Raw genomic sequence first — 51,048 nt, forward strand, 5'->3', positions numbered from 1 at the left:
GTGCTTTCAAAGTACCACAAGATGAGAACATGTAGCCTGTGTCAAAGGAGTTTGACCTCTTTAGAAAAGAAGCCTATTTGAAGGAGAAAGAAATTGCTTGATGACTTTTTAAACTTATTTATAATCCTGACTCATCTGGAAAGAATTTAAGGTTGAATTCTTGAAAATGACCAACTTTTTAAGCTGTTGCATCTAACACAGTCATGTTACTTAGCAATGTGTGAGAGAGAATTCTTGAACTGTGGTTTGAAGCCTTAATCAGACCAGTGCCTCAAATTCTGGAAGTACAGAACGGAACATTGGTGCTTCGTATTTCTTTGCTACGTGATAAATGCCTATTCATTTAAATATATGAACTAATCAGATAGTTTACTTGGTTTTTAAAAATTATTTTAATTCTTTATCGTTTAACTTTAAATTTTAGAAATAGTCACAAATATATATCTGTTAGGACTCTATGCAGGTTTACAGAAAACCCACCATAAAGTAGTGTAAAGACAGGAAAAGGGGGAGGCAGAGAAGAGGATTTACTGGATCTTGTACCTAGGAAGCCCCAGTGCAGAGCAGACACCAAATAAGGCGGGATCCTGGGCTCAAAAAAAAAAAAAAAAAAAAAAGATTCTAACAAATGGCTGTGGAATTAAAAGACAGTCTGCTTTTCTAGTGGCTGTAACAAAGTCACGTGACCATCCCTGAGCCAGCCACTGTTCTGATTGGCTAGGCCAGGTCACAAGGCACCCCCCCCCCCACTGTAGTCAACAATGGAGTCACACCTGCAGCCCTGAGGGTGAGGAAGAATGGATTCCCAAATAACAACAAGGATGCTCCTGAAAGTAGAGTGAATGGATGCTAGGTAGGTCACGGACAAATGTCCGTCACATATGGATTACTTGTATTTGGATGTCAGTGAAGCTCTTAGTTTAGAACACATTATCATTATGACATCTGGTCTGACAGCTCCTTTTTAGAGCTATTGTGACAAAGACTATCAACAGTCCACTACTGGGCTTTCTGCCCTTCGTCCAGAGCCAGGGATTTTTCATCTGGGAACATGGCTACTCAGAATAAACGCTGTATTTCCCACTTCCTTTACTGGTAGGTGTGGCCATGTGGCAACTCCGTTGAAACCAACAGGACAAGTGTAGAAGTGACACAATCAACCTCCAGGTTGTACCCTAAAAAGGAAAGTGAGTTAGTCCACTCCTTCATATATACACAGTAGTCCCCCCTTATCTGAGGGGGGTGCTTGCCAAGACCCCCAGTGGATGCCTGAAACCTCACATAGTACCGAACCTGACATATACTATGTTTTTCTTATATATAAGTACATATGATAAAGTTTAATTTATAAATTAGGCACAGTAAGAGTGTAGCAATCATAGCTAATGATAAAATAGAATAATTATAAATATAAATGTATAGATACATTTAAATAGAACAATTTAAAACATGAATTGTTGGCTGGGCGCGGTGGCTCATGCCTGTAATCCTAGCACTCTGGGAGGCCGAGGCGGGCAGATTGCTCCAGGTCAGGAGTTCAAAACCAGCCTGAGCAAGAGCGAGACCCGGTCTCTACTATAAATAGAAAGAAATTAATTGGCCAACTAATATATATAGAAAACGTCAGCCGAGCGTGGTGGCGCATGCCTGTAGTTCCAGCTACTCGGGAGGCTGAGGCAGGAGGATTGCTTGAGCCCAGGGGTTTGAGGTTGCTGTGAGCTAGGCTGACGCCACGGCACTCACTCTAGCCTGGACAACAAAGCAAGACTCTGTCTCAAAAAATAAAATAAAATAAAATAAAACATGAATTGTTTATTTCTGGAACTTTTCCATATTTTCAGACTGTGGTTAACCGTGGGTAACTGATTCAGTGAATTAACAGTGAACATTCTCTTTAGTTTGAGTGATAGACTAGGTCTGATGTGCTCTTAGGAGTGTTCCTCTCAGGATAAGAAGGTTTAACTATAAGGTACACCTCTTTACTTGTGGGATTTATGCCAACGGAAGTCAATAACAGCGGGATTTGTGATTTCGTTTTGCCTTTAGTAGGGAAGAGTGTCTTGGCAGCTCTTGAATATTTTTAACAGTTTGTTTAAATCAGGAACCAAATAAGGGTCACATATTACATTTAGTTTATATGTCTCCTTTAAACTGTGGGTTCCTCCTCTGTTTCTGGCGCTCTCATTTTCCTTTTTTTTTTAAATGTATTTGTCATTTTTCCTGTAAGATTTCCCAACAGTCTGAATTTGCTAATTGCATCCCACTGATGTTGTTTAAAAGATTCCTTTGTCTGTTATATTTTCTATAAACTGATGCATCTAGAGCAGGCATTCTCAAACTGCGGCCCACGGGCCACATGCGGGCCGCCTAGCACATTTATCTGGCCCTCTGGGTGTTTTTGCCACCACTGCCCGTCCTGCTTAGCAGCCAACTGTCCCAGGCCCACAGTGCGCACTCTCCAACGGTCTAAGGGACAGTGAATTGGCCCGCTGTTTAAAAAGTCTGAGGACCCCTGATCTAGAGGCTCAATCAAATTTAAGTTCAATTTTTTTGGGTGAGAATACTTTGTAAATGGTTTTGTGTGCTTTCTTCAGAGGCACAAAATATACGGTTGTTTCTTTCTGTGATGCTGAGATTGATCAATGGATTTGGGCATTGCTAGGCTGAGTCACATACTGTAATACAAAGTTCTCCATCAGCTTTTCACCCAGTGCCTTTAGCAGGCATTGATGATCTTTGCATCCATTATTTCATTAGAGATTACTGCGCCATGATGCTCTAATTTTGTTATGTCTGCTTCGCTTATTAGCTAGAATATCTCTATAAAGGGAAACTATCTTTCATCAACTAATGGTTACCCTGAGGTACAATTTGTACAGAAAAGTCTGACTATTGTTTGAGCCTGCCTGCCTGCCTGCCTGCCTGCCTGCCTGCCTGCCTTCCTTCCTTCCTTCCTTCCTTCCTTCCTTCCTTCCTTCCTTCCTTCCTTCCTTCCTTTCTTTCTTTCTTCAAAGTCTCACTCTGTTGCCCAGGGTACAGTGAGTGCCGTGGCGTCAACCTAGTTCATAACAACCTCAAACTCCTGGGCTCAAGCGATCCTCCTCCCTCAGCCTCCCGAGTAGCTGGGACTACAGGCATGCGCCACCACGCCCGGCTAATTTTTTCTATATATTTTCAGTTGGCCAATTAATTTCTTTCTATTTATAGTAGAGACGGGGTCTCGCTCTTGCTCAGGCTGGTTTTGAACTCCTGATCTCGAGCGATCCGCCCACCTCGGCCTCCCAGAGTGCTAAGACTACAGGCGTGAGCCACAGCGCCCAGCCGATTCTTTCTTTTTATTTATAAAATTTTAGAATTATAAGTTGATTCCCTAGCATCCTCCAAAGGTAACCCATGGAAATTTCTTTTCTTTTCTTTTCTTTTTTGGTCATTATGAAATCTATCTATACATAAGATGAATCTATCTATACATAACATGAGCAAGACTAGGTAAAATTATTTATTACATTCACTTTCCAATTTCTACATATGAAAGGAAATCAATTCTACATCCTACTGCATGATACATTTAAGCTACTATGATTATTTAAAAAGTATTTATTAATAACTGAACCAGCCTGGCATGGTGGTTCATGTCTGTAATCCTAGCATTCTGGGAGGCCGAGGCAGGAGGATTGCTTGAGCTCAGGAATTCGAGACCAGCCTGAGCAAGAGTGAGAACCCTGTCTCTACTAAAAAAAAAAAAAATAGAAAGAAATTAGCTGGACAGGCTGGTCCGATGGTAGTGGGTTATCAGAACTTATTAACATTAGTGTCACTAAAGTTGGTATTCAACTCCCTACTGCTAAATTTGACTGGCTTAAAAAAAGAAAGAAAGAAATTAGCTGGGCAACTTAAATAAATAGAAAAAATTAGCCAGGCATGGTGGCACATGCCTGTAGTCCCAGCTATTCGGGAGGTTGAGGCAGGAGGATCGCTTGAGCCCAAGAGTTTGAGGTTGCTGTGAGCTAGGCTGATGCCATGGCACTCTAGCCCAGGCAACAGTCTCATTCTGTCTCAAAAAAAAAAAAAAAAAAAACATACAGTCTTGTTGCTTTATATGAAAATAATGTTTTATAAAGCTCCTAACTTTTGGAAGTGCTTTTCCATCAGTATCACGGATTTCGTGGGCTGAGTCCCTGTAATTTCTATGTAGCCATTTTTAATTTCATGGTCTATGTGTGAGAGGAAAATTGGATTATGGATTTTTCTCACTGGTTAAGTAGTATTGCCTTTCAACTAAGTAAATCTCTTTTAAGCAAGTATGATATCTCCTACTTAAGTCCAGTTATCGTCTGATACTGACTGATCCACTTACCTGCAATTATGTAATCAATCAATCAACATATCAAAAAGTATGCCATAATAAAGACAAAATCTCTAATTTTTTATTCTCTCATATAATCTTTCAGACTGTGTATAATCTATTTTAACAAATCATTTTGATTCTCACAGCACATTATTATACTGTCAAATTGAAATTTAAGATTTTTTTTTACAAACTGCATTCATTGTAGCTTATATTTATAACTGTTAAGGGATTATATCCGAATGATAACTGGTCATGGGATAGGAGAAGGAGCAAGAACTGCAATCTGCTAAATTGGATTAAAGTATTAAACTCAATTTTTGAAAGTACACTGAAGGTGCTACCATCCAAATTAAGATTTTATCTTCTTCTTCTTTTTTTTTTTTTTTTTTGAGACAGAGTCTCACTTTGTTGCCCAGGCTAGAGTGTCGTGGCATCAGCCTAGCTCACAGCAACCTCAAACTCCTGGGGTCAAGCCATCCTCCTGCCTCAGCCTCCCTAGAGGCTAGGACTACAGCCATGCACCACCATGCCCAGCTAATTTTTTTTTCCATATATTTTTAGCTGTCCAATTAACTTCTTTCTATCCTTGGTAGAGACAGGGTCTCACTCTTGCTGAGGCTGGTCTTGATCTGAGCTCCAATGATCCGCCCGCCTCAGCCTCCCAGAGTGCTAGGATTACAGGCGTGAGCCACCGCGCATGGCCCAAATTAAGATTTTAAAGTGCAGAAGTTTCTTGTGATGCAGCAAACAATGAAAAGTCAAAAATGGAAAAGCATTCAGGCTGAAATGAATCACCACATAAAATGAATAAAATAGAAACACCCACAGATTTCATTACTTTAAGGGAAAAGAAACTTCCTCTATTTTACAGTAGTGAACAATAAGAAGATGTGGGAAATGGGATGGGAGAACGGAGCCGTTTTCTTCTAGGGACAGGTATTTACGAATGCTCCTAAAAGTGCTCTTAAACCCATGGACCTCTATACTAAATTCTAAGAAGTTACCTTATTGATATAAACCACTTAAACCCATAACTGTTCCTTTTTTTCTTATCACTAAAAATACTTTTTTTTACTGTAGAAGATATCAATGAAAAAGAAAAGAAAAAAAGGAAAATCAGCATAAATCCACCATCCAGAAATAACTACTGTTAACATTTTTAATGCCTTTGTTGAGGTTCATATACCATACAATTCACTCACTTAAAAGGGGGGTCTCGCCCTTGCTCAGGCTGGTTTTGAAATCCTGACCTGGAGCAATCCGCCCGCCTCGGCCTCCCAGAGTGCTAGGATTACAGGCGTGAGCCACCGCACCCAGCCAAGGTATGAATATTTTTAAGCACTAGATAAATAAATACTACCATTGTACTAATTGACTAGCAATAATGCTCTTATGCTTTTACACACTTATGCTCTTATGCATGTATCATCACTTATACACTTACTAAACCTGGATATTATCATTTAAAAATCTAGACCAATTTTGAATTCATATTTTATCAATGACTTATAAGAAGTCAAACCTAGAAGTTTTCCATAGATTAAGCAAAGTCAAATAACCAAGTTTTCTCCATGTCTTTTTTTTTTTGCCACCTTATGGAAAGACAGGATCCCTTGTCTTAAAAAGTCTCAAATTTTAATGTTATTTTTATTTCCCATATGAAGTAATGACTTATTTTGCCTCAGAGCATAGATTTCCATTGAAAGAAAACATTTCAAAAGGAGTAACCTAATGAAGCAACCAATAAAATACAGACTTACAGAGACAGGGTGACTACACAGGACCTCCCTTGATTAGATGGATGTGGTCGCCAAAGTGAAGTTAGCTATGGATGTCCTGAAAATAAATTTGATCAGTGTATCCAGGACTGATTGGCCTCTGATGAAAGGATGCATGACAGCCAACTCACCAAAGACTGACATTTATTTGTTTATTTATTTTCCTAGTCCCCAGAATCTGCACAAAAAAGACTTGACATTTGAAATGGAATGCTCTTTTATTAATTTCCCGTGAGACGTCTCACTGACCAGATTGCTCATAGCGTTTGTCAGGATGTATTTTCCCTTGCATGAGACCTGGTACGTAGAAAATAATAAATGCCAGCCACTATTATTATTGGTGCTGTTGTTATTATTATTTTATCATTAACATTATGGTGCAATTGACTATTGTTTTGCTCTTGCCTCCTGTTTATAGAGAACACACTCTGATCTTTGAGATGGCTCTTGACCTTTTGAGGTCATGCTCACTTTGAGAATCCAATGAAATCTGTGGACACTCTCAGCAGAAAAAAAAAAGCCCAAATATGCATATGGAGAAGCTTCTGGACTGAGAACTGTGCCCTTATTTCAGTGCGGCCCTTCTCTCTTTTTCTCCTACTAGCGGAAGAAAGCTCAGAGTTCAGAGCAAAACGCACTCGAAGTTCACCATCAGGTCACCACGCTAGAGCACTGAGCTAGGGCAAACTCTCCTGGCGTTTTCCTTTCCTTCCACCTTTCTCCTTTCCTTTTTTGGAAATACCCTCCTGCCTTCAGAGAGCCAAGGAGTGCGAGGCCCGGGCCTGCCTCCAGGTAAAGCATGAACAGTCCTCACCCCACCTGGCTCGTCAATCAATGTCAGCATTTTACTGATTTCAGCCTTCACGTGGCTATTCCGTCTGACGTCTTGCACCTCTCAGTTCCTCAGCCTTCTTGGCTGCCAATAATCTAATCTTCCACCCCCGTTAGATGTCCATGGTCATGTTCTTGGCTTTGTCATGACAATCACTACATCCCTCTGAATTCTGGCTTCCGGAGTCCCACTCTCTGGCCACCATCCCCCATCCTCCTGGCTCCTCTTCTCTAGAGCTCAGACTCCAGCAATTCTTCAACCTCATCAAGAACCCCCAACCTCTATCATCCTCCCAACTCTAATCAGCTGTCCTCGTCCTCACATCTTTCTCTTCACCCGGCCTGCAGTCCACAGTTCATGTTTATAATTATTCCCTTGCAAATGCACTGACAACCCTCGCTCCTCTTCCCTGAGGTTCCCCTGTTGTGGCCAATGAGGGAAGTCCCCAGCCCTGGTTATGCCGAAGAATCTTCTCGCTCTGGGCCCGCAGTAGAGCAGCTGGATACTCTCAGCTGGTCTTGCTCACCCTGCCCATCCGTTGGTCTTCTTAACGCACGGCCCACAATCTCAGTCGGTTGCACAGCACACTGGACAATCCCATTATATTTTTGGAAATGTTCTTTTGCCCAGTCTTTGAAAAGATTATTTCACAACTTCTGGTTTTTCAAAGCTTCCGAATTACACCACCTCTCCCCAACCCTAATCTTACCCACATCTTTTGACCATAGAATGAAAAAAAAAAAAAAAAAGCAGACCAGGAACACCGAAACTACAGTCTTCCTTTGCACGTACCCGTTGTGAGTTGCCTACGAGTGCCCCTGCTCATTTCAGAGCTCGGCCCTTCTGCGTGTGTTCCAGAGCCCATGCACACCTGGCACCTTTAAGGATTTGCTCTGCAACTACTTCTTCTCTCACCTCTATCATCAGTTTCTCTCTTTCTCACGATTTATTTCCACCAGCGAACAATGTGCCACAATAGCTCCTACCTGAAAAGAGAAAAAAAGTTATCATGACCAGACATCTCTCTCCAGCCTCAGTCCAGTTTTTCTGCTCCCCTTCAAAATAAAACTTCTTGAGTTGGTCATAATTGTGGACTTAACCTTTTACCTCACATTTTCTCCCCGGTCCATTTCCCCTGAGACGCCTCTTGTCCAAGTCACTAAGGACTTCCATGTCGCCAGGCATAACCGTCACTTTTCTGTTCTTATTTTACTTGAATCCCTAAGCAGCAGTAGACATGTTTTTTTATTCTAGAACTATTTTCTTCTTTTGCTTCTAGGGCAAGACAGTCTCTGGGTTTTCCTTCTTCAACCACGTGTATTCTCAGATCTTTTGCCAGTTCTTCTGCTCGATGGTTAAAGCAGGAGGGCGGAGGTGTCTGTCCTGTTCTCGTCTCTGGGTACACACACTCCCAAAGAGTGACCGTTTCCAGCCCTGTAGCTTTAAATACCACTTATACACTTTCAAGAGTGGCTGGGGAACTAGGTTACTAAGCGAAGAGTAGGAGGGTGATTTGTATTTTTCAATTTTATACAACAAATAAGCGTTGCATAAATTAAATTAAATTTAAATTTAAATAAACACATGAGAAAGAAAAAACATTTCTTTGTTTTTTGGGTGTTTGTTGTTTGTTTTTGATACTGGCTTTTGCTCTGTTGCCGGGGCTACGGTGTGATGTTGTCATCATAGCTCTCTGAAACCTCAAACTGAAACTTCTGGGCTCAAGGGATCCTCCTGCCTCAGCCTCCCAAGTAGCTGGGACTACATGAGTGTCACCGCATCCGGCTTTATTTATTCATTTATTCTTTTTTTTGTAGAGACTGCCTCTTGCTTTGTTGCCCAGGCTGGTCTTGAACTCCTGGCCTCAAGCAATCTTCCTGCCTCGTTCTCCCAAAGTATTAATTAGGATTCACTTGCATGAGCCACCACACCCAGACCACTTCTCTTTCATTTAGGCCACAGTTAATTTGGGTTCTTTCTTATATGCAGCCAAGCTTACTCCTAACTCATACAGAGGGACGGGTTGAATTTATAGGACAAAAAAGGGTAACTACCAGGGTTAAGGCCTGGGAAGTCAGGAGGGATAGGGTTCCAACGCCCAGAGGAGGAAGCAGCTATTGGTGGGAGGAAGGCACATCCTCTATTGGCACAGAGAGGAGGAGGACAGAATCTGTGACCAGACAGGAAGATGTGTGTGTTTGGTAAGACGCTGAGATGCTTCCTGCGTGATGGCTTCATGTCGTCTAGGAAACAGGAGGCAAGGTTCTCTCTTCAGAGTGAGGAAGTGGGTCAGGGGAAGCTGGGAGAAGAGACTTTGGAGGCTTGGAAGCAGTAATGGTTTAAAATAATTGATGTGGGGCCGGGCGTAGTGGCTCACGCCTGTAATCCTAGCACTCTGGGAGGCAGAGCCGGGTGGATCGATCACGGTCAGGAGTTCAAAACCAGCCTGAGCAAGACCCCATCTCTACTAAAAATAGAAAGAAATTAATTGGCCAACTAAAAATATATAGAAAAAATTAGCCGGGCATGGTGGCGCATGCCTGTAGTCCCAGCTACTTGGGAGGCTGAGGCAGGAGGATCGCTTGAGCCCAGGAGTTTGAGGTTGCTGTGAGCTAGGCTGACGCCACGGCACTCACTCTAGCCTGGGCAACAGAGTGAGACTCTGTCTCAAAAATAAATAAATAAATAAATAAATAAATAAATAAATATAAAATAACTGTTGCTGTGGGTGGAAGTACAAGTTGACTAGAGAAAAGCAATAGGATCATTGGAGGATTGGAGGCCTGTTAGTAACCAGGGATCATGAATATAAATTGGGTGGAGTGCAGCATGTATGCGTTGTGACTTTCTTGGTTCAAATCCAGGCTCTACCAGTAAATGATTGTCTGACCTCAGGCAAGTTTATTAAACTTTGTGTCTTGGAGTTTCCTCAGTTGTAAAACGAGGGCTCATTCGTTTATTCAGCAAATATTTGCTAAGTGCCCGCTATGTGCCAGGCGTAGCTCCTGGGGCCAAGAATACAGCCAAGAACAATAAAAAGTCTCTTTCTTCACGGAGCTCATGACAGTTGTATGTATTTCCCTTTTAGGCTGTTATAAGGGTTGCATGAAATTTAAATCTCCTAAACTTTAAGATGTACACTTTTTTTTTTTTTTTACATTTTAAATTTCTGAAATTGGGATCCATCTTAAAATCATTGGCACCTTACAGTTAATTGGCAGGGTGTTCTTCTTTCTTAGTGTTTATAGAGTAATGGTGTATCTTGCCATCAATGGGGTTTCAGATTCAATAAAATATGATCATACTTGTAAAAGCTAGATAAAACATGTCTGGAAGGCTATACACTACCCAGCACTTGTAATAACAAAGCACTGGAACCAACTCAAATATTTATCTATGGGAGACTGGCGCTATAGTGCAAACACCCAGTGAAGGACTGGAAAGGAATGAAGACTATTTTCATATATTGCCATGAAGGGATCTCTAGGATATGTTGCTAACTGGAAAAAAGTGGGAAACATGTCTATAGACACCTATAGTTTGCTTCTGTTTATCTAAAAGGTAGTTGTATATATTTTTGCACAGATATAAAATAATTGCTTATATTTTCACAATGGAAATTGTGAAATTAAAAGAAAATTAAAAGAAACATTTAAAGTAACATGTGAGGGAGGAAAGAAATAGGGTAGCAGGATCAATGTTAAAAGCTAAACTTTTCAGGCTATGCCTTGTTTTATAGACTTGGTTTCAAACCAACTAAGTTTTTTTGAGATGGGGTCTTGCTATGTTGCCCAGGCTGGAGTACAGTGGCTAGTCACAGATGCAATCATACTACCTCAAATTCCCGGGCTCAAGCTATCCTCCTGCCTTAGCCTCCCAAGTACACGAGAGAGACTACAGGTTTATATAATTACAAAACAAAAATCAAACTGGAAAAAGAAAAGCAATTCCTAAAAATAAAAAAAAACTAAAGGAAACGAATGAACCTACTGTTGTATTGACTTAGTGACTTAACCAAACAGAAAAGAATTATTTGACATAGTTTTAAAACATACTAATTTGGCTATACATTTTCACTGGATAAGAGCTTCCTACTATCAAAGACTCAGTAATTTCAGCTTTAGAGAGAATAGTAAGTGCAATGAACAGAAATGCATGAAATATGTTAAGATCCTTGAGTGCATCATGATTCTAAAAAAAAAACAAACAAACAAAAAAACCCCCTAAGGATAAAAAATTAAAAAAAAAAAAACCCTCAAGGTCCCCTTTGGAGATGCTAGGGAACCAACTCCTTAGATCCACGGTTACAAAGCGACATTCTCAGTCGGTATGTTTTACGCCTTTTACCCCTTGACTGGCAATCTGTGCAGTGCTGGTGCATTTCTGATTTCAGCGAAACACCTCGGGCTCATTGTTGGCATACCGAAATCTGCCCTCAAAATGCGGAACGTAAGTTGGATAAGAGGGAAAAGGAAGGCAGGGGACGGCAGGCATATCGGGAGAAAACAGAGAAATGAATAAACTAGGCCCCAGAGTGGTTGAAAATGATCATGGTGGGAGAAGCTGGACAAGTAAGGCTGGAAGAAAAGGAGATTGTAGCCAAATTAAAAGAATATCTGAATTGGTGCTCTCAATTTGTTCTTTAGAGGAAAATTTAGAGTTGGCTTGGAAAAACCTAAGATGCCTTCTCTTCATCTTTTGGGAATCTAATGTCAGAACAACACAGGGAACCTTGCAAGGGAGAGTCCACATATTGCCTTTTCCTCTGGAAAATTAATGCCTATTGGCAGCAGGTTTCTAAGTTGTAATGGCCACAGTTTCTATGTGGTGTCTTCAGAACGTGAAAGACTTGCAGTGTTGAATCTAGTGACACCTGCATGAGCCTCCCATTGCTAAAGTTTACAGAAGTAGTCTTTATAGCTCAGTAAAGTCTATTTTCCTAACCACCCAGTGACATATTTGCAAGTTCAAGTTGATTGTTTGTTTGTTTTTTGAGACAGAGTCTCGCTCTGTTTCCTGGGCTAGAGTGCCGTGGCGTCAGCCTAGCTCACAGCAACCTCACACTCCTGGGCTCAAGCGATCCTCCTGCCTCAGCCTCCCGAGTAGCTGGGACTACAGGCATGCGCCACCATGCCCGGCTAATTTTTTCTATATATTTTTAGTTGGCCAATTACTTTCTTTCTATTTTTAGTAGAGACGGGGTCTCGCTCTTGCTCAGGCTGGTTTTGAACTCCTGACCTTGAGCGATTTTCCCTCCTCAGCCTCCCAGAGTGCTAGGAGTACAGGCGTGAGCCACCGCACACCACCACAAGTTTCAAGTTTCAGGATGAATGTAGAGTTGTAAAATAGATCTAGTTTTAATTAGGCATCTCCTAATTTGGCATTGCAGAAGGTTCACTGTCAAGAATTATGTATTAATACTTTGTGAATATATCTGTACGACGAGTTTGGGAAGAAAGAGTAATATTGATCACTGAGATCAAAAACCCTATGATGTATACAAGATGAGTAGGAAGACATTTCCAAAATGATTACATTAAATCATTGATTATGCTATTTTAAGTATTAAATCCATCTCTGTAAACACTTTTATCATCATGTTATATGTGGTTACTATAAAGCTATGTAGTGCATATTGAACTTGAATGTCAGCCATAATCAGGAAGAGGTATTGACTGTACTTTCTACATAGCTCTTGACTCTGCCCTCTTCCCTGTAGTCCCACTGCCACTACTTTAGTTCAGGCCACCGTCCTCGCCTGCCTGAACTACTGCCTCAGCTTCCTACCTAGTTTTTCCCTACCTCAGTTTTACTCCCTACAGTCTTTTCTCCATACTGTAGCATACAAGACTTTGGGGTCATTTGTCGCTGCAGCATAACCTGACCTCAGCAGACTGATACCTAACCTCTTTCAGTTCCTCGGATGTGCCATAGTCTCACCTTGGGCCGTTCCCTCCTCTTCTCTTTCTTGTTTTAATCGTCCCAATTCCTATTCGGTCTTTGTATCTCGGTTTAGATGCCATTTCTTCTGGAGAGCTCTCCCTGGCTCCCCGTGTCTGGCTTATGTGCCCGTTTCTGCACCTTCCTGTGGCATTTGCACCTCCCCTGTTACAGCATTTACTATGGAGTTGTTTGTCAGTCTCCCTCCACCCCCATACACTTCCTGCTGCAAGCTTGGTGTGGGCAGAGATTACGACTTTTTCATCATTATACTCCCAGGTCTGGCACATGGCAGATGGCATCAATCTGTGGAATGAGTAAATGATTCCATTTTTAGAATCTGAATGTTTGGTCCTACTACTACTTATCAAGGAAAGTAGAAAGGGTCCAAGTTCTGGTCTGAGTCATTGTGATGATATTAGTGCAAGTGAGAAAAAAACTGACGACAGTCAAATGCTATCAATCTGTGCTTTCCTGTCTTCACCTTGATGTGAATCTATATAGGCTTTTCCAAGCCTTGCATATTAAAAGAGTAAGGAGTAGCTATAAATTAATAGGTGTGAGACTGAAGTTTCCCGAGATGAAAGAATGCGAGGCATTATTATTTCTATACGTGTCTCAACAGCACACGAGAATAACGTGCAGGTCAGCTCACATTATTGCAGCATTTCCTGTTCTAAGACACAGCTTAAGGCAAACTCTTAGAATGGTTATGTAGGCTGTGTGCATTCCACAACTCTTGTCTAACTGAGTCACCCCTGTATATTTTCCTGTCCCTCCCTGGCATCAAGCATAACGCATCATAAGAACGTATTAGTAATGGCATCTGTGATTTCCATGTGACCTGTTATAGGTACTGTTTCCTGTGACCCCACAATTAAAAGACCATCATGAAATCATGTTGGTGGTGACTTTTCGTGAAGGCAATAGGAATTTTGATTAATTAGGCTGTGATCTGGTGAGACCTAAGAAGAAATCTGAATCTGAGTTGTTTTGTTTTATTTTTTGAGATGGAGTATCTCTCTGTTGCCCTGGTTAGAGTGCAGTGGTGTCATCATAGCTCACTGTGACCTCAAACACCTGAGCTCAAGGGATCCTCCTGCCTCAGCCTCCCGAGTGAGTAGCAGGGACTACAGGCTCGGGCCACCACACTTGGCTAATTTTTCTATTTTCAGTAGAGATGGGGTCTCACTCTTGCTTAGACTGGTCTCAATCTGCCTGCCTCCGACTCCCAGAGTGCTAGGATTACAGGTGTGTACCACCACACCTGGATAATTTTTCTATTTTTAGTAGAGATGGAGTCTCATTCTTGCTCAGGCTGGTCTTGAACTCCTGAGCCCAAGCAATCCTCCCATCTTGGCCCCCTAGAATGCTAGGATTACAGGTAGGAGCCACCATGCCTGGTCCACACCTGGCTATTCTTAATAATTCTTTGTAGACACTGGGTCTCCCTTTGTTGTGTAGTAGGCTGGTCTCGAACTCCCAGACTCAAGTGATCCTCCTACCTTGGCCTCCCAAAATTCTGGGATTACAGGTGTGAGCCTCCATGCCCAGCCTGAAGCCGAGCTTTTTATTAAAGTACAGTGGGATAGAGCTAGATGTGAGACCTGAGTTGTTCTGAGGTTTGACTTACTAACTTTGAAAGACGAAGAACTTGGAATGTTAAATATTAGGCTTCATCTAGCATCCTAATTCACATGCAGAAATGAGTTGCCACTCATAGGCTATAAATTAAGAATGAATCATCCCACAGGTCAAGATTGGCTAATTTTCCAGTAACGATACGAATATGAACACATATGGCAAAGGTCCAACGCTTCTATGAGAAAACGGAGGGAAGTCTGGCAGGGTTAGGGAACACACATTCGCCTGAGTTATTTCTGAGGTTTTCAAAGGATTGGGAACTTCTAGGAACACTAAAAAATGGTGGTTGGAACCAAGTCCCTTGATTGAAAGTTAAAGGGACATGGTTTTAGACCTCACATGAAGAAGAGCTTGGAGGCAGTGCAGTTGGGTTTAGGAGACAGACCTCGGCTTAAATTCCTGCTGTGCCACTAACTACCTGTGTGGCTTTGGGCGGGTTGCTTAATTACCCTAACCTGTTTCTTCATCAGTACAATGCGGACAAAATGCCTGCTTTAAAGGATTATGTTTGTAAATGCTTTGCATAATGCCTTGCCATAGAGAGTCCAATTAAATGGCAATTATGACTATGGAGATCCCCAGTGAAGAGCTAGACTGTGCTGTAAGGTAGGAAGCTCCCTGTCTGCAAGGATATTCAATAAGTCATTTATGGCCGGGCGCGGTGGCTCACGCTTCTAATCCTAGCACTCTGGGAGGCCGCGGCGGGCGGATTGCTCAAGGTCGGGAGTTCGAAACCAGCCTGAGCAAGACCCCGTCTCTACTAAAAATAGAAAGAAATTAATTGACCAACTAAAAGTATATATACAAAAAAAATTAGCCGGGCATGGTAGCGCACACCTGTAGTCCCAGCTACTCGGGAGGCTGAGGCAGGAGGATCGCTTGAGCCCAGGAGTGTGAGGTTGCTGTGAGCTAGGCTGACGCCACGGCACTCACTCTAGCCTGGGCAACAAAAGTGAGACTGTCTCAAAAAAAAAAAAAAAAAAAAAAGTCATTTATTTGGTCACTTAGCAGGGTGCTTTAAAATATTCCTCCTGTGTGGGTATAGAGCATGGCAAGGGGTGGTGATTGGATCCTGGTGAATGCATTTAAATCCAAAATTCTCTGATATATTAAATTGTTTTATAAATATTGATTCGAAAATAAAATGGCCCCAAAATACACAAAACTAAAATTGCTGGAACTACAGGGGAAAATGGACAAATCCACCTTTATAATGGAAGATTAACTGCTTGATCCATTTTATGCGCTAATGGTTAAGAGGAATGCTGATAAGCAAATCTGAAGAACATTAATAAGGATATAGAAAATATAAAATACCAAGCTTGATTTATTTGCAAACATCACTGTACCTACCTAGTGGTGGATAAACATTCTTCTCTGGGTTCACTGGTTTTAAACATTTATAAAAATTGACCACAGACTGCTCATACAGCAAGTCCATTAAAAACGTAATAGCAAAACTGGCTCAAGAATTCCTTGAGAAAGGCTGACTAGCCCTATGACTATTAAAAACAGAAAATCTAAAGGTAAATATCTTTCTACAAAAAACTCCTCCATGTCCAGATTATTTTATAGGAAGTCCTCCCAAACTTCAGCAACAGATTATTTCAATCTTATACAAATTATTCCAGGGAATGGGGGATGGCAAAGAGAATCATTCCCAACTCATTCTTTGATGCTGGTGTAACCATGGATGGTATAAGAAAGGAAAATCATGAAACAAATATAGGCCAGGCAGAGGGCTCACGTGTGGGCGTGGGGCCGTGCGCAGAGGGCTCACGTGGGGGTGTAGGGGCCGTGTGCAGAGGGCTCACGTGGGGGTGTGGGGCCGTGCGCAGAGGGCTCACGTGGGGGCGTGGGGCCGTGTGCAGAGGGCTCACGTGGGGGTGTAGGGGCCGTGTGCAGAGGGCTCACGTGGGGGTTCACATGTGGGGTTTTGGCCCGTGTGCAGAGGGCTCACGTGGGGGCGTGGGGCCGTGTGCAGAGGGCTCACGTGGGGGTGTAGGGGCCGTGCGCAGAGGGCTCACGTGGGGGCGTAGGGCCGTGCGCAGAGGGCTCACGTGGGGGTGTAGGGGCTGTGTGCAGAGGGCTCACGTGGGGGTTCACATGTGGGGTTTTGGCCCGTGTGCAGAGGGCTCACGTGGGGGTTCACATGTGGGGTTTTGGCCCGTGTGCAGAGGGTTCACGTGGGGGCGTGGGGCCGTGCGCAGAGGGTTCACGTGGGGGCGTGGGGCCGTGCGCAGAGGGCTCACGTGGGGGTGTAGGGGCCGTGCGCAGAGGGCTCACGTGGGGGCGTGGGGCCGTGCGCAGAGGGCTCACGTGAGGGCGTGGGGCCGTGCGCAGAGGGCTCACGTGGGGGCGTAGGGGCCGTGCGCAGAGGGCTCACGTGGGGGCGTAGGGGCCGTGCGCAGAGGGCTCACGTGGGGGCGTAGGGGCCGTGCGCAGAGGGCTCACGTGGGGGCGTGGGGCCGTGCGCAGAGGGCTCACGTGGGGGCGTGGGGCCGTGCGCAGAGGGCTCACGTGGGGGCGTGGGGCCGTGCGCAGAGGGCTCACGTGGGGGCGTGGGGCCGTGCGCAGAGGGCTCACGTGGGGGCGTGGGGCCGTGCGCAGAGGGCTCACGTGGGGGCGTGGGGCCGTGCGCAGAGGGCTCACGTGGGGGCGTGGGGCCGTGCGCAGAGGGCTCACGTGGGGGCGTGGGGCCGTGTGCAGAGGGCTCACGTGGGGGTTCACATGTGGGGTTTTGGCCCGTGTGCAGAGGGCTCACGTGGGGGCGTGGGGCCGTGCGCAGAGGGCTCACGTGGGGGCGTGGGGCCGTGTGCAGAGGGCTCACGTGGGGGTTCACATGTGGGGTTTTGGCCCGTGTGCAGAGGGCTCACGTGGGGGCGTGGGGCCGTGCGCAGAGGGCTCACGTGGGGGCGTGGGGCCGTGCGCAGAGGGCTCACATGGGGGCGTGGGGCCGTGTGCAGCGGGCTCACGTGGGGGTGTAGGGGCCGTGTGCAGAGGGCTCACGTGGGGGTTCACATGTGGGGTTTTGGCCCGTGTGCAGAGGGCTCACGTGGGGGCGTGGGGCCGTGTGCAGAGGGCTCACGTGGGGGTGTAGGGGCCGTGCGCAGAGGGCTCACGTGGGGGCGTGGGGCCGTGCGCAGAGGGCTCACGTGGGGGCGTGGGGCCGTGCGCAGAGGGCTCACGTGGGGGCGTGGGGCCGTGCGCAGAGGGCTCACGTGGGGGCGTGGGGCCGTGCGCAGAGGGCTCACGTGGGGGCGTGGGGCCGTGTGCAGCGGGCTCACGTGGGGGTGTAGGGGCCGTGTGCAGAGGGCTCACGTGGGGGTTCACATGTGGGGTTTTGGCCCGTGTGCAGAGGGCTCACGTGGGGGCGTGGGGCTGTGCGCAGAGGGCTCACGTGGGGGTGTGGGGCCGTGCGCAGAGGGCTCACATGGGGGCGTGGGGCCGTGTGCAGCGGGCTCACGTGGGGGTGTAGGGGCCGTGTGCAGAGGGCTCACGTGGGGGTTCACATGTGGGGTTTTGGCCCGTGTGCAGAGGGCTCACGTGGGGGCGTGGGGCCGTGTGCAGAGGGCTCACGTGGGGGTGTAGGGGCCGTGCGCAGAGGGCTCACGTGGGGGCGTGGGGCCGTGCGCAGAGGGCTCACGTGGGGGCGTGGGGCCGTGCGCAGAGGGCTCACGTGGGGGTGTAGGGGCCGTGTGCAGAGGGCTCACGGGGTGGGGGGCCGGGCGCAGAGGGCTCAGGTGGGGGTTCACGTGTGGGGTGTTGGCCCGTGTGCAGAGGGCTCAGGTGGGGGTTCACGTGTGGGGTGTTGGTCCGTGTGCAGAGGGCTCAGGTGGGGGTTCAGGTGTGGGGTTTTGGCCCGTGTGCAGAGGGCTCACCTGGGGGTGTCTGCCCACTTGCAGCGAATGAGAAGCAGAGAGACAGTGGACATTTAGTAAGGTCTATAGTGAATATGGGTCTGGAAAGCCACATGCACAGTACCAGTATATTTAATAGTTTGAACTGCTCATTCTAAATTTCAGTTTTTTAAAAGTCCTTTTGGTGAATTGAATGGCATGATTTTCTTTAAAATTTACAACTACATTTTTGAAATAATGTTTTTTGGCATTCTAGAGACCTTTAAAAATCTTTAAAAGAATGACAATAGAAATCAACTTGCAAACCTTACAGATGTAAATTAGCACACAGTAAAACACAAAAAAATAAAACTACAAAAATACACACAAAAAAATAACAAAATAAAAAAAATATATAGGCCAATTTCACTTTTACATTTTAAAATTCTAAACAAAATGCTACCATAAAGGATGTCATGGCCAAATTAGGTTTATCTTAGAAAGGCAAAGGTGTTTAACATTTGAAAAACCTGTAAATATAATTCTTTATATTGATAAATAAGGACCTAAAAAACCTTTTGCTGATCTCAACAAATGAAAAAGAAAGAGAGAAAAAAGCATTTGATACGATCCAATACTCATTCATAATAAAACTTTTAGCAAATTCAGAATGGAAGAGAATTTCCTTAATAAAAGGTGTCTGAAACACCTGCAACATGCATCATTCTTAATGAGGAAACATGTGAATTAAGTTCTTTTAAAATCAGGAACTAGGCCAGGTGCGGTGGCTCACGCCTGTAATCCTAGCACTTTGGGAGGCCGAGGAGGGTGGATCACTCAAGGTCAGGAGTTCAAAACCAGCCTGAGCAAGAGCAAGACCCCGTCTCTACTATAAATAGAAAGAAATTAATTGGCCAACTAGTATATATAGAAAAAATTAGCCGGGCATGGTGGCGCATGCCTGTAGTCCCACCTACTCGGGAGGCTGAGGCAGGAGGATCACTTGAGCCCAGGAATTTGAGGTTGCTGTGAGCTAGGCTGACGCCACGGCACTCACTCTAGCCTGGGCAACAAAGTTGAGACTCTGTCTCAAAAAAAAAAAAAAAAAAATTAAAATCAGGAACTAGACAGAAATGTGTGCTATTATCACATTTATTCAACACTGCATTGGAGATTGTAGCCAGCATAGTAAAATAAACTAAAGAAAAACAAAAGAAAAAACAAAGCAAACATCACTTAAGATGTGACTGTCTAAATGAAAACTAAAATTAAGAAATTTTTAGAAATACAAAGAGTATTTAACAAGGGGTTATAAAATCAACATATGAAAATCAATTACATTTTATAAATGAGCAAATAATTTTTAAAAACTTTTAAACAATACCATTTATTATAATAATATAAACTGTAATGAGTCTAGAAATAACCAAAGATGGGCAAGCATCTCTGGAGAAAGAAAACCGTATGGACATCATTGAAGAAAACCTAAATAATCAGTGATAGACAGGAAGATAATATTGTAAAGATGTCAATTCTGCCCTCAAATTGATCTACAGAATGAATGCACTTCCCATGATAATTGCATCATGACTTTTACTGAAAACTGATAAGTTGAATCCAAAATGCATATGGAAGAACAAAGGGGCAAGAATAGCCAAGGCACTTTTGGAGAAAGCTAAGGTGGCCGGACTTGTTTAATCGTACAGGAAAACTTGTAATAAAGCTTTAATAATCAAGACAAGGTGGAAGCGGCACAAAAGCAGACAGAAGAGAACAGTGAGTCCAGAAAGAGACTTGTACACAGTAGAACCTTGATATATGGCCACAGATGGCACTGCAGGTCACTGGAGGAAGGAGTCTAATTAATAAATGTGATTTAGACAATTGGCTGGCCATTTGGAAAGCAAGGAAGTGGATTTATACTTCATACCAGACAAAAACCAAACCATATGAAGATAGAAAAGAGGATTCTGAATGTTCACAACATAAAGATATGGTAAAGGTTTGAGGTGATAGATATGCTGATAACCCTGATATGATCATCATGCATTGTATACACCTATCAAAACATCACTGGTTCCCATAAATATGTACAATTATTATTATGTGTTACTAAAAATAAAAGAGAGAAAAAAAGAAATTGATAAATTTAACTACATTGTACTTAAGAACTTTTATTCATCAAAAGACTCCATAAAGAATGTGAAAAGATCATGGACTGGATCCTGGACTGGGGAAAAATTTGCTCTAAAGGACCTTATTGGGACAACTGGTGAAATTTCTTTTTTTTTATTACATATTTTTAAAACTTATTTTTTCTTTTCTTTTTTCTTTTTTTGTTGGATTTGCCTCCAGTTTCATAACTGGTGAAATTTCAATAAGGACCATATATTAGCTATTAGTATTACATCAGTGTTAAACTACCTAAATTTGAACATTGTTTTGTGGTTACCTAAGAGAATATCTTTGTCTTTGAAGGTACGTGCCACAACTTACTCTCAAATAGTTCAGAAAAAAAAAAAAAAAAATATATATATATATATATATAATATAATCTCTTTTACATATGTGAACCCTGAAAGAGCCAATCCTTCAAGACAGGCCCTGAATGGCTAACTGGGCCTAAATTCAAAATATAGCCAAACAACCGCTTGCTAACTAGAGATCACATATAGTAGTACTCTGTTCTGAGTAACTTTGGGACTTTCATAGCTAGGTGTTCATTTTTATTGCCTGAATCCACCAATAGACAGTGAGCTGTGTTGACCAATTAGAATTTAACAAGTGCCAGCTAATCAGAACAAAGCAAGTTTGTATCCTCATTTGCACAAGTGGACCAGAGTGGGAACCTGAGCAGGAACTTTCCCTACAGAAGATAAACCTATTCTTCGTTCTCTCAAAACACACCTTCTTTTTGTAAGGAAGACTGCCTCTCCCCAGGTTGCAAACTGTTCACTGAAATAAAGTCCTTTCTGTCTTTTAAAAAAAATTTTTTGTCGGCCGGGCGCAGTGGCTCACGCCTATAATCCTAGCACTCTGGGAGGCCGAGGCGGGCAGACTGCTCAAGTTCAGGAGTTCGAAACCAGCCTGAACAAGAGTGAGACCCCGTCTCTACTATAAATAGAAATAAATTAAGTGACCAACTAATATATATAGAAAAAATTAGCCGGGCATGGTGGCGCATGCCTGTAGTCTCAGCTACTCAGGACACTGAGGCAGGAGGATCGCTTGAGCCCAGGAGTTGGAGGTTGCTGTGAGCTAGGCTGACGCCACGGCACTCACTCTAGCCTGGGCAACAGAGTGAGACTCTGTCTAAAAAATAAATATATATATTTTTCAGTGGATTTGTTAACACACACAAATACAGCAAACTGAATCTATGTGAAGGGTATTCAGGGGTTCACTGCATTAGTTCTGAAACTGATCCTTCCACCTCTGCCTCCCAAAGTGCTGGGATTATAGGTGCAAGCCACCTTGACCACCCTATGTATATATTTTAAAACCATTAGAAGAGAAAGAGGCAACATGAATGAATAATCAACATATGAAAAAAAATACTCAACCCTATCAGAAATAAGTAGGGAATGGCAAACTAGGCAAATTAAGAGCATTAAGGTGGGACCTATTTATCCTCCATAGACTAGCAGCAAGTCTGACGATGATTGGAGAGAATGAGGAGTGTGCGTGCTGATCAGCGTTCGCCGCAGCAGAGATCGGCACGGCCGCTGTGAAAACACTTTCTCCTCACCTTTTACACTTGAACAGCCTCACAGCCTCTGCTGCGGAGGTGCTCACTGCTAGCTTCACAGGCGACTTGAGCACAGGTACAGGAGGTGAACTAGAATGCTCCTGCCAGCACTGATAGTAATTGCTGGGGGCAGATTCAGGGTTCCTGCGGACATGAGCTTATTGGAGAAGGGGAGGCTTTTTAAGAAATTGGAGAAGGGGGGGGCTTTTAAAGAAAAAGATACAGGGGCCAGGTGCGGTGGTGGGCACCTGTAATCCTAGCACTCTGGGAGGCCGAGGTGGGAGGATCCCTTGAGCTCAGGAGTTCGAGACCACCCTGAGCAAGAGTGAAACCCTGTCTCTACTAAAAATAGAAAGAAATTAGCTGGGCAACTAAAAATATATAGAAAAAATTAGCTGGGCATGGTGGCATATACCTGTAGTCCCAGGTACTCGGGAGGCTAAGACAGGAGGATGGCTTAAGCTCAGGAGTCTGAGGTTGCTGTGAGCTAGGCTGAGGCCACAGCACTCTAACCAGGGCAACAGAGTGAGATTCTGTCTCAAAAAAAAAAAAAAAAAAGAAAAAAAACAACAACCAACAAAACACATAATTTTAAATGAAAATTATGTTCAAAAGTGAATATTTATTTATAATGGGACAAGAAATCACAACAAATCACAAATGTCACAAAACCCAGGAAAGAATTGTTATAGGTTTGTGACCTACAAGCTCAGGAAATCTGACAAAATTAGTTGGTGTGGTTTCCATCAATAAGAAAAATACGTAAAGTGCAGTTAGCATCATATGCGATATAGCATTGAATCCACTCCTGACGGGAGAAAACTTCCTTTTCACTAGGCAGTAAAAAAAAACAAACGAATGTTCCACTACTACGCTTAACAACTTGGATGAATCAAAAAAAATAAATAAATAAATGTTGAATGAATCGCTAAAGGCTACATATGTTATACTATTTTTATGAAGCTCAAAAAGAAGAAAAACCAATATATTGTTAGGGATGCATCCAACTATGATAAAAAAAAAACACTAAAAAATGACAAGGAAAGACAGACAACATTCATCAGGATCGTGGAGAGGGGGGAGGGAGGCAAGGGGTGGAATCCCGGGGACGCCCGGATGCTAATTATTGATGATGGGGTGGAGTCACAAGTTTTATTAGTGTGCTGTAAATTTTATGTATTTGCTTAATATACTATTTCGTATGCATGCCTATCAGATTGGAAAATACTTTAGGCACCTGAAAGTACTTTCTAAGTCGTTAACCTCAGCTCCCGCCTTCCTCTCCCCTGCAAGCGGTGGGGCGCGTGGCTCCCGAGGCTGGCACAGCAGAGAAAGGGCAAACCGCAGCCCAGGAGCCTGACCTGCGTTATTTTCTTTATGGTGTTGGGAGGGCTGTCGTGGTGGTGGGATTAGTGTGCAGTGTATCAAATGCGCCACACCACGCTACTCCGTTTGACTTTCGAGTTCTTTTACTGGGTCAAGGCAGAAGGCGTCTCGGGCCCAGCGGGCAGGGCGCCCTCCCTCCGCACTCGGGCTTCCCTCTCTCCCGGCGTGCCAGGCCCCCGCCCACCCTCTGGCGTCTTTCCGGACGGTCACCCTTTCCCCATCCCGGCCCACTTGGTTACGCAAATGTTTCCAAGAGGATCCCCGAACGCGCCCCCAGTGCAGAGCCCGCCCAGAGCAGGGCAGGGGGCGTGGAGCTCCGGGCCCCGCCTCCGCGGTAGCCCCGCCCCTAAAGCGCCGCCTTCGCCGTAGCCACGCCCCCGAAACGCCCCGCCTCCGTGGTAGCCCCTCCCCTCCCGCCGCGCCCCGCCCCCGCCGCGCCGCGCTCCCAAAACCCGGAGAAGTGGATTCCGCGCTCCGCACCGCCCCTCCCAGGCCGCCGTCGGGACGAGCCGGTCCGGGCCGGTCGGCAGGAAGCGCGGCCCAGCGCCTGCCTGGAACGGGAGCCGGCCCCGAGCGGGAGCGGACGCGGCCCCGGGCCTGCGCGGGTGAGCGCGCCGCGGCCCCGGCCGCTCGGGCCTCCCTGCCGGCCGGCTCCCCTCCTGCGGGACGCGGGCGCCGGGCCGCGGCGGGACGGTCCCCTCCCATCCTGCAGCCTCCTCCCTCCCCCACCGTCCTGGGCCGCCGGCGGGCACGCGGCACCGTCACGTGCACGCGCGTCGGGGCGCGGGGCCGCCTGGCGGGGGCGAGAGGCGACGCCCGGGGAGGGTCTGGGAACGCGCGGGGGCCGCCGGCCCTGCCGGGGCCGCTTCCGCTTCGCCATTCGGAGACTTCCGGTTCCGGGCCGGTGCTGCCTCGCGAGGGCCGGCCCCACCCCACCCCACCCTTCCCTGCTCCTGTTTTCCGAGACCCAGGATAGTGATTCTAGACCCTCAGTTGCATTTTTGTTGGAATTTTTTTGGACGTTGGAATCTGGAGATTTATCTCAAAGTCTTTTTGAGAAAAATATTTATTAGTATATGTGATAGTCCCAAAATTAGGTTAAAAGTCTTCTTTCCCCATCACTGTAATTTTGCAAAAACATGTTTTTGGCATAAGTAGGCATAGCTGTGGCGGAGAGCGTGCGCCCTGGAGCCGCAGTGCCTGGGCTCTGGCGTTTCATTCTGTGAGCTTGTGCAAGTCGGTCTCTAGCTGGCTCAGTTTCTTCATGTGTGAAATGCGACATAAATATATTTTTGTTCTGCTGTATTATGTGTAATGTGCCATGCGAGATATATATAATGGAGCATAATGAAAATATGTGTATCTGTGTGTGTATCTATGAAAGGAAGTACTAACCTATTTTACATGCTTGTTTTGAAGATTAGGTAACGCACTAAGCACTGTGTTTAGTATACAATAAGCACTAAGTAAGCTTATATAAAAATAGCATTTTTCCTTATGGTTTGTGGTTTTGATTTTAAAGTTTTTTGTTTTCTGTGTTTTTGAGACAGGGTCTTGCTCTGTTTCCCAGACTGGAGTGCGGTGGCACCATCATAGCTCAGTGAAACCTCCAACTCAAGCAATCAAGCAATCCTTGCTCTGCCTGCCCAGTAGCTAGGACTACTGGCACACACCGCCATGCCTGGCTAATTTTTTAAGAAATTGTTGTGGAAATGAGGGTCACTATGTTGCCGAGCTGGTCTGGAACTCCTGGCCTCAAGTGATCCTCCTGTTTAGGCCTCCCTCCCAAAGTGCTGGGTTTATAGGCATGAGCCACTGTACCTGGCCTGATTTTTAAAATTCTTACTGTGAAGTATCCCTCTTGTTTTCTGTATTTATGAAAATGAAACAGGAGGATTTGCCCCAGAATTTCTATACCATCTGATACTTCAAAGTGCAAGTAATCAGCCCCAGAAGTGCGCAGAGCTGCGTTGAGCATTGTGCACTGTTTCACTACTCCATAAGTAGAAGGAAAAGGACTCTATCTTTTCACCAGAGGAAATTGGCGAATGGAAGCAAAGCTTGGTATCAGTAGTGTCATGATGTCTTCACTGTTCCTTTGAGGCAAAGCCCTGGGACACTAGGCTGACTCTAAGATAATCATATGGTACTTTATATGTAAACCTTATTAAGGGTAAAATAAATCTCATTCTATAATTTCCTCAACAGAATATTGAAGGATGTTTGTTCCACGATCTCTGAAAATCAAGAGGAATGCTAATGAAGATGGCAAAAATTGTGTGGCTAAGAAAATTAAACCAGAAGCAGAAGACCTTGAGTCAGACAAAGGCAGAGATGTTCCATATGAAGCTTTAGTTACAGAAGAAGCCACAGCACCAGACAGGCACAGCAGTGAGTCTTGTCCCTTCCCCAGTCCAGCTGGCCAGTTGGCCGAGGTTAGCTCGGTGGGAGCTGAGCAGGGCACAAAGGACAGCCATCCTTCTGAAGAGCCTGTTAAGTCGTTTTCCAAAACACAGCGCTGGGCAGAACCAGGGGAACCTGTCTGTGTTGTCTGCGGTCGATATGGAGAGTATATCTGTGATAAGACGGATGAAGATGTGTGTAGCTTGGAGTGCAAAGCAAAACATCTTCTACAAGTTCAGGAAAAGGAAGAGAAATTAAAACTCAGCAATCCACAGAAAGCTGATTTGGAGCCAGAGTCTCCACTGAATTCGTGCTATGTCTACAAAGAGCACCCCTTTATTGTGAACCTTCAGGAGGACCAGATTGAAAATCTTAAACGGCAGCTGGGAATCGTAGTTCAAGGGCAAGAAGTCACGAGGCCCATCGTTGACTTTGAACACTGTGGTTTCCCTGAGGCCTTAAATGACAACCTGAAGAAATCAGGCTATGAAGTGCCAACCCCCATCCAAATGCAGATGATCCCTGTGGGACTTCTGGGAAGAGATATTCTGGCCAGTGCAGATACTGGCTCCGGAAAAACAGCCGCTTTTCTTCTTCCTGTTATCATCCGAGCATTATTTGAAGTAAGTGACAAGAGTTCACATACATCATTCTCAGAAACAAATGAGGTATTTACCAAGTTCCGTCCTTAACTATATTAAAATTGCAAGCTGGTATTACACTAAATATTTGGAACTTTAGTCACTAGTGCTCCTAGTGATTTTGCTTCTGATTGTATGAAAAACATAATTTTAGGGAACTTTTGTTACATTGAGCCAAAGGTCTCTTTATTGAGGGTCTAAAAAAAATTGCCTCCTTAACAAAATATTTTAGCAGATTTTCTATGAAAAGAATAAACTTTTGGGGGAATAGATCCTGCCGGCCGATGTGCTGCAATTTATGTATCAGTTGAGCCTCCTTGGGTTTTGGGTTTTGAAGAAATTGATTTATACCAGAGTTGGAACACAGTGTAGTAGGGTTTCAAAAAATACCCTTAAATGTGAGCCATAGTTCGTCTTAAAATACAGCACTACTTTACTTGTTACAGTGTATAAAGCACTTTCATGCCTAATTGGTTTAACAAACATGTTGAGTAATTACTGTTTGCCAGGTAGTGCTGGTGAGCTTGTGAGATATGAAGTATGACAAGGAAGGAAACAAATAAACAATGTGAGCAAAGAGAGAAAAGATAAAGGAGATAAATTTGGAAAACTAGAGAGTAGTAGAAGATAATATGAGGGGAAAAAAATAAAAGAAAGCACTAGATGTTCAAAATGTAGGTCAAACACACTGCGGGAGGACCAAAATAGAGCTATAAGACAGGAAATAGGATATGGATTTATCTATATGTTCTTTGGACAAAGAAAGAGTGCATCTGCAAGAGAACTGAGAAGGAAAAGTCCAGGGTAAAATGCCAGGCTTTCATGAGATTTTCACAGGGAATATCATGTTTCTCTTCAGGGGAGGATGGCTAGAGATTGCAGGGTCCAATTAAGAGCAAACCTTCGATTTTCCCACCTTGGTTACTGTGGCCCAATTTTAATCTTTCATTGTGTGTCTGTGATACATAAGAAATGGGTTTAATTTATGATAGTTTTCAGAGGAAAAAAAATCTGTAGCAAACAGAAGACAGGAGGGCTCATATCCAGTTGGGCTGATGGGAACAGTTTAACAGGGCCGTGTTCCTGGAATAACCGTGAAGATTTAGTTCATCTCAGCAGGAATTAATTGCTGGTGTTTTTAGACTTGTTGTTCATGTCATTGCAGAGCAAAACTCCATCTGCGCTCATTCTGACACCAACAAGAGAGTTAGCCATTCAGATAGAGAAACAAGCTAAAGAACTGATGAGTGGCTTACCACGCATGAAAACTGTGCTTCTCGTGGGGGGCTTACCCCTGCCCCCACAGCTGTACCGTTTGCAACAACACGTTAAGGTAAGCACCAATTTGATGCAATGCCTGGGAAAAGTTTTGCAAGGAATGTAAGAACTAGTGGTTTGTCTTTTTTTTCCTTGAGGAACGTAGATGTGTAATTTTAGGTAGCCTTTCAATTCTTACGAAGTAAGGCTTACGTTTTTAAAAGAGTTTATTTTATATAGGAAGGGAAAGGAACACAGTTTATTGAGTGCCTGTTATATACCAAATGCTCTTGGATATTCTCATGAACGTTATCCCATTTAACCATCACATTTACTCCTGGAGGTGGGTTGGTATATCCCATCTTTTGTGGTTGAGGAGTTGAATCTCAGAAAGATAGGATTCATCTAAGGATCCATAGACAATAAATAATGGTTGCCAAAATTGAAACCATAATTTAGCTGACTCTGCTCTTTCCTTGGCTATGCTATTATGTGTAGTCTGTACTTTCTGATATATAAAAGTATATAGGCCAGGTATAGTGGCTCATGCCTGTAATCCTAGCTCTCTGGGAGGCTGAAGTGGGAGGATCACTCAAGGTCAAGAGTTCAGAATCACCCTGAGCAAGAGTAAGACCCCATCTTTACTAAAAATAGAAAGAAATTAATTGGCCAACTAAAAATATATAGAAAAAATTAGCTGGGCATGGTGGTGCATGCCTGTAGTCCCAGCTACTCGGGAGGCTGAGGCAGGAGGATCGCTTGAGCCCAGGAGTTGGAGGTTGCTGTGAGCTAGGCTGACGCCACAGCACTCACTCTAGCCTGGGGAATGTAGTGAGACTATGTCTCAAACAAAAAAAGTATGTAAAAGCAATGTGGTCCAGTTCTAGCTTTGGAACCTGAAAGCTGTATGGCCATAGATAAGTTATTTCACTTCCATGAGCCCCAGTATTCTTGAGTTTTAATGGGTGGTTGAAGATATCTGCCTTTAAAGTCAAAATGTTTAAGGAAAGGTTTGGCACACATGCTGACCGGTCAAAGCAGATGGCAGTCTTGGTGTGGGAGCCAGGTCCCGGGGGCCCCTTGGTGTGCTGGGCATTAACTGCTTAGTTCCTGGAGTGGTAGGGAGGTCCTGGAGTCCCAGGGCAGCAGGGGGAGCAGGGAGTTGGAGAAGGGCACTTGGGGGAGGAGAAAGCAGTTATTTACCAGCTGGGATGAAGCTACTGCGGTATTCAAGACTTTCCGTGGGTGAATGTCAGCCTTTCTTATAGGGATCTCACACTTAAAGGAACGTGGCAAGTACTATATAAAGAACTTTTTTTTTTTCCTCCCAAGCCTTTTGGATGTAAGTTGCTGACTTGATGCCCTGTCACCCTCGTGTACTATGGAGTATGTTCCTACAAACAAGGACGTTATCCCACATAACCACAATACAATTATAGAATCAGAAAGTTAACATTGACACACTGGAATATATCAGAAATTAACATTGATATTGCCTACCTCTCAGACTCCATTCATATTTTTTATAATTATCCCATCATTTCTTTTTTATAGCATAAGGAAATCTAGTTCAGAATCTTTTTTTTTTTTTTTGAGACAGTCTCTCTGTTGCCTGGGCTTGAGTGCCTTGGCATCAGCCTAGCTCACAGCAACCTCAAACTCCTCGGCTCAAATGATCCTCCTGCCTCAGCCTCCCGAGTAGCTGGGACTACAGGCATGCACCACCATGCCCTGCTAATTTTTTCTATATATTTTTAGTTGGCCAATTAATTTCTTTCTATTTTTAGTAGAGACAGGGTCTCCCTCTTGCTCAGGCTGGTTTCGAACTCTTGACCTTGAGCAGTCCTCCCGCCTTGGCCTCCCAGCGTGCTAGGATTGCAGGCGTGAGTGCCTGGCCTTGATACTTCCAATTCTAGTTCAACACAACAGGATTCATTTCAGGTTTCTTGTTTCCATATATGTAACTCTGACAGGGAGAAACCTGCTACTCATCTTCCTTTATGTATTTATTTGACCAGTCCTCCTCCATGTCACCAGTCTCCCACCATCAGCACCGTCTCCTCCCACAGTGAAGCCTTCCTCACTGGATGCCCTCCCCTTTCCACCCTGAGGGGAAGCCTGTCCTCACCTGCAGCCACCCCCACCTCGTGCCAGCCTACACTCCCTCGGGGCGCCCTCTGAGAAAGAAACAACTAAAACCTCTGTCTGTTTAGCAAAGCTATCTATCTTTCAAGAGCAAGGGCAAAATAGCTTTTCAAATAAACAAAACTGAGAGTTACTGCCAACACACCATCTAAAGGAACTTTGACACTAAGATATTCTACAGGTGAAGAAGATGATTCCAGAAAGGAAAGTGTGGGATGGAAGAAACAGTGGTGAGCAAAGAAAATAGTATGCATGTGGGTAAATCTCAACAAACGTTTACTGAATGAAACAGTATTAATAACGAACAATCTGTGGGCATAATGGGTTTAAAAAAAAAATAGAAGTAAAATACTGGCCGCCAATAGTAGCATATAAGCATAGGAGATGTGATTGTTGGTAAAGCATTTTTCCTTGATTATTCAAGAAAAAGGTAAAAATGTTAAATAACTTTAGACTTTATTATGTATGTTGTTAAAATTCAAGAGAAAGCACTAAAAGAATGAAAAAAAGAGGTTACAACTTCCAGACTAGCAGCAAGGGGAAAAAAAGGGGATAGAATATTTTGAAATCAGTTCAAAATCATTAAAATTGATTTAAATGTGTGTGGTATTTCTTAAGTACCTAACCAAAAACCTGAAATTCTATAGATTCAGATCCTTATAAGGCTCAGATTTTATCGTCGATGATTTTACCATACTGTTGGTGTGTATTTGAACAGTACTATACAATGAATTTATCAGATCATTTGTAATTCTTCTATACTTTATGCTAGGCACTGTCTCATTTAATCCTTATAATTATTATTATCATTTCCATTTTATGGATAAGAGAATGGAGATGCACACTATTGTTAAATGCTATAACTAGGATTCCTACCAAAGTTTGTTTGACTAAAGAGCCCTGACTTTGAGCCACTACTTCAGCTAGTATATTATGAAACTGTTAAGAACCTTCAGCAACCTTGGAAATCATTTTGCCCAACCTCTTAATTTAAAAATGAAATAGGCCTGGCATGGTAGCTCATGCCTATAATCCCAGCACTTTGGGAGGCCACGGTAGGAGGATTGCTTGAGGCCAGGAGTTCAAGGCTGTAGTAAGCTATGGTAGTGCATTCCAGCCTGGGCAACACAGTAAGACCCTGTCTCTAAAAAAAAAAAAAAGGCCCAGAGATGTACAATTTGCACTTGTTTTTGACTCTTCAGATAGTCAAGCTGCCTGGGAGGCCCTTCCTGGGCCCTGCCTGGTCTCAAGCCTCAGGCTGCACCATTTCCCTCCCTCACCACCTGGAAGCCTCGCCAGCCTCCAGCCTCAGGAGTTTCACAGATGCTTTTCCCTCTGCCTAGACCTCTCCTCACCTTGCTCTCTCCCACTAATCTTTTAGGATTGGCCTTTTGTGTTAGGTGGGCCTGGGTAGATCCCTCCCTTTATGGCATTCTGTATTTATCTCATGAGCACGTACTTGTTTTATCTGTTTCTTCCTTTGTATTATGAGTTTCCTGAGAGCAGAGTCTATGTCAGGCTTATTCATCATTGAATTCTAAGTGCTCAGCAGATGGGCATACATTAGCCACTCAGTAAATATAGAATGAATTAGCAAATAAATGTTACCTAATTTTTTTAATTTGCTTTTTCTCTTCTATTCAGGTTATCATAGCAACCCCTGGGCGGCTTCTGGATATAATGAAGCAGAGCTGTGTGGAACTCTGTGGTATAAAGATTGTCGTAGTAGATGAAGTAAGTTGCGGTGTTTAAAAATATTAGTCACGTAATTTTATATCATTTACAAAACGCTTAGTTTTATAATTTCATTGTATATCCGGAGCGTTTTTTTCTCTCAAAGGAAAAAGAATTCAGGGGCTTTAAACAGTTGCAGTAGTGGTTCTCCAGCTGATTGCTGTGTAGCACTGCAGCCGGGGTAAGCGATAGTATGCCAGAGTTAAACCAGAGCTGTCTTTTCCTAATGGACAGAAAACACAACTTCAGCAGCTACTCTGTTTTCAGAATGATAACTTTCTGAAACATTTGGTGCTTGCTGTCATTTGTCTACAAAAATAAGGAACCAGTGGCAAATAATTATTAATAGGAATTTTGGAAGTAACTGATAATGCTTAGTTGGATGGCCTTTTTTCATTTCTTTTTGTTTTCTGTGTGAACATTGGCATCTGTATTAATAGTTCTCATTTTCTATGTTACACATGCCATGTAGGTGTTTTTATACTTTAGGCCTGCTTAGCACGATGAAGCAAAAGTGAGATTACTCGGTGGTATTCCACCGTGCAAACCTGCATGTGAACACAGAACCGTGTGTCCGTCCACACTGGGCGTGTATGGTTCCTGCGTGTGGGGCACACGTGTGTTCCCACATGACGCACCAGGGACTGAGCAGGGGCCTGGTGTTACCCAGCGTCTTGGCCCCCCTTTGTGGGCCCCAGTAAACACCCCGCAGTGGGATGCTGGAGGGTGTAGAAAGAACACGAAGCTGGTACCCTGGAGACCAGGCCTGGACGTTTACTCCCCCTCCCACGAGATTGTAGGCAAGTCATTTCATCTTCCAGAGCTGTGGTCAGGGTGAAGAATGGCTGTGAACACGTCACAGGGACTGAAAAGTCCTACAGACATGTAAAGTAATATTACTCAGGCCTATAAAAAGCACTGCTGAGTCAGCATTTTCCCGGCACAGCTGTTTTGTGGAGCCGATTTGTTGCATCTGATTGTCATTAGACTCACTGCCACCCTGAACACATGCCTGGGCTTCCTTTTGTTGATAAGCCCACGTTCCGTAGTTCTCCCCATCTTAGGAGCCCGAGAAATAATTCTTGTATGGAATTTAAAGTTAGGTCCCCTTCATCCTCGCTTCTCTTTATGGCACTTTCATTTTCTCCCAGTTAACAAGGTTTCACACGGCCCCTCAGTGCTGTGCTCGCTGTTACGGTGCAGGAGGGGGATTCACCCAGCAGACAGGCGTCGGGTTCCTGGTATGTGCAGCCTCTGCCCCGCCCCTCGGCATTTGAGGAATATGGTTTCCATGTGGTCTAGAGGGGAAGTGAGCTGGTAAATAACATGATCGGTGATGTACTGAAACCAGAGTCGGTACAGAAGTGCTCTTTGGGTATGGATTGGCCAGCTCTGGATGAGTCTGGAGGGCATCACAGGCAAGACTTGACTGCCATCCAAGCCCACCAGGTGCTGAAATCTTACTGGAGAGAAAAGACACAAACGTGAAATAAAGAACAAGAACATGATCATGTATATTGAGACACTAAAGTACTAAAATGTATGGTATAGGCCATGGGTTGGCAAATACTTTCTGTAAAGAACCAGGTAGTAAATATCTTCAGCTCTGGGGCCATGTGGTCTCTGTTGTAACCACTCAATACAAATGCAGACGGTATGAAAGCAAATGGGTCTGACTGGGTTCCCATAAAACTGTATTGATAAAAACAGATAAAGATCTGAATTTGTCCCCGGAGCTGTGATTTCCCAATCGCTGATACAAGCTGTTAGTAAAACAGTTGGACTATGTATGATATGCTTATTGACAAAGTAAGTCAGAAGGAAAATGAGAGAGTGAATGTGTTCACACTGTAAAAAATGGTTTCTCAAAGGAAACAGCTCAAAAGATGGAAACGGATTTAGAAAACGAGAGGATGTATCAAATATTCCGAGGGAAGAGACTGCCATAAGCAGAGTCAGAAGTCCAAGTGCACGTGCAGAGGAGACAGGGAGGAGACCATCAGCTTAAAGAATTCTTCTGAGAAATAAGAGGAAGGAAAGCTGGGTAGTTTGGGTGGGGCCAGATTACAGAGGGCCTTTGAAAGGGAGGCAGAGGAATTTGGATTTGATGTGGGAGACAAGAGGCTTTCTAAATTACTGGGCTGGGGCGTAACGTGTTGAAGGTGGTGGTTTAGGAAGGTCGTTCTGCTGCTCAGTACAAGAGAAATTAAAGAAGGAAGAGTCTGGAACACGGCAGCCAGCAGTCTGGACAGAGGTGGAGGTCAGAGACAGGGTGGCGGCAGTAGGAGGCAGGGGTTACATCCAAGCGTCACTGGAGGGACGTTCTCGAGTCTCCTGATGGCTGAATGTGAGAGAGGAAGGAGAAGGCAGTGGTAGAGATGGCTCCATAAGTTATAGTTGTGCCTTTAATTTTAGAAAAGGGCCAGTGGGTAAATGCTGGGTCTCAGTGGTAACTGAGTTTGGCTTTAGATGTGTCGAATTTCACGTGAATGATGGACTGAGGGGCAGTGTTCTGTAGATACAAGAAGTGTGCGTGGGAATCCATGAGACGTCATGGTTTCTCTTGGGGAGGAGGGTTAGAGAGAAATGGGCAGAGAGAGAGAGACGAGGACTGGGGCTGAGGTCTGGTTTGGGGAGTTCGAAGATGAGTCAGTGAACGAAGGAGTAGTCTGAGAAGCCAGAGAGGAACTGAGAATGAACAACATCCCTGAAGAAGAGAGAAGCTGCCGTTTCAAGAGGGGGATGAGGACTAAGTGAGTTCTTTGGGATAGGAAAACTCTGCTGTGTCACCCGCTGTGTCTCCTGTCACGCCTGTCCTTTGGCTTAGAGTCCTCTCCCGCCCCGTCTGCCTGCTCTCCCTTCTTTGTGTGTCCCTGACTCTGAAATCCCTCATCCCCAAGACGGGTCTCAGGCCTCCTCTCCCCTGCTCCGTGAACTGTGCACAGGCCGCTACTTCCCTCTCGTGGAGTTTCCTGCAGTGTCCCGTCAGCAAGCACAGTGTGCCCAGGCGTCCCGGACGGTAGGGTCACCCCGCGTGCTCGGGGAGTGCAGCACAAGGCCCGACCTCTCACTTGCAGTTTCTCATTCAGTACGTCTGAGATGGGACCCTGGAATCTTTAAAACACTCATTCCAGGTGATCTGATCTTCGGAGAGGGTTGGTACACGCTGGTAAGTTGTCTGACATAAAGTAGGTGCTTGTTCTGTGCCCGGAATTAACACATGTTCATGTTTTATAAAACACATATTCAGGGCTTTTTATGTGCTAGACACCTGGACATGGTGGAAAGGGAGACGGATGAGCTGTCTGTGGAGCTGGGACAGATGTACTGCGCAGGGTGACGTGGCGGTGGCGACCAGGGGCTACAGTCAGGGGCTACAGATTGAGAGTCAGGGGAGGGCTCCCTGGGAAGGTGACCTTTATGCCGAGATCCGAATGAGGAGCCAGCCACGTGAAGATCCATTTGGAGGAAAGACATTTGAGACAGGCCGGTGCGCGTGAGAGTGAGCCTGGGGCGCTTGGGAACAGAAGGAAGGCCGGGGTGACAGGGTCCTGCAGAGTGGTAGGAGAGGAAGTCAGAGAAGTGGATGAGGATGAGAATCGGTAGGACTTTTAACTCATGGTCAGAGTTGGATTTTATTCCAGGTGTGGTGGGAACCAGCAGAGGGTTAAGCAGAGGTTTAAGATCAGGTTTATATTGTAGAAGAATCTGGATGTGTGAGGAGCAGGGGTTATGGGACGGAGGTGACAGGAATGGGAGCTGTCCCACCAGCGTGAGCCCAGAAGAGTGACCGGCTTTGGGATGTGTCGGTGGTGTTGACGGGATTGTTAACCGATTAGATGTGGGATGAGGCAGGGAAGAGATGAAATGGGGGTTTCTGATGGCGCCGTTTCCTGGGCTGTGGACTGGGATAGGAGTGGGTCTGGCAGGGAGGAAACACAAACGTCTGTTTGGAACATGTTGACTTTGAGGGGCCTGTTAGAGCCAACTGGAGTGTTAAGTCGGGAGTTGGTCTCTACCGCTGAGTTCAGGGAAGCACATGTGCCGGAGACGAGATTCTGGGAGTCTCTGGTGCATACGTGGTCTTCAGAGCCATGGAGCTTGTCGATCTTCTCTGGGGGGAGAGTGTAGACAGGGTGGAGAGAGGGCCTGAGAAACAGCCGATGGGGCTGTCCAGCATCCAGAGATTGTCTAGTATATGGAGATTATCCGTCATACAGAGATTGTCCAGCATGTCGAGATTGTCCAGCATACAGAGCTGGAGAGAAGGGAAGGGAGTCTGAGGAAGAGTAGCCAGCAAGAGAGCAGAGGAATCATGAGAGGAGACACGAAGTGCTCAAAGGAGGTGGTGGTCAGTTATGTCATGTGCTGTAATTTAAATTTAAATGTACAATATGCAAATGTATGAATATTTTAAGTTTTGGTTGACCTGTTTCCCTGTTAGACCGTAAATTCTTTGAAAATAGGGTCTCTTCATGTGTCCTGACCACCTCGTACACAGCGTTTCAGCTTTGTTTACAACGCAGGTTCTAGAGCCAGGTTGCCAAGGTCCCTGCCCTGGCTGTAACACTTAATCACTATTTAATGTGCCTCAGTTTCCTCATGTGTACAACTGGAGCATAATAGTGCCAGCCTCACAGGGTTATCACAAGGACATGGACAACACTTGGAAAAAGGTGTCAGGTACATAGTGAGCACTTGGGGAACGTGAGCTGTGAACCACAGTTAGCCACCCAGCAAAGGTGTGGGGAGTGGGAGGTGTTTAGCCGTGGGGACCCTTGAGAGTGACATTTTGGTAGTAGAGATGGGAGTCAGGTTGTCAGAGATTAAGGAAGTCATGAGTAATGAAGAAACCTTAGGCAACACTAAAAAGATAGATGAAGACTGTCTTTGAATTTGACACTTGGGGTGATTTCTACCTGAACAGATTAATTCCAGTGAGGTGCAGAGGTGAGGGCTAGTTAGTGATTGAACAGTGAGTGGGAGGCAGAAAATGCTGGAATGGAGACAGCACGTCTGGACTACTCTTTGGGAAAGCTTGTGTGAGAACAGAAACTGAAGGGATTTCTTGCTTTAAAAGCCTGTGTTTTCTCTGAGCCAGGAGAAGCAAGGCCATCCACTGGGCTGCGTGGGGCTTGGTGACATTGTTGAGGAACATTGGGCGCGTTTTCAGGACACGCTCTGTCTCATAATTAATGGAAACATCAGCTGAGACTTGGGCTGCAGGCATTGTCCTAGGTGCCTTATGTATACTTTATTTCATTGATTTCATAACAGTCCTTGTGGTAGATACTGTTATCATTCTCATTGGAAAACTAAGGCTTAAAGCTAATTAACTCTAAACTTAAAGTCATAGGTGGAGCCAGGATCAAATCCAATATAGGACTATTTCAGATTTTTTAAATGTCATTAAAATGAATGTTCAAATTTTAAATGCCTACATTAGTGGGCACTTAAAAATACAATGCCTTAATAGTTTAAAATAATTAAATAGCTTGGTCTTCCCTAATTATGGACACCTGGAGTGTATTACTATTTGGAAATCAAGACAGCCTTAATCTTTTATTTTTTTTAAGTAACACTTAAAACTTTTTTCTATTTGTTTAGTAATGCATTCATTGTTGTAAAAATCCAGCAATACAGAAGTGAAAGCCCATGTCTTAGTTCATTCCTGCTGCTATAACGGAATACCATACACTGGGTAATTTATAAACAATCGAAATTTATTTCTAACGGTTCTGGAGGCTGATCAGGGAGCCGGCAGATTCAGTGTGTGGCGAGGGCCTGCTGTCTGCTTCAAAGGAGGCGTCCTCTTGTGTCTTTGCCCAGTAGAAGGGGAGGGCAGCTCCCTGGAAGCTCTTCTATCAGGGCACTGATGCCATGCACAAAGGCGGGCCTCTCATCGTCGGTCGCCTCCCAAGGCTCTCCCTCTGGTTCCATCACATTTCAGGTTAGGTCTCAACGTACAAATGCGAGGGAGATACCAACATTCAGACCATAGCAGCCCCCAACATTACATTTTTTATTTAATATTTTATTATTAAATATAGTATGTTCATGGTAAATAAAATCAAACTTGGCAAAAAGCTAAAAAATGAAAAGCGAAATTGCCCCTCCAACAGTTCTCCAGCCTTCTCCCCAGTGTTAATAATTAAGTTTCTTGAGTATATGCACATATATTTTGTAACATAAATCATATCCTATTATACATGTGTACTGTACTTTGCTTTTTTTCTCCTAGCAATCATTTGTTATTTAGTAAAGGGCTTTCTGATCATTTTTCGTGACAGCATAATGTTGTATTATGTGAATCTACCATTATTTACCGAGTCCCCTATTGATGAATATTTAGGGTGTGTATGGTGGTTTGCTACTACTAATACTGCCATAATAACAATCTTTGTATATCATTCTAAATACAGTTTATCATTTTATGTAAATATATATTTTCCACAGTTTATCCTTTGTCTTTTGATATTGCAGTGTATTTTTCTGTTTAAGAGTTTTTAGTTTTTTATATTTCTAATTATATCAGTCTTTTCTTGGGTGGTTCTGGGCTTTAATGTCAAGCTGGACTAACTTTAAAATGATTTTATTTTAGGCTGATACCATGTTAAAGATGGGCTTTCAACAGCAAGTGCTTGACATTTTGGAAAACGTCGCAAATGATTGTCAGACCATTTTGGTTTCAGCCACAATTCCAACTAGCATAGAACAGCTAGCAAGCCAGCTTCTGCACAATCCCGTGAGAATCATCACCGGAGAAAAGAACCTACCTTGTGCCAACGTGCGTCAGATAATTCTGTGGGTAGAAGACCCAGCCAAGAAGAAAAAATTATTTGAAATCTTAAATGTGAGTGTTAAAGCAGTCAGCCATGTTTCATAGATTGGGTTTGCGTTTTTTCAAAGCTCTTAAAAGAATGATTTTTGGATGCAGCTTTTGTGGAATTTGGTGTAGGTATTTAATAATAAATTGCTTTACATGCCTCAAAATTCTTTTGAGGATCAAATAAATTGTTATTTGTGAAAACATGCTGGATAGATGCAGGGTTGGGTTTTCTTTTTCTTATTATAGAAGGATATTTAAATAAGATTATTTCTAAATATTATTTTTTCTTTAAAAATTTTTTTAGTAGTTTTATATATAAAGGAGGTGCAAGGTATTTTTTGGCTATTCTGTCCTTAAGATTTTTTTTTAAGTGTTACTTGTTTAAACAGAAATTTTAAGTGGGTGATGTGTATAAGCATAATTACTTATAAACACAGTGTTAAGTTAAATATGGTTGGTATTGACTACTGAGAAGTATGTAGAACTATATTAATTATACTTAACATTTTTTAATTACTCTTGTAATACTGCAGTACTCATGAAGTGATGGAGAAATGTGAAGGGCAGTAGACTGGCTTCTGTTTGTACCTATTTTAAAGACAATACCCATTTTAACAGAATATGCCTTTTTCCATCACTACCAATATTTATAAACCTATTAATTAGCTTGTACTAATATTTTCAGAAAACTTTCCATTGTTAATTATTTAATATGAATAATTTTAAATATGTTTTTGATTTTTCAGGATAAGAAACTCTTTAAGCCTCCGGTGCTAGTGTTTGTGGACTGCAGACTAGGAGCGGATCTGTTGAGTGATGCCGTTCAGAAAATCACAGGTCTAAAAAGCACCTCTATACACTCGGAGAAGTCCCAAGTAGAAAGGAAAAGCATATTGAAGGTTTGACACTCAACGTTCTGTATTCTTCTCTTTCCTATAAATCTGTTTTGCCTCCTCCTCAAGATACCATGTTACAGCTGGTTTTAATTTAAAGCACACCCTTTCATAATGACGGTGAGAATTTCAAGTAAGCAGTGACCATCAAGTTCATTGTTCCTCTTGCTCAGGATTTTGTGTTGGGGGAGCAATAGCCTGTTCTCTAGGGATTATATGCTAAATATTAATAGATTACTAATCAGAATTCACAGTTCCTTAAATCAGGTCAGTTTGGACTGGGGCAGAGCGGTACTTCACCTTTGGAAAAGATTTGCCTGAGTAAATTAATAGAATAAATTCCATGGTGGTTGGGGATAATTTAAGCTGCATACCTTTTTCAGGTATCCTAAGATGTTTACTTATTTAAAAGATATTGCCGGGTGTGGTGGCTCACACCACCTAGCACTCTGGGAGGCCGAGGCAGGAGGATCACTTGAGGTCAGGAGTTCGAGACCAGCCTCAGCAGGAGTGAGACTTCATCTCTACTAAAAACAGAAAAAATTAGCCTGTTGTGGTGGCACACACCTGTAGTCCCAGCTACTCGGGAGGCTGAGGCAGGAGGATCACTTGAGCCCAGGAGTTGGAGGTTGCTGTGAGCTAGGCTGACGCCGCGGCACTCTAGCCTGGGTGACAGAGCGAGACTCTGTCTCTAAAAACAAGAAAAGAAAAGGCACCACAGCTGAGACAGAGCGGGCTGTGGTGGTGCATGCCTGTACTGAGAACCTGTCTCTTAAAAAGATGTTGCGACAAAAATATTAAAGTAGGCATTGAAGAAAGAAAAGCTATGAGATTACATAAAATGAATTCTGAATAATAAATTTTGTTGCTTTACTGGAAAGGGATTACTTGATGGAGACTACGAGGTTGTCGTGAGCACGGGAGTGCTGGGCAGAGGCCTGGACCTCATCAGTGTCAAGCTGGTCGTCAATTTCGACATGCCTTCAAGTATGGACGAGTACGTCCACCAGGTACAGAGGTCTGGTGTTGCCACCATGGCGTTGTCAATGTGATGTTTAATTTAAAAACAGCAGGACATAAAACTGTTTGTTTTTGCTTTTAAAATATGTATATAAACTAAATGCTTGCTTTTAAAAGCTGTATGTATGCCTAAAGTGCATTAAATAAAAAACTGGAAGTAACCTAAAATGGTAGTTTAAAAACAGAGAGGTAGTAAAATTTTTGTTTTATTTGTTTTCTTTATGTTTTTTATTCAGTGAGCATATAATCAATGAGTTTTTATAATCAGAAAAATCCTTGTTTAAAAAGATTAAGTTGATACATATGGCCAAAATAAAATTGGTCCTTTAAAGTATTTGCTTTTTTAGGAATCTTGTCTTCATCTCTTCGTGATATCCTTATCTGTTCTCGTCTTTCACTTTTTAAAGTTTTCTTTCTTTCCTTTGCTGCGGAAGGTAACAGTAGCTTCTCTTTCTAGCAGAAATAGAGCCTGCTCTTAGCACGGTGCTATCTCGCTGACTGCTAGCTGTCTTCCTTCTGGGGAGCCACTCACAAACTCTTCAAGCAGAGCCTTTCCCCAGTGTTCCTAGGGTCATCTCTGAATGCCACTTTATCTGAATCACCCACTGAAAAGCTTTCAGTGCTTTTACTGCACTGTTGCTTTTATTTTTTACTTAGGCTCAAGAATATATTAATGGCATTGCTTCTATTTCTTTTTTTTTTTTTTTTTTTTTTCTGAGACAGAGTCTCACTTTGTTGTCCAGGCTAGAGTGAGTGCCGTGGCGTCAGCCTAGCTCACAGCAACCTCAAACTCCTGGGCTCGAGCGATCCTTCTGCCTCAGCCTCCCGAGTAGCTGGGACTACAGGCATGTGCCACCATGCCCGGCTAATTTTTTATATATATATCAGTTGGCCAATTAATTTCTTTCTATTTATAGTAGAGACGGGGTCTCGCTCTTGCTCAGGCTGGTTTTGAACTCCTGACCTTGAGCAATCCGCCCGCCTCGGCCTCCCAGAGAGCTAGGATTACAGGCGTGAGCCACCGCGCCCGGCTATTTCTTTTTTTTTTTATTTTTGGTACTATCTCATTTACCTGCACAGTAGGGAATTGAATATTCCACAGGAGTTGGTTGTTTCACTTACCGTAATGTTTTTAAGGTTCACCTACAGTTTAGTATGTACCAGTATGTCTTTTTTTAATGGCCAAATAATATTTCATTGTGTGGATATACCACCTTTGTTTATCCACTAATTGTTAGACATTTTGGTTGTTTCTACTTTTTGGCTACTGTGAATAATGGTGCCATGAACATCCGTGTACAGGTTTTTGTGCGGATGTTTTCATCTCTGTTGGGCATGTCCCTAAGAGTGGAATTGCTGGGTCATATGGTAACTCTGTGTTTGACATTTTGAGGAACTGCCAGACCGTTTTCCAAAATAGCTTCACTGTTTTATGAGTGTTCCAGGTTCTCTACTCATTGACATTTATCTGTCTTTTTGACTATAGCTACGCTAGAGGACGTGAAATTATACCTCCTTGTATTTTGTTTGCATTTCTCTAATGATGCTGAATATCATTTCATGTACTTATTGGTCATTTTTATATCTTCTTTGGAGAAGCCTTTGCCCATTTTTTAATTGAGGCACCTTTATTATTGAGTTGTAAAAGTTCTTTGTATACTATGGAAGACTCTTATTAGATCCTTGATTTGCAAATATTTTCTCCCATTCTGTGGGTTGAAGCTACTTTTTTTTTTTTTTTTTTTTTTTTTGAGACAGAGTCTCACTTTGTTGTCCAGGCTAGAGTGAGTGCCGTGGCGTCAGCCTAGCTCACAGCAACCTCAAACTCCTGGGCTCAAGCGATCCTCCTGCCTCAGCCTCCCGAGTAGCTGGGACTACAGGCATGCGCCACCATGCCCGGCTAATTTTTTATATATATATCAGTTGGCCAATTAATTTCTTTCTATTTATAGTAGAGACGGGGTCTCGATCTTGCTCAGGCTGGTTTTGAACTCCTGACCTTGAGCAATCCGCCCGCCTCGGCCTCCCAAGAGCTAGGATTACAAGCGTGAGCCGCGCCCGGCCTTGAAGCTACTTTTTGTATTTCTATTTTTATTGTAACAATCCAGGAGTATAATTAAACAAATCAGGTAAAAATAGAAGCTGATACTGGAAACAGCATTCACAGTACTCACTCCTCCACGTTCTCATTCCCTGGAGGCCACCTCTTTCAACTTTTTTAGAGACTTCTTTTGCTACAATGTGATAAATGCCCTGTATGTTAGCAGGAACAATCTGTTCATTGAAATATTTCTGTATACAGACTTTTTAAAGTTTTACATTTCACTTAAGGAGCAGTAATTGACCATGATTATGTATTTTCCTCATCTTCTGAAGAGCTTCTCAGTACATTTTCATTATATATTTGGAAACAAGTAGATTTTATGCCTTATTATGGGTACTCCATCACAAATTTGTATCCATTTAATTCTGTCAAAATGAGAAATAGGCTGGGTAATGGTGGCTCACACCTGTAATCCTAGTGGTTTGGGAGGCTGAGGGGGGAGAATCACTTGAGGCCAAGAATTGGAGACCAGCCTGGGCAACATGGCAACATAGCAAGATCTAGTCTCTGCAAAAAACAGAAAAATTAGCTGGCTGTGTTGGCATGCCTATAATCCCAGCTACTTGGGAGGCTGAGGCAGGAGGATCACTTGAGCCCAGGAATTTGAGGTTGCTATGAGCTAGGCTGATGCCACGCACTCTAGCCCAGGTGACAGATTGAGACCCTGTTTCAAAGAAAAGAAAAAGGCTTCTTAAGTATTCTAAAGTATTATAGTCTTCTTGCTCTTAATGCAGGGGCTTTCAAAAATTTTTGACCTTAACCCACCCACAATAGGAAACATTTTTGTCATTATACACCCCCTCACACACACATACAGGTATAACCAAAACACAAGTGTCACAGCAATACTTACTTTTATTATATGTGATCACTTATTTTCTTTTTGGGTCATTTTATTAAAAATATGCTGGTGGCAACCGACTACATTGATTTCACAAAGATGTTGAGATGCACAGTTTAAAAAATGATATTTGAATGAAGGTTAATTTTAGTAAAGCTTTAAATAATAGTCTTCATTTTCTTTCAGGAGACATTAAGATTTTATATGAACGTTTTAAAGATGTCCTTTGCATTTCATTTCAGGTTGGAAGAGTGGGGAGATTAGGTCAAAATGGAACGGCGATTACTTTCATCAATAATAATTCAAAAAGACTCTTCTGGGATATTGCAAAAAGAGTAAAACCCACAGGATCCATTCTTCCCCCGCAGTTATTAAATTCCCCTTATCTTCATGACCAGAAGAGAAAAGAACAACAGAAAGATAAACAGACACAGAAAGATCTGGTGACAGGAGCTAATCTTATGGACATTATTAGAAAACATGATAAAAGTAATTCTCAAAAATGATTTGTTGTGCTACTCTGGACAATTTTTTGTGTGTGTATAGTTGGCAAAATTTCTGTAAATTATTACTGTATAGTTTGAGTAAATAGAAATGTACATGAAAAAGTCTTTAAGGTATGATTTTTAAAAAATTTATTAACATTTATACAGGAATAATGTATTTATTTCCCTTCTTAATTCTCATAAATTAAATACAACATCAGAAAATGAATTGTTAAATAAAATAAACTTTTTTCTCCCCTGGACAAAGCTTTTTTTTTTTTTTTTTTTTTAATAAATAGTCCTGAGAGCTACTGTCAGAACCAGAAGCCTCCACGGCAGAGTGTGACTCAGAATGGTGAGTCTTTGCTTCCTGTCACCACAGTGCACCGCACGCTGGCACTCAAATTATTGCTGAATGCGTGAATGTTAGGAAACCAGTAAATGATAAAAACTGGAAGACATTTTTAGAACTACTTCTGGAAGATAAATGTGAAACGTCTATTTTTATTCTCAGTTGTTTCCCCTTCAGCTTGGTTAACAAATTATTTTTCACATTTAATACCGGCTGCTTACCAAAAGAACGTCGAGTTATGCTAATGCTGCTTTGCTAATGTAACTAGTCGTTTTAAACACGGGAAGGAAGGATAAGTGTTTGGCTTTGCTACTACATCTATATTTTCATTTCTTTGAACGCTGTTAGCGTCAAATGAGTTGGGGGAATTTAGATAGTATGTTAGTTACACAAATGTTGACAGTTAAACAAGCTTTGTAGCCTCAGCACCCTCCACTGAGGGTGTGGGAGGGATTGAGCTAAGGAACAGGAGTTCCTGTGTAGGAGTTTCTTAGTGCGCTCTCCACCCAGAGCAAAGAAGGGGGTCAGAGATGCCACAAAGAGCGTATGAACCCTCAGGACTGTGGCTCGCTCTCTGTGCCTTACATCGTTGAGTGGTGAGTATGTTTGATTGCAGGGGAACTAGGGGGCGGCAACTGTGGAGGTCCAGCCTGCTGTGGCAAAGGGGCATTGGGAGGCTGAACTCAAAAGCATTAGCGCAGTGCTTATTGTACGCTATGCGCCTTAGAAGCGTTACTGGCAAGTACTACCGAAAAACACAGTTTTGGGGTTTTTTAATATAGTTTAAAAACTTTGGTTAGTTTGAGTCCAGTTAAAAAAAAAAAAAAGTGGTATGGCCAGAAAAATAAGATAGCTTTGGGAACCTGAATGTATAGGAGACTATATTTAAGCAAAACTAAATAATACTAGGTTATAACGTAACCTCACCAGTTAGATTGATTTGCTGGCAGTCTGGCTTCTGTTCCCTGCACCGTGCTCACACTGGTCTTGCAGTGAGTGGTCTCTTGACCTTCGTAGAACCACGTGTTCTGCCAGCGCTCGCTTTAGGTTTCTCTATCGCATTGGGCGGCAGCAGGTGAAGGAGATAGTGGTGAGGGAAGGAGCCCCTAACTCACAGGCTCCTTGTGAGAATTAAGTGCAATTGCATATGTGAAGCACCTGCTAGGGTAGAAGCCAAGTATTAGCACCCTTCCTCCCTATTTCCTTCTCACTCCACAGTCTTCCAGCTCCTCTAACTGGTTCTTCCTGCGCCTCTAACTCTTTTTTTTTTTTTGAGACAGAGTCTCACTCTGTTGCCCAGGCTAAAGTGAGTGCTGTGGCGTCAGCCTAGCTCACAGCAACCTCAGACTCCTGGTCTTAAGCCATCCTCCTGCCTCAGCCTCCCGAGTAGCTGGGACTACAGGCATGCGCCACCATGCCCGGCTAATTTTTTCTATATATTTTTAGTTGTCTCGCTAATTTCTTTCTATTATTAGTAGAGACAGGTCTCACTCTTCTGAAATAGCTGTTTGATTGTTTATTGCCAGATTGAAGCAAACATCTTTTATGTATCAAACATCTTAATTATAAGTGTATTTTTTTTTAACCAATGAAAGTGTATGTTTTGCTGAAATAAGTGTATTTTTATTCTGAATAATCTTTGCCACTTTATAAGATATTTTTAATGTTATTAGTATTCCCAATACCAATCAAATTTTTTTTTTTTTTTGAGACAGAGTCTCGCTTTGTTGCCTAGGCTAGAGTGCGTGCCGTGGCGTTAGCCTAGCTCACAGCAACCTCAAACTCCTGGGTTCAAGCAAGCCTCCTGCCTCAGCCTCCCAAGTAGCTGGGACTACAGGCATGCGCCACCATGCCCGGCTCATTTTTCTGTATATATTAGTTGGCCAATTAATTTCTTTCTATTTATAGTAGAGACAGTCTCGCTCTTGCTCAGGCTGGTTTCGAACTCCTGACCTCGAGCAATCCGCCCGCCTCGGCCTCCCAGAGAGCTAGGATTACAGGCGTGAGCCACCTCGCCCGGCCCAATCACATTTTTTAAATCAAAAAAATTTTTTTAACTATTCAAAGTGGTTTTTTTGTGTGTGTTTTTGTAACATCTTTACAAAGAACATTGCCGCATATTTAAACTATGACTCACAGATGGATTTAATACATCTAAGCTGGCTCTACGAAGTGTCAGACTTTCTGATAAAACTACACTATTGTCTTCAGGCAACTGAATATTATTCAGATTGTGTCCTGTGGAATTTGCATCAGTCACCTCTTACTGCCTTGTTAACACAGTCTACTCACCACAGTCGATACAAAATGGGCTCCCTAAAGGTAGGGATGGTACGAGAGGTAATGTCATCAAAGGTGACTTTCCTAGCAGCTGCAAGTAAACCGACTCCAGAGAGGGGTTTTGTTTCCTCCAAGGCATCCTTCCAATGACCTCAGAGGCTCTAGGGCCAGAGTGTGAAAACCAACCAATGACAATTAAGTAAACACAGTTCTCTGGTTCTGTTGTTAGTGTGAGAATCTATTTTATAGTTACATTTTATAATGTGTGGTGTTAGTGGACAGCATTACAAGTCAAGCAGACAAGTGTTTTACTTTTGCAATATGTGTATACAAATGTGTAAAATGTTCACAAACAGTAATTCTTAAAAAGAATTTTAGCTTTGAAAAAGTTGCACATCACCTTTGCTTTTCTCTCACTTCATCTCAGAAAGATGAAGACTTGGCAGAGCTGTTTGCAAATAACTGGGTTCCAGTTACAGCCCCACCAGTTTCTGATTAGGGCGAATTAATTACTACTCTGTAGCTTTGCTCATCTGTAAAGTGGGCTGAAGTTTCTCCGAGGTCTTCCCAAATCTACATTTTCTGCGCTTCGTACTTTCCAATCCCTGTCTCCATGTCTGGAGTTTGCTTTACAGCGATACAGGTTGGAGAGTATAAGTGAAACAAGATTGGCCAAGAGTTGAAGATTATTGAAATCGGGTGATGGGCACACAGAATTGCTATTTGGTTTACATTTAATGTATTTGAAATATTCCATTATAAAAACTTTTACATATATATAATCTCCAATCCTATCGTTTCGTTTGTGCCCTAGATACGTATCTTCAACTTTCCCCTGAACTTTTTGGCTTGAATTCAGCTCTAAAGCCAAAGTTATCATCTTCCTTACAGAAAGCCTGATTCCACCCTTCTAACTTCTCTCTTGCCAACGGCGCTACCAGCTCTCATTGTTGACTCCTTTCTCTCCCTAATCTCCATATTTGCTTAGACAACAAGTCCTACCTCTTTTTCTTTCAAAATGCTCACATTTTATGCTGGCACTGAAGTTCAAGACTCTGTCATCACAACCTGAATTATGTTAGCAGCCTCTGGGTTTGCCGTTCTAATTCGAGGTCCCCTTGCCTCTCAGCCTCCCTCCAGTCCAAGGCAGGAGAATATTTTTAGAGTATAATTTCACTACAGTAAATCCTCAATGTCCTCGATAGGTTCTTGGAAACTGTTGAGTTTAAGCAAAGTGATGTATAACAACACCAATTTTGCCACGGGCTGGTTGATAGAAACAAGGGTTAAGTTCCTATGACATATTTCTGGTCACAAAAGCATTACCAAACTTCTAAATAAAAACCCAAACACCTCTGATGTTAAACATTAAAATAAAGGTGAGCTGTACAGACATTTAAGAAAGATGAATGAAAACAAGTGAGATAATTACTTACCCAATAATTCCGGTTCAGGGTGGGAGGTGGCTGTCAGCCCATCCCAGCAGCTGAGGGGAAAAGGCGGGAACCCACCCCGGACAGGATGGCATCCTGTCGCAGGGAGCACACACAGATACACGCACGCACACAGACACACCCTCGTTCACTCACGCTAGGACCACTCAGGTGACCTAACCAGCGCATGGCTGGGACGATGCCAGAGGAAACCAGAGCCCCTGGAGAAGACCCCTGCAGGCCTGGGGAGAACACGCAAACTGCACACAGACGGGGCCCCAGGCTGGGCATCCATCAACACCACAACGAAACAGCGTCATTCCAGGATCTGCCGTACTTTGATGTCTCCTTACTCAGAACCCCTCAGCAACGCCCTGTTGACAGCTCCGCCATCAGACCTGAGTTCTGGCTGGTGTCCGAGTCCCTCCTTCCTCTGAGCCCATTTTCCAGCTGTCTCCCCGCTGCTCTCTTGCTGGGACCATCTGCGTGGCCCTCCCTGCCGGTCAGAGCCGCACAGGACGTCGCCGCTGACGGACCGGGCGGTTCATCAGCGCGCCTGCGAACACACTCACAGTACAATAATTAACCGCTGGCAGTCAGGACCTGGTGTGCCGCTGAGGAGCTCTCAGACTCCCAACACGACTAAAGGAAAACAAAGAATCTGCTAATGGAAGGACAGTTTTAATTAGGGACGGATTGTTTTTAACATTTTTTTTTTTCCTATTTAGAACCCTGGTGACATTTGCATTGGAATTACAGAGGATCTTAAGTGCTGGGGTTCGGGGAAATAGGAGCAAAGTGAACTCTGAAAGTAGAGCGGCATTCGAGAACTAGCAAAGCTGCTGCAATGTATGAGTTAGCAACTGAGTGCATTCCACTAAATGTAGTGCTTTAGGGAAAGGAAATTAGGGCATTTATAAATAATTGTGAATTTTTGGAGACATTTCACATAATTAGAACAGTTTATCACTTTTATGAATGCAAAAGTATAAAAATGCAGAAAATTTTTATCCCTGTGAGAACAGATAGTTAAATTTTATGCAGAACAGAATCAGCAATGTGAATGATTGAAAGAAGATTTCTACAGGAATGCAGCATTTCTGTGTGACTTCATGTCAGTCAAATCAAAATAACTTGAATATATTTTTGCAAGGTAAAACTAAGTCTGTATAGGATGTGTGGCAAAAAATCCAAGCATTTTGGAAAATAGCTATCTTTTTTCAAAACATTTCTTCAAAAGGAAATTTCGGATGAACATTCTTCCCCAGTTAGCAAAGATCAGTGATGAGCAAGATGACAAACGGGAATCCTTTGAAGAATACTCGGCTGCCGTAGACCTATTGGAGAATACAGCGAAAGGTCCACTGACCTTGAGAATCGTGACATCACGTTGAAATTAGCACTTCAGTCTCACCTAGTTGATATCACCAAGGCACCTAAAGAACTACAGATGGAACTGATGGAGCTCTCAGCAGATGACATTTTAAAGTCATTGTTTGATGCTAAGAAAGATCCAATTGAAATATGGAAAGATGCAGAGTACCCACGCCTTCAGCAACCTGCCCAAAAAATGCTTTCTTGCTTTTCAACCACTTATTGCTGCGAATCGACATTCTCCTACCTAACCCAAATCAAGACGTCCTTGAGGTCACAAATGACTGACACCCATCTAGAAGATCAACTGAAACCGGACCTCCACGCTGCGACCAGTCACATGCTTTCCAACAAAAAGCAGACACGACGAAGTCATCAATAGGTTAGTTAACTTTAAAATTAACAAATAGTTTTCATTTTTTGAAATTATTAAATACATAGTAGTTATTTTTTAAAAAAATAATATACATTTCTAAGTATATCTAACTGAAGTTACTTGAATGAGGCCTTATTTGATTACAGCTAAATTAATGTTCCCCACCCCTGTTCTAGACTGCATGACCCTTGGTGGCCATGATTCACACATGCAAGGGTCTTTTACAAAAAGTCAAGCTTCTTTATGGATCTGAAGACCTCCGACAGCTTTTGAAAGCAGAGACCGTGTCTCTGAGGTTTGCTTGAGCTTTCCTTACTAGCTTTCCTAATCCTGAAGCAGTGCTGGTCACTGGAGGGCCCTGGCTAACTGCATTCCTTCTCTTAGTTTCTCCAAAAGTTCACCGGGAGGATGTAGAAGAGGAAGGGCTTGAGTGAGAGATAGACGACGGACAAATGAGAGCCAGTTCAGAGAGCCGCCGGGCAGCATAACTGTGTGAATAGCGCCCCCTTGAGTTGTGCAGTGAGGTTATCTGCAAGTTTCAGGGCGTTTGTGAGATCTGGGAGGTGAGTGTTATGGGAGCAGTTAACCCCCCAGCAGTGGACGTCTTTGGTAGCCATGGGATGGCGAGAGGCTGGGGAAGCTGTCCCTGGGCTTAGCCTCCTTGTGGCCTCTCTGGGCTCCTTGGTTACAGTCTGTGTCCCTCCCCGTTTAGTATTCTTGGTGTGTCCTGACGCACTAGCACAGGACACTGGGGAGTCTGGGTACGGCTGTGCATGGGAAGGGCAGACTCTAGACAATAACCAAGGGAGAAAAACGTACTTTATCACGGTTTCAGGAGCATCAAGGCTTGATTTTGTGCTCACTATGTTTCTGTTTTATGAAAGGAAGCAAAATCCCCCTAATTAAATATGAAGATTTGTGTTTGGTTGAAAGAGCAACACAATAGCCACTCACTGTAAAATTGCACGCTGTGATGGAGGGACAGTGCTTTATGACATGATTACATTTAGAATAAGCATGCTGAAAAGTAAAATGGTAATTATGAAAATGGAACTACCGAGTTTAATAAAATGTTAATAGCAGCAAATGATCGTCAGTTAAAAATTTGGTGACCAGTTTCTAAGCTTTTAATAATATGTAATGAAAGCAATGATACAATTATTATTTTTTTTATGCTGTAATCAATGAAAGTAGAAGGTAAATGAAGAAATAATCAGAGGTCAAGGAAGGTAAGACTATAAAGCAATGAGACAAGCCAAATGAGGATGACTGATACTTTTTTTGATTGATTTTTCTACTAGTCCTCGTGGGGAGGGGAAAACAGAAACACAAGCCTGATGGAGCCGCAATGGACTGAGGAGGG

General features: G+C 43.4%; 1 protein-coding gene across 5 annotated transcripts; it reads left to right on the forward strand.

The window, feature by feature from the left end:
* Positions 1 to 739: 739 nt before the first annotated feature.
* On the forward strand, positions 740 to 44,137 carry DDX59 (DEAD-box helicase 59). Of its 5 annotated transcripts, none has more exons than XM_075996982.1 (8): positions 740 to 853; positions 25,727 to 26,544; positions 27,728 to 27,895; positions 31,609 to 31,698; positions 38,300 to 38,551; positions 39,274 to 39,426; positions 40,302 to 40,430; positions 43,628 to 44,137. In XM_075996982.1, the coding sequence occupies exons 2-8, from the start codon at positions 25,738 to 25,740 to the stop codon at positions 43,889 to 43,891; spliced, it is 1,863 nt and encodes a 620-aa protein (XP_075853097.1). In that variant the 5' UTR covers positions 740 to 853; positions 25,727 to 25,737; the 3' UTR covers positions 43,892 to 44,137. The 5 variants fall into 5 exon arrangements, with proteins under 5 accessions (XP_075853097.1, XP_075853098.1, XP_012599884.1 ...); XM_075996983.1 differs by lacking the exon at positions 740 to 853 and adding an exon at positions 997 to 1,095; XM_012744430.3 differs by lacking the exon at positions 740 to 853 and adding an exon at positions 23,946 to 24,123.
* Positions 44,138 to 51,048: the final 6,911 nt, after the last annotated feature.

The sequence above is a fragment of the Microcebus murinus genome, chromosome 23 (assembly GCF_040939455.1).
Source record: "Microcebus murinus isolate Inina chromosome 23, M.murinus_Inina_mat1.0, whole genome shotgun sequence".
Classification (NCBI taxonomy): Eukaryota; Metazoa; Chordata; class Mammalia; order Primates; family Cheirogaleidae; genus Microcebus; species Microcebus murinus.

Excerpts from the sequence above, each read along its gene's own strand:
- DDX59 (XM_075996982.1), top strand. The coding sequence starts at position 25,738 with ATGTTTGTTCCACGATCTCTGAAAATCAAGAGGAATGCTAATGAAGAT. Across the intron at positions 31,699-38,299 it reads AGATTGTCGTAGTAGATGAA|GCTGATACCATGTTAAAGAT; the intron begins GTAAGTTGCGGT and ends ATTTTATTTTAG. Across the intron at positions 40,431-43,627 it reads TGGACGAGTACGTCCACCAG|GTTGGAAGAGTGGGGAGATT; the intron begins GTACAGAGGTCT and ends ATTTCATTTCAG.